The sequence below is a fragment of the Lutra lutra genome, chromosome 9 (assembly GCF_902655055.1).
Source record: "Lutra lutra chromosome 9, mLutLut1.2, whole genome shotgun sequence".
NCBI lineage: Eukaryota > Metazoa > Chordata > Mammalia > Carnivora > Mustelidae > Lutra > Lutra lutra.
The window spans coordinates 10,732,457-10,804,545 of NC_062286.1; positions in this window are offsets into that span (position 1 = coordinate 10,732,457).

The window sequence follows — 72,089 nt, forward strand, 5'->3', positions numbered from 1 at the left end:
GATCGGAAGCCATTATGTTTCTCTGTTTCTCAGAAGGTTTTCCTGGAATAGTCAAATGTCTCCTTCCACCCTTTTCTCATAGGGAAACCCCACTTACTGTTTCCAGCTAACTATTTAGCTGTTAATACTGTGGAAGTATTTATATTATGCCTCTGGTAGCAGTTGAACAAAAGAAGAAATCTTAATTTTTCAAAAGACTATGCCTAAGAGAAGTAGGTGTTAGGGTATTCAAAAACACAAACACAGTCCAACTCTGGGCAACTGTTTAACACATACACTAATCACCTAGATTTCATATTGTGTCTCCTGGAATGAAATTCTCAAATGCATGTCTCAAAGTCAAAATGGAATTAAGCTTCAATGTTGAGGTTCTTCTATTTTTCCTCATGAACTTCAGAAACAGAGATGCGCCTGTTAGATAACATTTGAGGAATCTCTAGTCTGTTCCCAGGGGTCCGAGGCAATCCTTGGAGTCATAATAAATATTATGTTGCTTATAGTATTGGGAAGAAGTGTCTCTCAAAAATAAACAGAAGGAAAAAAAAACAATCAATACATACTCTGCCTCTAATTCCTTAAAGAAGTCTAAATTCTGATTAAAAAAAGGTATACAAAAAACCCACAGTGAATATCATCCTCAATGGGGAAAAGCTGAAAGCCTTCCCTTTGAGATCAGGAACACAAGGATGATCACTCTTGCCACTGTTATTCAACACAATACTAGAAGTCCTAGCAACAGCAATCAGACAACAAAAAGAAATAAAAGGTATTCAAATTGGCAATGAAGTCAAACTCTCTTTCTTCACAGATGACATGATACTTTAAGTGGAAAAACCAAAAGACTCCACCTCCAAACTACTAGAACTCATACAGCAATTCAGTAATGTGGCAGGATATAAAATCAATGTACAGATATCAGTTGCTTTCTTATATGCTAACAATGAAAATACAGAAAGGGAAATTAGAGAATCGATTCCTTTTACCATAGCACCAAGAACCATAGATACCTGGGAATAAACCTACCCAAAGAGGTAAAAGATCTGTACTTGAAGAACTACAGGACACTCATGAAAGAAACTAAAGAAGACACAAAAAGATGGAAGACCATTCCATGCTCATGGATAGGAAGAATAAACATTGTTTAAATGTCTATACTGCCTAGAGCAATCTATACTTTCAATGCCATTCCAATCAAAATTCCACTGGCATTTCTCAAAGTGCTAGAACAACCATAAAGTTTGTATGGAACCAGAAGAGACCCCAAGTTGCTAAGGAAATGTTGAAAAAGAAAAACAAAACTGGGGGCATCACATGGCCTGATTTTGAAGCTTTACTACAAAGTTGTGATCACCAAGACAGCATGGTCCTGGGACAAAAACAGACATATAGACCAAAGGAACAGAGTAAAGAACCCAGATATGGACCCTCAAGTCTATGGTCAAATAATCTTCGACAAAGTGGGAAAAATTGTACATTGGAAAAGACAGTCTCTTCAATAAATGGTACTGGGAAAATTGGACAGCTATGTGTAGAAGAATGAAACTTGACCATTCTCTCACAACATACACAAAGATAAACTCGAAATGGATAAAAGACCTCAACGTGTGGCAGGAATCTATCAAAATCCTAGAGGAGAACATAGGCAGTAACCTCTTCAACATTGGCCACAGCAACTTCTTTCAAGATATGTCACCAAAGACAAAGGAAACAAAAGCAAAAAAGAACTTTTAGGACTTCACTAAGATCAAAGTTTCTGTACAGCAAAGGAAACAGTCAACAAAACAAAGAGGCAACCCATGGAATGGGAGAAGATATTCACAAATGACACCACAGACAAAGGGCTGATATCCAAGATCTATAAAGAACTCCTCAAATTCAACACACACAAAACAGATAATCATATCAAAAAATGGGCAGAAGACATGAACAGACACTTCTACAGTGAAGACATACAAATGGCTAACAGACACATGAAAAAATGTTCATCATCATTAGCCATCAGGGAGATTCAAATCAAAACCACATTGAGATACCACCTTATACCAGTTAGAATGGCCAAAATTAACAAGACGGTAAACAAAAAGTGTTGGAAAGGATATGGAGAAAGGGGAACCTTCTTCCACTGTTGGTGGGAATGCAAGTTGGTGCAGCAACTATGGAAAACAGTGTGGAGATTCCTTAAGAACTTAAAAATAGAGCTACTCTATGACCCTACAATTGCACTACTGGGTATTTACCCCAAAGATACAGATGTAGTGAAAAGAAGGTCCATCTGTAAACGTTCATAGCAGCAATGGCCACAGTTGCCAAACTGTGGAAAGAACCAAGATGCCCTTCAACGGATGAATGAATAAAGAAGATATGGTTCATATATACAAGGGAGTATTAGGCCTCCACCAGAAAGGATGAATACCCAACTTTTGTATCAACATGGATGGGACTGGAAGAGATTATACTGAGTGAAGTAAGTCAAGCAGAGAGAGTCAATTATCATATGGTCTCACTTATTTGTGGAGCATAAGGAATAACACGGAGAGATGGGGAGATGGAGAGCAGAAGTGAGCTGAGGGAAATCAGAGTGGGAGACAAACCATAAGAGACTGTGGCTTCTGAGAAACAAACTGAGGGTTTTAGAAGGGAGGGAGTGGGGGGATGGGTGAGCCTGGTGGTGGGTATTAAGGAGGGCACGGATTGCATGGAGCACTGGGTGTGGTGCATAAACAATGAATTTTGGAACACTGAAAAAAATAAAATTAAACTAATTTTTTAAAAAAGGTATACAAGATCTCAAATTTTTCTGGCAACAGCCTGCAATAATTGTATGAAATAATGCCTGTTTTCGTGGCTGGCCAGTTCTAATGGCAGGGCAATGTCATGAGTTAGGTCCTACACAGACCCGGCTGTAGGACATATTTATGCATATAAAGAGGACTGTTTAACTTATCTAGGAGAGCAGAACCGTGGATGCTGCAGCAAATCAATGTTTACCCATGCCAGTCTCCTGAAAGAGTATCTTGTGACTCAACCTATGGCATTTCCATTTCTGAATGAGATTAGTTATTCCTCGTGAACCATGAACTCACTAGAGATTGAAATAGACTGGAATAAATTAAATTAAGTGAGTAAATCATCTAGCAGGGAACGGCATAAGAGAAAGGATGCTGGATTTTGAAAACCACATGGCTACAAATGTGGCTCCTCACTTTCTGGCTGTGTGATGTTGGGCAAACCACTGCCCTGGGCTCCAATTGCTTTGCCTTTGAAAAGATCATCAACTCTAACTCACAGGGTTAGAATGAGGTTAAAACTGTTCATGGCAGTAAAGTTTCCATGCTACAATGCTTTGTAAATAAAAGGCAGTCAGTTGAAATAGATGAATCTAAGTTATTAAGCAGATTTTCTTTTACTATTGAGATTACAGGTTTCCTAATTCTTGAATAGGTTTGCTTTATCTACACTTAGATGGTAAATCTTCAGAGAGAATGGATCTTGTGCATAATTTCAAGTAGGTAATACTTGTTCAAAACTATTTTGATAAGAATCAAAGAGCTGATGAAGTTTCACCCAGGTAGGAGGTGCTCTGAGGAAGAGGCAAATGGCTGTTTTTTAAATGAAAGCAGGAACTACTCCATTAGGGGAAGGACAAATACCACCCCTTGCACCATATTACTCAGTGATTGCATCTAAGCTGCACTGGAAACCTATAAAGATAAACCTTGCTTATGTTTCTGTGGCCAGAGAGTTCTCTAGGCCTTCATGGAGAATCCTCCACTCTTACTTGCATTCCCTGCTTCTAATGGGCCCAAAACTTAAGAGTTCACCTCTCTAACCTTGGAACTGAAACTGTTACATGGTTTGCCTCTGGTGCATATTGGAAGGGGATCTTACAGGAATGACTCTTTATTATAAAAATGTGTCTTCATTTGGGTGTTTACTCAGATTTTTAAAAGAGGAAACTTTTATACATATTGTATTCCTCAATCTGTAAAGGTATCTCTTTCTTAGACTCTCCCCTTTGGAAATACCTGCCTAGTTCATTAGTATAGTAGTTTTCAACCTTCCTGGTCTTTGGCTTCCTATAAATTACTGGGGAGCACACTGAGCTTTTGTTGATGTAAGTTATGCCTATCAATATTTGCCATGATAGCATTAACAGTGACATTTAGAAAAAAAATTATGTATTTAAAACACCAATAACAAACACATTACATGTTATAGAAACAATGATTTTTTTTAAAGATTTAATTTATTTATTTGACAGAGATCACAAGTAGGCAGAGAGGCAGGCAGAGGGGTGGGGGGAAGCAGGCTCCCTGCTGAGCAGAGAGCCCAATGTGGGGCTCGATCCCAGGACCCTGGGATCATGACCTGAGCTGAAGGCAGAGGCTTTAACCCACTGAGCCATCCAGGCGCCCCAACAATAATTTTAATAAAAAATAAAATAAAACAACTGTTTTCGAAAAAGAAAAGTAAGAAGAGCAGTGCTGTTCTACATTTTTTGCAGATTTCTTCTGTCTAAACAGCAGATGACTGGATTCTCATGTCTGCTTTGGATTCAGTCTGTCCCTTCACACATCAGGTAACCTCTGCAGAATTCTGCCAAACATTCATGAAAGAATTAGAGTAGAAAAGCCAAAATCTTGGGATTATGAAAATAGTTTTGACCTTGTACATCCACTGCAAGGGTCTTCGGGACACCCCAGGGTCCAGCACCCCACTTTGAGAACCACTGCAATTGGATCTTGCCCCAGGATTCCAAGTAGTCTCCACCCAGATGCCTCCAGTATTCACACTCAAGAAAGCCATCTGCCAAACTGCCATACTGTCAGGGAAGTACACACGTAATTGGCATCAAGTCATAAAATCAAAAGCATCTTTTTTTATTCCTACGTGCACTCATGAAGAGTAGTTTCTCCCCTGTCACTGGATAAAGTGAGGCAAGTCCCTGAACTTTTCTCTTCTCTCTTAGATAACAGAAAGTCCTACTGTCGTGCTAAGCTCAAAACAAAGCCTCAGTTGGTAGCTGGAAAACCCAGACCCTTGAAAGAGCCAATATCCAACTCTATTACAGGTGACAGTCCTTGCCTCTTCCAAATGGGAACAGCTGTAGACAGCCTGCCCTGTCTCCTCTTCTTTTCTTCCCAATTACAGATCCCAGTTCCTCTAGAGCATTTGTGTGGTGTTGTGTGTGTGTGTGTGTGTGTGTTTAGGGAGCACAGGTATACATGAACAGGATGGTCTATGCGGAGAGGAAGGTGGAGAAAGGCTGGTAAAGAGATCAGGAAATGTGTAAGATCTGGTGCAAGAAAGACATTCAGGTGTCCTTATTGTAGACGAAGCCTGTAAGTGGGCCAGTCATGGGAAGGAATCCTAACAGCCCCATCCGTGGAGCTCTGCAAGGGTTTCCTGAAGGCTTTCTTGCCAGGCGTGAGGGAAGGCAGGATTGCTCTGCCCTACCTCTTGGTGGTGGTGGTGGGCGGGGGGCACTCAGAGTCCACCAGCGTCCTCTCAAAGATCCCGATCTCTTTGTACTTCCTCACTGTGTGTTTCAGAGTCATCTAAATGAGCTCTTCACCCTCTGCAGTGGATTTTTTCTAGTTCTCACCAACCTCTTTTCTAGTTATGACTTAGTCAAAGAATCCAGTTTGACATCCTGTTATTCACCCAAAAGAAACCGGAGCTGTTTCCTAGCTCCAGGAGCTTGGGAGGCCTCATAATTTGTTGTTTTCCTGTGCTCAGGAAAAGTACTGACAGCTCATAATTGGTCATATTTCTTAGGAAATTTGCATTTAAACTGGGAACAATGCTTGCTCTTTTTTTGGTATAATTTGTCTTACATTTTTGAAAGTAATAACTATTCATTAAATTACATTTGAAAAATGCAGGAAAAAAAGAAAAACATTGTCTAGAGTCCTACCACTCATATAAAGCCACTATTCACTTATATGTATTTTCTTCTGATAATATTTGAATGTATGTCTCTATTTTAGCTGTATTTATATCAATCACATTTTATATCGCATATTTTACTTCTTGGTACGCTATAAGCATCAGCAATGCCAATACGAACTCCATGTAAACATTGGTTTAATGCTTGCAAAGTATTATATTAAATGCATATGCCAGGGTTTATTTAATCATTATCATTATTGTTAATATTTACATTGTTTATACTGTTTAGTACTGAAAATCGTGCTGCAATGAATATCTTTGGGTAGACACGTTTTCTATATTTTGAGTTACTTCTTAAAATATATTTCTGGAGATGGACTTATTAGGTAAGTGGATATGAACAATTTCAGAACACATACACACACAGAGATGCACAATTTCACTCAAGGACATTCAGAGTGCTCAGCTATGGAGGATGAATGTATCCTATGCCAATGTTCATTGTACATCATCATCACGGAGCCATGGAACTTCCCATTCTTTACTGATTGATTTTCTTTTATTTCCATCTTCATTCTTTTTACCCCTTCTCTCACCATAGGAGACTGATAGATGCTTGCTATATAGTCCTTTCTTTGCATGTGGTCATATAAGCATGCATTTTTATGTTGTGTGCACATATCTTAAATGCACACAGATGACCCTGTGCAATGCACCTCATATGGTTTCTTACTTTGTTCAGCCAACGCTGTTTTTAAGATCTCTCCATGTTGCTCTGTGTAGATCTAGTCCGTGACTCCTGAGTGCTGCAGGACATTCTGTTCTGTGCGTCATTCTGTTATGCTTCTCTCTTAACTAACTAGTAGATCCCCCTAGGTTGCCTTTAGTTCTATACCACAACAACATTTCGGAGAGGAACTTCCCTGTTCCTGCCCCTTATGGATCTGTGGGGATACACATTCAGAGAGAGACTGCTGGGTCTCAGGGCAGACATCTGTCTCACTGGACTGAATCAAGCACTGTCTGGTTGTTTCCCTGAGTGATTTCTCTGGTTTGTACTCTCTACAGCAGAGCACACAAGTTCCCATATCCACACTTTCCACCAACACTGGGCATGACCTAACTTGCTACTTTTCCGACTATGATAGCAGCAAAGTGATATGTTATGGTTGTTTCCTTTTGCATTTCCTTAAACATGGATGATTTTGAGCTCCTCTTCTTATTTAACAAAAAAGATTTTATTTGAGAGAGGGCACGAATGTGCACATGGACGCACATGAGTGGGGGAGGGCAGAGGGAGAGAAAATCTCAAGCAGACTCCAATGCTGAGCACAGAGCCCCACAGGAGGTCTCAATCTCATGACCCTGAGATCATGACCTGAGCTGTAATCAAGAGTGGGCTGCTTCATTGACTGAGCCACCCAGGCACCCTTATTTCTTAATGCTATATTATTTTTCAATGGTCTGTGCCTTTTAATGCTTCAGGTCTATGCTATATACATTATTAGGGCCATATATTGTGATGTTAATAGCCAGTAGCATTGATCATCTTTCACTATTTTCCTAACTTTCTTAAATACTCTTATTCATTTCATTTGTTTTACACCACTGACTAGAACATCCAGTATTAAGATTAAATAGAAACAATATTAACAAGCACTTGAACAGAAGAGCTTCTAAAATTTCAATCTTAAGTATCATGTTTGCTGTAGACTTTTAGTAGAAACTCTTCAAAGTTGAGGAAGTTCTCTTCATTTCTATTTTATGCTATTCACCAACCCCAAGATAAAATGAGAAAGACTGACTACACCCAGTGCTGGTGAGTCTGTCAAGCTCCTGGAACTCACACCCTCTACTGGAGGGCATTTAAATTGATACAAGCCCTTTGGACAATTTTAGTTTCTACTAAGTTTGGAAATATACACTGTGACCCAGCAATTCCACACAGGGATAAGGCTCTAGAAATGCAAATATAGTTGTAAGAAAAGGTGTGTGCAAGAATACTGATAGTAGCTGGAACAACTCAAATCACCATCAGCAGAAGAGTGGATAAATAATTTTTGCTGTTCATATAGTGGCATCTTCTACAACAGAAGTCAGTGAATTTATGCTTACATGCAAAAATAATACAGATAAATCTCACTAACATGGTGTAGAACAGAAGAGTATATATTATTTCATTTAAAAGCAGGTAGGGGCACCTGGGTGGCTCAGTGGGTTAAAGCCTCTGCCTTCGGCTCAGGTCATGGTCTCCAGGTCCTGGGATCAAGCCCCATATTGGGTTCTCTGCTCGGTGGGGAGCCTGTTTCCTCCTCTCTCTTTCTCTCTGCCTGCCTCTCTGCCTACTTGTGATCTCTGTCTGTCAGATAGATAAACAAAATCTTTAAAAAAAATAAAAAATAAAAAAATAAAAGCACGTAAACCAGGGGCAGTCAGTTAAGTGTCTGCCTTTGGCTCAGGTCATGATCTCAGGGTCCTGAAATAGAGTTCCACATCGGGCTCCCTGCTCAGCGGGGAGTCTGCTTTTCCCTCTCCCTCTGCCCCTCTTCCCAGCTCGTGCTCTCTCTCTCTCTAATAAATAAAGTCTTTGAAAAAATAAAAATAAATAAAAACAGGCAAACTAATCTATGGTGTTATCTATAAGGACAGTGGCTACTTTTGGGTGAGGAGCAGAGAATGGCAGGAGCATTAGGGAGAACTGAGGGGCTGGTGGTCTACTACTTCTTAATCCCAGTGGTAATTGTGGTAATTGCAGGGTTGTATTTTTCTCCTCCTAAGTATTTTTTTTTTTAGTGTTTAAACTTGCTTAATGAATAGCTAAATAAATGAAACAATGAATTAAATGTAGTGTAAATTAAACTGGAAAAGACACTTGCTTGTATTGGAAATGAGATTTGTTTTATTTTGGCTTGTTTTGGTTTTGCTCTGGTTCTGCCTCTAATGAGCTAGGAGATTTTTTTCAGCAAGGCATTTCCCCACTTTGAACTTCTGTTCCTAATTTCTAAAAGTGGCAGACTGAATTAAGTGATCTTTACACACTCTCCCAGTTCTGGTGATGTACTGTAAGAGCTTCCAGGAAGTCACCTGAATTTCTTCTTTCTGATGAACTCTTACTGAATGGGAGGACTATCTGGCCCGTTTTTCTTTATATTCGACCAATATTGTCCCAATTATCCTTTGGCTTTTCTACGAGCTTCCCAGATGATCATAACACAAACTGCCTGTGCCAATCAATCATTATTTTTCTCATTGTAAATTACATTCTTTATCTGATTTATGTATGAAACTTTTGAGAGTGTTTGGCATAAATCTATGTGCATATATTTCTGGAACTATAAACCAGAGTAACAGTTTCTAGTGATTCCTCTTAAATGACCAGTTGGTTGTCTTAGAAATCACGGCTACGTCACGCCCACCAGACCATAGGGAAATCAATGAGAAGAATTTCAAATAATCCACTGATGGCTCCTTATTAAGGGATGGCACTGCAGACTCTGGAAAAAGCCCACCCTCTCTTCCTGTGACAGATTCTGTTCACTGAATGCCCATTAACAATTCCCAATTTCCAGAGCAAGAGCAGCTCGCACACTTAGATGTTTATGTGGCTTCCAAGAAGAAACACTACGTGCCAAAGCCTTCCTTGTACCTACATGTGTTCAAGTGACTGAGTTCTGTCAAATGAGGTGGGAGAAGAAATGACATGCCCACCATCCTCTCTGTGCTATTAAAGGACATCAGCACATCCTTCTGTCTCTGTTTTCTCTCACCTGCTGGCTGGAATGTAGATGAAGCAGAGAGCAGCCCTGCATTGTAGATAGAGACAAATCCCTGGAAATGTTGAAGAGGCATTCCAGAAAGTCATATAACAGGGGCCCTGGTTCCCGAGGGATTTATGGCTCCCAGTTGCCACAGAAGCTTATACCTTTAGGAAAAAGCAAACTAATTTTCTCTTGTGTAAACCCTTCTTACTTTGGATTTTTTGTCCCAAACTACAGAAACTATATTCTAACTAATATACTCCTTAAATGTGTTACTGGAACCACTCACCATGACTGGAGTGAGTCTATGATAGGGAGAGTAAACAGGGTAACTGGACTATTGTTTTTTTTTTTTAAATTTTTTATTTTTTCAGCATAACAATATTCATTATTTTTGCACCACACCCAGTGCTCCATGCAATCCGTGCCCTCTACAATACTCACCACCTGGTGCCCCCAACCTCCCACCCCCCACCCCTTCAAAATTCTCAGATCATTTTTCAGAGTCCATAGTCTCTCATGGTTCACCTCCCCTTCCAATTTCCCTCAACTCCCTTCTCCTCTCCATCTCCCCTTGTCCTCCATGCTATTTGTTATGCTCCACAAATAAGTGAAACCATATGATAATTGACTCTCTCTGCTTGACTTATTTCACTCAGCATAATCTCTTCCAGTCCCGTCCATGTTGCTACAAAACTTGGGTATTCATCCTTTCTTTTTTCTTTTTTTTTTTTTTTACAGCTTTATACACATATATTTTTATCCCCAGGGGTACAGGTCTGCAAATCGCCAGGTTTACACACTTCACAACACTCACCATAGCACATACCCTCCCCAATATCCATAACCCCACCCCCTCTCCCAACCCCCTCCCCCCATCAACCCTCAGTTTGTTTTGTGAGATTAAGAGTCACTGATGGTTTGTCTCCCTCCCAATCCCATCTTGTTTCATTTACTCTTCTCCTACCCCCTCAACCCCCCATGTTGCATCTCCTCTCCCTCATATCAGGGAGATCATATGATAGTTGTCTTTCTCCGATTGACTTATTTCGCTAAGCATGATACCCTCTAGTTCCATCCACGTCGTCGCAAATGGCAAGATTTCATTTCTTTTGATGGCTGCATAGTATTCCATTGTGTATATATACCACATCTTCTTTATCCATTCGTCTGTAGATGGACATCTAGGTTCTTTCCATAGTTTGGCTATTGTAGACATTGCTGCTGTAAACATTCGGGTGCACGTGCCCCTTCGGATCACTACGTTTGTATCTTTAGGGTAAATACCCAGCAGTGCAATTGCAGGGTCATAGGGTAGTTCTATTTTCAACATTTTGAGGAACCTCCATGCTGTTTTCCAGAGTGGTTGCACCAGCTTGCATTCCCACCAACAGTGTAGGAGGGTTCCCCTTTCTCCGCATCCTCGCCAGCATCTGTCATTTCCTGACTTGTTAATTTTAGCCATTCTGACTGGTGTGAGGTGATATCTCATGGTGGTTTTGATTTGTATTTCCCTGATGCCGAGTGATATGGAGCACTTTTTCATGTGTCTGTTGGCCATCTGGATGTCTTCTTTGCAGAAATGTCTGTTCATGTCCTCTGCCCATTTCTTGATTGGATTAGTTGTTCTTTGGGTGTTGAGTTTGCTAAGTTCTTTATAGATTTTGGACACTAGCCCTTTATCTGATGTCATTTGCAAATATCTTCTCCCATTCTGTCAGTTGTCTTTTGGTTTTGTTCACTGTTTCCTTTGCTGTGCAAAAGCTTTTGATCTTGAAGAAATCCCAAAAGTTCATTTTTGCCCTTGCTTCCCTTGCCTTTGGTGATGTTCCTAGGAAGATGTTGCTGTGGCTGACGTCGAAGAGGTTGCTGCCTGTGTTCTCCTCAAGGATTTTGATGGATTCCTTTCTCACATTGAGATCCTTCATCCATTTTGAGTCTATTTTCGTGTGTGGTGTAAGGAAATGATCCAGTTTCATTTTTCTGCATGTGGCTGTCCAATTTTCCCAACACCATTTATTGAAGAGGCTTTTTTCCATTGGACATTCTTTCCTGCTTTGTCGAAGATGAGTTGACCATAGAGTTGAGGGTCTATTTCTGGGCTCCTTATTCTGTTCCATTGATCTATGTGTCTGTTTTTGTGCCAGTACCATGCTGTCTTGATGATGACAGCTTTGTAATAGAGCTTGAAGTCCAGAATTGTGATGCCACCAACTTTGGCTTTCTTTTTCAATATTCCTTTGGCTATTCGAGGTCTTTTCTGGTTCCATATAAATTTTAGGATTATTTGTTCCATTTCTTTGAAAAAAATGGATGGTACTTTGATAGGAATTGCATTAAATGTGTAGATTGCTTTAGGTAGCATAGACATTTTCACAATATTTATTCTTCCAATCCAGGAGCATGGAACATTTTTCCATTTCTTTGTGTCTTCCTCAATTTCTTTCATGAGTACTTTATAGTTTTCTGAGTATAGATTCTTAGTCTCTTTGGTTAGGTTTATTCCTAGGTATCTTATAGTTTTGGGTGCAATTGTAAATGGGATTGACTCCTTAATTTCTCTTTCTTCTGTCTTGTTGTTGGTGTAGGTTATTGAATTCCTGTACAAGTTCTAGCAGTTTTGGAGTGGAGTCTTTTGGGTTTTCCACATAGAGTATCATATCATCTGCGAAGAGTGATAGTTTGACCTCTTCTTTGCCGATTTGGATGCCTTTAATTTCCTTTTGTTGTCTGATTGCTGAGGCTAGGACTTCTAGTACTATGTTGAATAGCAGTGGTGATAACGGACATCCCTGCCGTGTTCCTGACCTTAGCGGAAAAGCTTTCAGTTTTTCTCCATTGCGAATGATATTTGCGGTGGGTTTTTCATAGATGGCTTTGATAATATTGAGGTATGTGCCGTCTATCCCTACACTTTGAAGAGTTTTGATTAGGAAGGGATGCTGTACTTTGTCAAATGCTTTTTCAGCATCTATGGAGAGGATCATATGGTTCTTGTTCTTTCTTTTATTAATGTGTTGTATCACATTGATTGATTTGCGGATGTTGAACCAAACTTGCAGCCCTGGAATAAATCCCACTTGATCGTGGTGAATAATCCTTTTAATGTACTGTTGAATCCTATTGGCTAGTATTTTGGTGAGAATTTTTGCATCTGTGTTCATCAAGGATATTGGTCTGTAGTTCTCTTTTTTGTTGGGATCCTTGTCTGGTTTTGGGATCAAGGTGATGCTCGCCTCATAAAATGAGTTTGGAAGTTTTCCTTCTATTTCTATTTTTTGGAACAGTTTCAGGAGAATAGGAATTAGTTCTTCTTTAAATGTTTGGTAGAATTCCCCCGGGAAGCCACCTGGCCCTGGGCTTCTGTTTGTTTGGAGATTTTTAATGACTGTTTCAATCTCCTTACTGGTTTTGGGTCTGTTCAGGCTTTCTATTTCTTCCTGGTTCAGTTGTGGTAGTTTATATGTCTCTAGGAATGCATCCATTTCTTCCAGATTGTCAAATTTGTTGGCGTAGAGTTGCTCATAGTATGTTCTTATAATTGTCTGTATTTTTTGGTGTTCGTTGTGATCTCTCCTCGTTCATTCATGATTTTATTTATTTGGGTCCTCTCTCTTTTCTTTTTGATAAGTCTAGCCAGGGGTTTATCAATCTTATGAATTCTTTCAAAGAACCAGCTCCTAGTTTCGTTGATTTCTTCTATTGTTTTTTTTTGGTTTCTATTTCATTGATTTCTGCTCTGATCTTTATGATTTCTCTTCTCCTGCTGGGTTTAGGGTTTCTTTCTTGTTCTTTCTCCAGCTCCTTTAGGTGTAGGGTTAGGTTGTGTATCTAAGACCTTTCTTGTTTCTTGAGAAAGGCTTGTACCGCTATATATTTTCCTCTCAGGACTGCCTTTGTTGTGTCCCACAGATTCTGAACCGTTGTGTTTTCATTATCATTTGTTTCCATAAATTTTTTCAATTCTTCTTTAATTCCCTGGTTGACCCATTCATTCTTTAGAAGGATGCTGTTTAGTCTCCATGTATTTGGGTTCTTTCCAAATTTCCTGTTGCGATTGAGTTCTAGCTTTAGAGCATTGTGTTCTGAAAATATGCAGGGAATGATCCCAATCTTTTGATACCGGTTGAGACTTGATTTAGGACCAAGAATGTGATCTATTCTGGAGAATGTTCCATGTGCACTAGAGAAGAATGTGTATTCTGTTGCTTTGGGATGAAATGTTCTGAATATATCTGTGATGTCCATCTGGTCCAGTGTGTCATTTAAGGCCTTGATTTCCTTGTTGATCTTTTGCTTGGATGATCTGTCCATTTTCAGTGAGGGGAGTGTTAAAATCCCCTACTATTATTGTATTCTTGTCGATGTGTTTCTTTGATTTTGTTATTAATTGGTTTATATAGTTGGCTGCTCCCATGTTAGGGGCATAGATATTTAAAATTGTTAGATCTTCTTGTTGGACAGTTCCTTTGAGTATGATATAGTGTCCTTCCTCATCTCTTATTATAATCTTTGGCTTAAAATCTAATTGATCTGATATAAGGATTGCCACTCCGCTTTCTTCTGATGTCCATTAGCATGGTAAATTCTTTTCCACCCCCTCACTTTAAACCTGGAGGTGTCTTCGGGTGTAAGATGAGTTTCTTGTAGGCAACATATAGATGGGTTTTGTTTTTTGATCCATTCTGATACCCTGTGTCTTTTGATTGAGGCATTTAGCCCATTAACATTCAGGGTAACTATTGAGAGATATGAATTTAGTGCCATTGTATTTCCTGTAAGGTGACTGTTATTGTATATTGTCTCTGTTTCTTTCTGATCTACTACTTTTAGGGTCTCTCTTTGCTTAGAGGACCCCTTTCAATATTTCCTGTAGAGCTGGTTTGGTATTTGCAAATTCTTTCAGTTTTTGTTTGTCCTGGAAGCTTTTAATCTCTCCTTCTATTTTCAATGATAGCCTAGCTGGATATAGTATTCTTGGCTGCATGTTCTTCTCATTTAGTGCTCTGAATATATCATTCCAGCTCGTTCTGACCTGCCACGTCTCTGTGGATAAGTCTGCTGCCAATCTAATATTTTTACCATTGTACGTTACAGACTTCTTTTCCCGGGCTGCTTTCAGGATCTTTTCTTTGTCACTAAGACTTGTAAATTTTACTATTAGGTGACGGGGTGTGGACCTATTCTTATTGATTTTGAGGGGGGTTCTCTGAACCTCCTGGATTTTGATGCTTGTTTCCTTTGCCATATTGGGGAAATTCTCTCCATTAATTCTCTCCAATATACCTTCTGCTCCCCTCTCTGTTTCCTCTTCTTCTGGAATCCCAATTATTCTAATGTTGTTTCGTCTTATGGTGTCACTTATCTCTCGAATTCTCCCCTCGTGGTCCAGTAGCTGTTTGTCCCTCTTTTGCTCAGCTTCTTTATTCTCTGTCATTTGGTCTTCTATATCGCTAATTCTTTCTTCTGCCTCATTTATCCTAGCAGTGAGAGCCTCCATTTTTGATTGCACCTCATTAATAGCTTTTTTGATTTCAACTTGGTTAGATTTTAGTTCTTTTACTTCTCCAGAAAGGGCTTTTATATCTCCCGAGAGGGTTGCTAATATCTTCCATGCCTTTTTCAAGCCCGGCTAGAACCTTGAGAATCGTCATTCTGAACTCTATATCTGACATATTACCAATGTCTGTATTGATTAGGTCCCTAGCCTTTGGTACTGCCTCTTGTTCTTTTTTTTGTTGTGAATTTTTCCGCCTTGTCATTTTGTCCAGATAAGAGTTTATGAAGGAGCAAGTAAAATACTAAAAGGGTGGCAACAACCCCAGGAAAATATGCTTTAGCCAAATCAGAAGAGATCCCGAATTGTGAGGGGGGAGAAAGGGGATAAAAGGGGTTCAGAAAGAAAAAAAAAAAGAAACTATTAAAAAAAAGAAAGCCGATAAAGAAAAAATATAAAAAGAGGGAAAAAATATATATATATTAGATAAACTATTTAAAAAACGTTAAAAAAGAAAACGGTAAAAGTTAAAAAAATTTAGCAGAAGAAGAGAAAAAGAAAAAAAAATTGAAAAAGAAAAAAAAATTAAATTAACTGCAAGGCAAAAAAATCATGGGGAGAAAGCCATGAGTTCCGTGCTTTGCTTTCTTCTCCTCTGGAATTCCGCCGCTCTCCTTGGTATTGAAACTGCACTCCTTGGTAGGTGAACTTGGTCCTGGCTGGGTTTCCCGTTGATCTTCTGGGGGAGGGGCCTGTCGTAGTGATTCTCAAGCGTCTTTGCCCCAGGCGGAGTTGCCCGCCCTTACCCGGGGCCGGGCTGAGTAATCCGCTCGGGTTTGCTGGGTTTGCTGTCGGGAGCTTTTGTTCCCTGAGCGCTTTCCGTAGAGTTCCGGAGGACGGGAATGAAGAGGGCGGCCTCCTGATGTCCGGTCCGGAGGAGCCGAGAGCCCGGGGCCCCACTCCTCAGTGCGTCCTCAGAGAACAGCGCCCAATGACTCCCGTCACCCTGGCCTCCGGCCGCGCTCCGAGCTGACCGAGCCTGTGACCGGTCCAAGGCAACCCCGAGCTGAAAGTCACTCCTTGGCTCTGTCTCTGTAGCCGGCTTCCCCGCTCCAATACCAGTAAGCTCTGCGACACTCTGACACCCCCGATCCTTCTGCGACCCTGCGGGACCTGAGGCCGCGCTGACCCCGCCTGGGCTTCACCCCAGTTAAGCCTCTGGAGCGATGTCCCTCAGCGGAACAGACTTTTAAAAGTCCTGATTTTGCTCCATTGCTCCGCCGCTCGCCGGGAGCCGGCCCCTCCCCCTGTGGTCTATCTTCCCGTCGCTTTGGATTCACTTCTCCGCCAGTCCTACCTTTCAGATAGTGTTTGATTTTCTGTTTCTAGAATTGCTGTTCTTCTTCTCTTCAATCTCCCGTTGGATTTGTAAGTGTTTGCAATCTTTAGATAAGCTATTTAGCTGATCTCCCGCTACCCGAAGTAGTCTCAGCCTGCTACTTCTCCGCCATCTTGACTCCTCCCGGAATATGTCCATTTTGATAAGCTGTTTCTTCATCAGCATTTTTTATAATGTGTATCTATTGTCTGTGAGTGTCTATAGACTCTGTAGTGATGTCGCCCCTTTCACTCTGATAATTTGTGTTTTCTGTCCTTTTTTTGCTTTGATGAATCTAGTAAGAAATGTATAGGGATTATTACTCTTTTTCATTGGCTCAACGGTTATTTAGAAGGACGTTCCTTAGTTTTCAAGTATTCTCAAAAAACCTTATTGTTTCTGATTTCTAGCTTAATTCCAGTGTGGAAAGAGAACTTACTCTGTGTGATTTGAATCCTATGAAATCTACTGAAACAATTTATAAGCAACAGAGTGTACTTTGGGGAATACGTCATATGCACATCATGTTTATAGTCAGCTAATAGTTGACTGTTACCATAACTGGGAAATTTAGACTCAATGTACAAGTCCAAGTCCAGAAGTTTAGAATTTCATAGTGGTTTCATTTTTTGTGGACTGTAACAACTATTTAAAATATCTACTATTGAACCATTCTAAAACCTTGTACATAAAAACAAAGGAATTTATTTTCACTCCCTACTTTGGCAATGTCTTTCATTCTTTCCTGTCTTTAATCCCTCTGTTTTAGGTTTTATACAATTACACTCATAATGGGCATACCATCTTTGACACACGTAAGACAATTTTTTTTATTTCTAATGAAACTGCAAACTCTTTATTTTACAATACTTGTTTAAAAGATTTCTGAATAGTATTTTGAGCTCTTTCCTCATATTTTAATAATATAATAATTATTATATATTATATAATAATATAATTATAATAACTAATTATTATTATTATTTTTAAATTTTATTTATTTGACAGACAGAGATCACAAGTAGGCAGAGAGGCAGGCAGAGAGAGAGGAGGAAGCAGGCTCCCCACTGAGCAGAAAGCCTGACGCGGGGCTCGATCCCAGGACCCTGGGATCATGACCTGAGCCGAAGGCAGAGGCTTTAACCCACTGAGCCACCCAGGTGCCCCCAAAACTAATTATTATTATTATAAATACCTTCTATCAATAGCTTTGCACATCTTGGGTATTTTTCTTCTTTTGCATTATTTCCTTGAAATACTCTTCTAAGGATGAAACTATTGGGTAAAGTGGGTCCATTTTGTATGTGTCTATTTGGCTCAGTAGCCCTTTAAGAGGCTGGACCACTACAATCAATTTACTACAGTAAGACACCTTTCTTGTCGTTCTACCATTGCTCTTGACATTTCTACTCTCCAGCATTCCTGTCCTCTTAGTGAACTTCTTTTTTTATACTCTGGATGGACTCCTCCTGCTCTACCTCCAAATTCAAATGTCATCTATAAAATGCTGCAGAATTCCCCGGAGGCTGGGTCACCGCCCTCCTCCATTCTGATAACACTTTATGCCCATCTCAGCTGTAACAAAAACTACAGTATAGTTCTCCCTGTTCTCTCCTTCCTCATATGTTGCCAATCATCTTATGAAAACCCTTAATGCCCACAGTGAGTGACACACAAATTGCCAGACTTTTGTTGACTGAACTTAACATTTCTCTAGCAATAATGAACAGACCCCTGTTTTGCAGTCTGGCTGACTGTAAATTAGTTTTATCACTTTATTTGCCTCTTTATTGTTTAATGGCTTATATTTATGTTTACTCAGTAAAAACCTAGATAAAAACCAATCTGGGCTTGCTATTGTGATTTGTAACATATAAGAATTTTACTATAGTTCAAAGAAGCTGGTTTTACCCAGATATACATTTTTCCCCCCTGGGTTATTTATTTAGGCAATTAGGAAAATAAGGTTAAGTCATCTGTAAGGGATTTTTCTCCTATTTGAACCTCTACACTGGGTGGTCTCCAGATAAACGTCCAGCTGCTTCCTATCCCCTAGGATAGCCAATATAGTCCTTCAGAAAGGCTATTAAAGGTGCTAAAATGAGAACTTGAAGCCCCCTGGCTGCTGCCTGCACTCACCATTTAAGCTAACCCATTCACCATCTCTTCAAAATTCATATTGATTCCTACAGAGAATTAACCATTACAAAATGGCCTGTATTAAGTGGAGCTACAGTGAGGAACAGAGAAGTTACAAAAGTGCCTGTTCCATTTTTTTCTCCATTTAAGAACAACTCTTATTTTGATCAAAATTTGGAGAAAATGAAGATAGGAAATTTCAAAATTGCTACAGCAATGACTTACAAAATCCACGATTCATTTATGAGAAGGGAAAAAATTTTCCTTCTCCAGAGGAGGAGGGAATCAAAAAAATATTTGAGGGGAATGGTAATCACCTAAAAAGCTTAGGAAGAAGGTATGGAAAATATAGTTAAAGAAATTACCCTTTCAAAGTGGCCAACAAGAGATCGCTCATAAGTGATTCAGTCACAAAATAATATTAAATAAGGAAAAACACCACTTAGCATGTAAGAGTCTTCTTTGATTAGGCTTATTTGGAAAGCTATATATCAACTTTTTTTTTTCCATTTTATTTTACTTCTTTCCAGTGTTCCAGCATTCATTGTTTATGCACCACACCCAGTGCTCCATGCAAAAATCACTCAACTTTGGGTCAAGACGGAGAGCTGTTCAAATATTCCTTGCCTAGCAGGAGGAGGATAAAGAGGGGTGGAGAGAACGTCAGCCCACTGGGTGGCCAGCTCGCCAGGGAAGATGAGGTTGTGTCTGTGGCTGCTGGAAATGGAGGGGACATCCTGTGACTGAGGCAGACAATGGGGCGACTGCAACATTTGGCACTTAGGATTGGATGAGATGTCAAATCTAATCTGAAAACTGGAGAGATCTGAACAGTTTGGCATATCAAAACTCTCAGATCCACAGTTGGTGCTGAAAGCTCTGAAAGCTGTAGAGAGCCACAGTTAGAACAGTCTATGAGGGGCCGTGGTGACTGCCTGAAATACATTTTGGTTTTGAGCTGTTTTCTATGTACCAGCCAGAGCCTGAAGAATGGTTGAATGGCCTACTTTTAAAGCCAGGAGTACGATGCATAAAGCCTTGGTAAATATTACCAAATTGTCTCCAGAATAATTTTATCAATTTATATTCACACCAACAGAGAATAAGTGACTATGTCCTTGCCAGGATAAGGATAAATACTTTTTCATTTCCCTTTGCCAATTTGGCAAAGAAGAAAAAGGACATGTTGCTTTAAGTTGCACCTTTAAGGTACCAATAAATGCGTTTTATATATTGTATTTATCTTGATAGAAACTATTTGATAGTCTTTTATTTTTTAATTATTTTTAAATTTTTATTTAAATTCAATTAGTTAACATATAATGTATTACTGGTTTCAGAGGTAGAGGTCAGTAATTCATCAGTCTTATATAATACCCAGTGCTCATTACATCAAGCGCCCTCCTTAATGTCCATCACCTCCACCCCTCCAGCAACCCTCAGTTTGTTTCTCATAATTAAGAGTCTCTTATGCTTTGTCTCCCTCTCTGATTTCATCTTATTTTTTCCTCTTTTCCCCATGCTCCTCTGTTTTTTTTTTCTTTTCTTTTCTTTTTTTTTAAATTTTATTTATCTATTTGACAGACAGAGAGCACAAGTAGGCAGAGACGCAGGCAAAGAGAGAGGAGGAAGCAGGCTCTCCTCTGAGCAGACAGCACAATTTGGGACTCAATCCCAGGACCCTGAGATCATGACCCGAGCCAAAGGCAGAGGCCTTAACCCACTGAGCCACCCAGGCGCCCCCTGTTTTGTTTCTTGAATTTCACATATGAGTGAAATCATATTGTCTTTCTCTGACTGACTTATTTTGTTTAGCATAATACCCTCTAGTTCCATCATATTATTGCAAATGACAAGATTTTATCTTTTTGATGGCTGAGTAGTATTCTATTGCATATATATACCACATCTTCTTTATCCATTCATCTGTTGATGGACATCTGGGCTCTTTCCATAGTTTAGCTATTATGGACATTTCTGCTATAAACATTGGAATGCAGGTGCCCCTTCAGATCACTCCATTTGTATCTTAGGGGTTACTACTTAGTAGTGCAATTGCTGGGTCATAGGGTACTCTATTTTCAACATTTTTTTTAAGATTTTATTTATTTATTTGACAGACAGAGATCACAAGTAGGCAGAGAGGTAGGCAGAGGGGGGTGGGGGAAGAAGGCTCCCTGCCGTGCAGAGAACCTGATGTGGGGCTTGATCCCAGGACCCTGGGATCATGACCTGAGCTGAAGGCAGAGGCTTTAACCCACTGAGCCACCCAGGTGCCCCTATTTTCAACATTTTGAGGAACCTTCATACTATTTTCCAGAATGGCTGAACCAGCTTACATTTCCACCAGAAGTGTAAGAGGGTTCCTTTTTCTCCACATCCTCACCAACATCTGTAATTTCCTGACTTGCTAATTTTAGCCATCCTGACCGGTGTGAGGTGGTATCTCATCATGGTTTTGATTTGTATTTCCCTGATGACAAGTGGTGCTGAGCATTTTTTCATGTGTCTGTTGGCCATTTGAATGTCTGCTTTGGAAAAATGTCTGTTCATATCTTTTGCCCATTTCTTGATTGGAGTATTTGTTCTTTGGGTGGTGAGTTTAATAAGTTCTTTATAGATCTTGGTTACTAGTCCTTTGTCTGATAAAACATTTGCAAATATCTTCTCCCTTTTTGTTGGTTGTCTTTTGGTTTTGTCAACTGTCTCCTTTGCTGTACAAAACTTTTTATCTTAATGAAGTCGCAAAGGTTCATTTTTGCCTTTGTTACCCTTTGCCTTTGGAGACGTGTCTAGCAAGAAGTACTGTGGCCAAGGTCAGTGAGGTTGCTGCCTGTGTTCTCCTCTAGCATTTTGATGGATTCCTGTATCACACTGAGATCTTTCTTCCATTTTGAGTCTGTTTTTGTGTAGGTGTAAGGAAACGGTCGTTTCATTCTTCTGTGTGTGGCTATCCAATTTCCCAACACCATTTGCTGAAGAAACTATCTTTTCCATTGCATATTCTTTCCTGCTTTTTTGAAGATTAGTTGACCATAGAGTTGAGGGTCTATTTCTGGGCTCTCTATTCTGTTACATTGATCTTTGTGTCTGCTTTTGTGCAAGTTCCATACTGTCTTCTTGATTACAGCCTTATAATACAGCTTGAAGTCTGGGGTTCCGATGTCACCAGCTTTGGTTTTCAACACTCCTTTGGCTATTTGAGGGTCTTTCTGGTTCCATACAAATTTTAGGATTATTTATTCCAGCTCTGTGAAAAAGTTGATGGTCTTTTGATAGGGATTCCATCGAATGTATAGATTGCTCTAGGGAGCATAGACATTTTAACAATATTTGTTCTTCTAATCCATGAGCATGTCTTTTAGTTTCATGTTTATTACTGCTTTAATCTGTTCCTTATATTTTACATAAACTCTAATGTGTTAAAAGTTGTTATATTTATTGTATACACTGTTGTATTTATTGAAATCTTCTTCTTGATCTTCAATATGTATTTTAATTCTAGTCATGACCTCTAACATATAAACTATTGTCAAACTTCTCTCTTCAGATTTTCTTCCAGTGTATAATTTTATATTTACAGTTCCCCCCTCCCCAAGCTGAGGTCATGTAAGAGCTGACATTCATTATCTGATTGTTTTTTAAATGGCTTTACTTTTTATAATCAAATACTCAATTATCTGAGTTTTATTTTGACAAGAGGCAATGATATGTACTGGGCAGACAACAGATCCAGTTGAGCAACTTAAAGCAGAAAGGGATTTACTACGAAGTTCAAGCTAATTCACTGAATTATTAGGAGGGCTAGGGTGCCAACAGTTGACAGCAACACAGATAGACAAAAAAATTCCCAGTTGCATCACAGCATCATGAGAGCGTAGAGGGGAAATCCACTATTGTTGTGTGCTGGGGACTATAGAGCAGAACTGCCACTGCCCCCCACAGGGAACCCAGAACTATCAAGCATCTCGGCCATGAGACCCATCTTCTTAGCAAGGTTGCCACTTCATGATGCCCGTTTCTGTGTTCCATACAATATATAGTTATGTCTCCTGGATGACATGCTAGCTGTAAGGGAGTATGAGAATGTGAAAGTGGTAGTTAACATGATGCAATGCTTACTGCATGCCAGACATTGCTCTGTGTGCTTTTACCAGTACTTCATAATTTTTACAATATCCTACAAGGCAGGAATGATTGAATCCCCATTTTGCATGTGAGAAAACAGAGACACAGAAAATAATCATCCAGTACCAAACAGCTAATGGATGGCAGAGCTAGAATTTGTACCCAGGCTGACAAGGCTCCAGAATCCATGCTCTTAACTGCTGTGTTACACAGCCTGTGGGTTCGGGCTTCTCAGTCTCTAAGGCACAAGAAACCAAGCTAGAAAGAAGTGGGAGTGAGTGGTAAATGAGTCTATTTGCCCAGTGGTACACAGACACTGATCTAATTTTTTAAAAGGGCTACTCAATTTTCCAGGGCATCCATTGAATAATCTTGCTTTTCTTATTGACTTATACTAATGACCATGTGCAGTGAGTTGGCACTCATGAATTTTTGTTGACTGACTGATTAAATGAATATTTTAGAGTCTTATTTCAAGACTATGTATTTTGGCTCATTGTAAATTTTGGCATTTAGTGTGATATCTTCACTTGGCATTCAAGATGAGCTCTCTCGATCCCACTATGTCCACTTTGATCTCTTCCCTATCTGCTGACCTCTGTGGATGGTATCAACATGCTTCTTTGCTCCCTGGCCCCTGGTTGGGAGATATCTGGGGAGACAGAGGAAGGAGGAGTCTGGCTGGAGTATGGGTTGCCATGTCTTACTCCTGGTCATGTGACCAGAGTTAGTCTGCCCCTCTGCTGAAGGACTCAGCTCCTGTCACATGTCCCTCCTGGCCACTGCTTTGGTTTTATAACTGCTCCCTCCCCTCTCCCCTTCAGGCCTGAGAACTCTCCACCCTTGCTGGCCTGGAGTACTGCACAATCCCTTTCTGCTTTCTCTAAAATCTGCCCACCCTTTTATAAACAGTCCCTTTATTTAACTCTCCTCAAATTAGCCAGTTTGTGTGTGACATCCGTTTGAAAGAGTCAGTCATATCACTCTGTTTTAATCATTATCATTTTTTTAAAGATTTTATTTATTTATTTGACAGAGAGAGATCACAAGTAGGCAGAGAGGCAGGCAGAGAGAGAGGAAGGGAAGCAGGCTCCCTGCTGAGCAGCGAGCCCGATGCAGGACTCGATCCTAGGACCCTGGGATCATGACCTGAGCCGAAGGCAGCAGCCTAACCCACCGAGCCACCCAGGCGCCCTAATCATTATCATTTTCAAACATATTTTAACATCTGTTAGGAAAATTAGTCAAGATATCCCCCAACCTCAAAACTTCCTTTTCCATGTGCCTGTTCTTCTAGATTAGAATCACTCTTAATTTTCAATATAATCCACTGAATTTTAAAACTTAGGATATTATTAAACCTACAATTAATTATTTTATTCCTTCCAACCAAGGACATAAAATGGCTTTCCATTATTCATGTCTCCTTCATGACAATATTTTTGGTTTCTTCATTTGGCCTTCTGTATTTCTTGTTATTCCTGGGGTATGTTAAAGGGTCAACAATATTTTTTCTATTGTAATCTTATTTTTCTCCCTAGTAATTTCTATGTAGTCATATCTGATATCTTTAAACACTTCATCTTTGTATTTTTAGAATCCAGTCACATTACTAAACTTGCATTCATTTAAATAGGTTGTTAATTCTCCTGAATATCCTAGATAATTAATTTTTTTGTTTACTATATGAGCAATCATATATCTTCTACCAATGATCATTTTACTTCTCTTTTCTTATGTCTGCTGCATATATTATTGAACTGCCTAAAGCTTTTTGAAAAGGTTACAATAATGGCCTTTAAAAAAAAGTTTTGACTTGCTCCTAAATTTAATAGAAATACCTGCAATGATTCAACATTAGTATTCCATTAATTCTTGATTTTGATATTCTCTGTAACATTTAGGAAGTGTCTTTATAATCCCACTTCACTACAAATGGTTGTATGTTTACTTCTTTCTCTCATTAATCTGGAATGGGTGGGTGATACATTTCATTAAATCGTGGAACTTTTACAGATGATTAAAAATGTTCCTTCTCTAATACATCAATAAGATGTATTAAAACAATACAACTCATTTTATATAATTTTTTGTCTCAAGAATAAAACTTATGCAGTCACACTATACTAATCATTAAATACAATTCTAGATTTCATTTTCTGGACATTTTACAAAGTCCCCCCACCCCCGCATCTGTTTTCAGAATTGCAGGGGAGATTCTGGCTCCCTTTTCTGTGCAGTCATTGTCAGGTTTTAGTGAAATAAATTTGTAACTATTTCTGTCCTTCCTTTGCTTTGGAATAATTTTAATAGCATACGAATTATTCCATGAAAACATAAAATATGTAAAACTGTCCAAGCCTGGCATCATTTAGAGGCATGAATTTTCCAATTTTTTTTTTCAATTCCATGGTTTATCAGGTTTTTCACTCTTCTGGAATCACTTTTAGTTATTCACATTTTCACAGAAAATTAGCTTGTTTTAAAATGAGATGATCAAATGTGTTAGCATAGAGCTTTCTATGATTTACTCTTAGTCTAAATTTGTAAAACTGTGTTTTGAATTTACCAATTTTACCTTTCATTTTCTAAATTAATTCCTTTCTCCTTATCATTGCCTTTTCTCCCCTATGATTTCTTCAATGTTACTATTCCTGTACTTACTAAAATTCCCAAAATTTCATGCTCCACTAAAGCATTTGGATCTTTGAAACAATTAAATTCTCAATATTCACTTCACTATGAGTACAGCTTTGGTTCCATTCTCTATCTTTCCCTTTGTGCTATTTTTACAAGGTTTCTAATATGCACCTATACTTATGTCCATTCAAACACAGGAATTATTTAGACAGTACTTTTTTATAAGATTTATTTATATGAGAGAGAGAATAAGCAAGGGGAGCAGGCAGAGGGAGAGAGAACCTCTAGCAGACTCCCTGCTTAGCATAGAGCTGGATGAGGGCTCAACAGGGGGCTCGATCTCAAGACCTCGAGATCATGACCCGAGCAGAAACCAAGGGTCGGAGGCTCCGCTGACTGTACCACCCAGACACCCCATTTAGACAGCCCTTTTAAGTAACTTTTTATTAGTATCTCTTTACTTTGTTATGCTATACTTTTCAGCTGCGTTATTAACTCCTAGTGTTACCATGCCCTACTGGGCTAAGAGGCAGTAACCCCCCCAGTGTTTTCTTGTCAAAGTTTAAGAGCAATGTAGTTATGACTTGCTCAAGTATATCCCGCTGCTATAATATTATCACCCCTAAACCCTGAGGTAAGCCCTTTAAAAAAGAAGTGAGAGGGAGTGGTTAAGACCCAGTCATGGGCAGGCGTATTTGTCCTCCATACTCTGTAAGGGAGACAAAGGCTCAATCCAAGATTGACTTGCAGACCTATAATCTCTCCTCCTCCATTCCTCACACCCACTCTATAAGCACCCACATGCTAAGGCAGATAGGGGTGTGCAGTGCAGTCTGCATTATCAGAGTGTCAGAAAAAACAGTCTCATACACAGTCTTTTGCCCTTCACTCAGACACAGAAGAATGGGCCTTGGGTCTGGAACACTTCCTTACCAAGAGATAAAGAGCCCACACTGTCTGTGCCAGGCTTATCACCTTGCCTGGGGCTATCTTTCCTTGTTGCAGGCTCAACCAGTGTTCTTTTGTTCTGGTTAAACATGCGCATCAATGGCCCTGACCAACCCTCTGCTTCCAGTAGCCCATACTTTATAGTGTAAGCAGAGAGCTCCTTCCATTGCATTGTGAGAGGGATATATGCAAGCCAATTGCCATGTATTGCCTTCCTGGGGGGACCTGCTGACCATGGGGGACCAACCCCCATTACCAAAGCTGACCTGGCTCTGGCTGTTTCCCATGTGTGTAAAGCTCGTTCCACTCAGTGTGTGACTGCATTTTGTTTTCCTTGGTCACTTCCAATTCAAAGACGTAGGAGGAAGAAATGTGGACTTAAATTCCTAATGGCTGCCACGGGGAGGATCTTTGCTATCCTCCATGTGGTGGGAATTCTCCTCTGGCATTGGGAACTGGTGCCTGGTGTTCTACTCAACACAGAATGGCAGATGACTTAGTTTCCCTGTCTTGTCCGTTGTGCTGAGTGGACCCTGCCCATCCCTAAGGGAATTACTAGGAGAGATGTGCTCCTACCATTCTGTCCAGATCATTAAGCCTTCTACATGTCAACTAGATCAAATTAAATAATGGATAAGAACAATGTCATGTTACCGGTCCAGTGCTATGAAAATGTAGAGAGTGATTCTCTAAAACTGAATTTGTTACATGATAATAAAATAATAATATATAGCTTTGTAAAAATTTGGAATATATTTTTCCAAATGCTTTATAATACTTCAAATAAGAACAATGATTAATTCTGAAAATTGTATACTTTTCTGGGATTTTCCAACGTATTTGTTCTTATATTATCTCAGGCCACCATTTCAGGCCCAGTGTGGTATGTAAGGATTTACATCACTTGACGATGATGAAATATTAAGCATCAGATAACAGATGAAATATTAAGGACTGAGAGTGTAAATTCTATGCTTAATTTCACAAAGATAGCAAAAATAGTAAAAGAGAACAAGATTGGCCTCAAACTTTTGTAATCATTCCTTTGAAATAACCCGGGGACCACCTATACCTCAGATGCAACCTGGGCTGGTCAGATGATGCATCCTAGGACCCATCTAGCCCTAGCTCTTTCATATTTTAATTTTCACAACACTTGCATGCCATCTCCCTGTATACACTGTGACTTATTATTTCTGGAAAATTAGCTTTATTGAATTTGCCTATTCTTCCTATCCATCTAAACCAGAGCCTCCTTGGAGAATGGGTTCTGTGAGTATATAGAATAATTCGTAGAGCAAAACATGCCAAAAACATAGGCAGATCGATGGAAAGCCTGGTTGCCAGGCATAGAGCATTGGAAAGTTTGCAGACCAGTTCCTTTGGCAATGAAGGCCAAAGAAATAGAGAGGGCATTTTAGCCAATTCTGAATCAGAAACAATCCTCAATAGATAATCATGCGAGAGTGCTTTAGAACCATTTGAGAAACACACAGGAGTCAAGATGAAAATGTGAGCTTGGGTGAAGAAGAAGTGGACCAACAAAGCTGCAGCTGGCTTGGATGAGAGCCAAATGTGCTTCATCCTCTGCTCCCTCTGCCGACCCCTGCCCAGCACTACTGACGCAGTTGCACGTACTCTCTCTCGGGGCGCCTGCGTGGCTCAGTGGGTTAAGCCTCTGCCTTCAGCTCAGGTCATGGTCTCAGGGTTCTGGAATCAAGCCCCATGTGGGGCTCTCTGCTCAGTTGGGAGCCTGCTTCCCCTTCTCTCTCTCTGCCTGCTTCTCTGCCTCCTTGGGATCTCTCTCTCTCTCTCTCTCTGTCAAATATATAAATAAAATCTTTGAAAAACAAAACAAAAAATTGCATTTACTCTCTGTCACCTACAGTCTCGGGGCATTGAGGGATTCCCACACCAGGGGCAGAACTTGCATTAATGACTTAATACGTGGAACAGAAGCTGGGGATACATCTGTCCTGCGAGCAAAGGAGGGGCTATGGATCTTCAAGGGCCTATTTCTAGCTGGGATCAATCAAGTAGGTCTCTTCTTCTCTGGAGATGAGAGGGTAAAGTGGAATAAGTGATAGGCATCTCCTTGAGCTTCCAAGAGTGGGGGATCTGTTATCATGAGCCAGCTGCGTACGCCAGGAGAGAAAGAGGGCACATGAGCGTGATTTCCTAATAACTGCCATTCAGATCATTAGTGACTCCCTTAGTGGTTTCTGGTATGTCCCAGAAAAGGACATGAAGTTTTAGGAGATAGACTTTCAGGGTAGGGGGAGTTGCACTGGGGTATAAGCGGTGATGGGAAAGGAGAGCACAAAACGATGTGTGAAGGCTCCTCACAGAAAGATCTATCATGAGGCTCTGCACCCCACCCTGACCTGCACCTGCCTGCTACCCCGTATCTCAGCAACGTGCAATATCCTGAAGGTAAAAAGCCAAACATGAAGGAAAACAAACAAATTGCAAAATATTTATAGCATGACAAATACACATTATTCATCAAGATTAAAACCAGAGCCAATATAAATGATCAGCACAACTTCATGTGGAGTTCTAACTTATATTGTCTGGTTCCTTTTAATTCACCTACACTGGATAGACATGGCAAAGGGATGTGAGGAAAAGGTAGGGTCGAGGGCTTCCAAGTTTGCATTTTGGTATGTGATATACTCCTTTGAGACTATATTCTTGGATTGAAATATATTACCTGGAAGTGTAGTGAAGTAGAAAGAGGTGCCAGAAGGGGTATCAGGAAATGCGGTTTCCAGTTCCACTCATATAACTTACTAGCTGTATGACCTCAGGCAGGATATTTGATTTCCCTCTGTATCTAAGTTATTTCATTGGTAAAATGATGCACTAGAAGATGTCAAAAATGTCTTCGTGATTTTAATTTTATATAGTATTTTCAAGTCCATCAAAAGTCAATAAAACATAAAAATGGGTATCAGTTCGATATGTAGAGAGAGCTCTGTTGGATTTTTGTAATCTCATTTGACCCTCCCAAAAGCCCTGTGGAGTAGGTTTAATTATCCCCATTTTATAGATGAGTAAACTTGAGCTCTGAGGGGTTCAGTGGTTTGCCCAGAGAAGTGGGAAAGCTGAAATTAAAACCCATATCTTACTCCAAAGTCTCACTCTTCATTTTACCATGTACTCTTTTAAAATAGCATTTGCGAATTCGGTCAAACTTTCAAAACCATTCCATGACCTTGAACTCCTATGATCTCAAGACGTTCTGATTTCAGTTCCATTTTTTCAGAGAAGCAAACTGCAGCTCCCAGAAAGTGAGCTGCCCAAGGACATTAAGGTCATTAGCATCAGAGCTGAAATTTCTCCCCTGTGGACTGAGCACTGTAGGGCTTTTTTTCTGAGGCAAATGACACTTGGCCACTTCTTCCAGAGCCCCCTGTCCCTCAAAGAAATCCCAATCACTATGGCGGGCATGCTGCAGCCACTTCTGACTCAGGCAGACAATGCCATTCATTTCCTGGGAGGGAAGTTTCTGAAATAACTCTTTTCTTTGACACAGTCATATCTTCATGAGGCAGTATTTGCTGCCTCTTTGATTAAACCCATTAGCTATTCAGACACAGCTGCCCTTCCAGAAGCAACATGCCTCCAAAGCCACACATTTGGCAGCTAAATGCTTCGGGGCCAACCCAGAGAGATCTAAGCCATCCAGCAAATAGTGGCAAATGTGAGGGAGGCACACAAGATCAGAGTTGGAAGGGGCCTTTGAAGTCATAAAAAGTTTCAGATCCCTCATTTTACAGATGGGGAAACTGAACCCCAGTATCAAGAAGGGACAGCCCAAGTCAGGCACCACTGGAGGCAAGGTCAAAAAGACCTTCTCCCTTAGAGTGCAGTGTTTTTCCAGCCGGATGTTGGGGATCTCAATACCACAAGATGAAATTCCATTACAAAGTGGCCTGCGAATGGGAAAGACTGTCAGCGCCACTTTCATTTCCACATAGGGATAGATGCAAGTCTCAAAGCTCTCTCGTGTATCTTGTCTGATTTCGTTTTCACAGCCACACCATGGAGTTGTTTTTTGTTCTGCTGCAGCAAGAGATGATGTGGCTTATAACAACACAGATTTCCTTCTCACCTACACATATGCCATGTGAGTCTGCGCCACAGTATTTTCAATCCAAGACTCAGGCTGACAGAGTAGCCCTGCTGGTTGTCTTGGATTGAATTGTGTCCCCTCAAAGGGTGTTAAAGTCCTAACCCCTCAGTACCTGTGAATCTGACCTTATTTAGAAGTCGTGTCTTTGTAACTCATTAAGTGAAGATGAGGGCCCTAGTGTGGGCCCTAATTCAGTATGACTGGTGCCCTTATAAAAGGGGAAAATTTGGACACAGAGACAGACATGCATAGAGGAGAACACCATGTGAAGATAAATCAGATGATACATCTCCAATCCAGGTAATGCTAAAGATTGCCAGCAAACTACTAAATGTTAGGGGACAGTCAGGGAACAGATTCTTTCTTACAAGTCCAAGAAGAAACCAGCCCTACTGACACCTCGATCTCAAATGTCCGCCCTCCAGAATTATGAGACATTGTCCATTAGGGTGACCAGCTGTCAGTTTGTTCAAGACTGAGGGATTTCCCAGGACATGGGACTTTCAATGCCAAGACTGGAAATCAGGATGGTTAGTGAACGACTGGGTGGGAGAGTGGCTCAAAGATGGTCCTCTCTTGGGCGCCTGGGTGGCTCAGTGGGTTAAGCTGCTGCCTTCGGCTCAGGTCATGATCCTGGGATCGAGTCCCGCATCGGGCTCGCTGCTCAGCAGGGAGCCTGCTTCCCTTCCTCTCTCTCTGCCTGCCTCTCTGCCTACTTGTGATCTCTCTCTGTCAAATAAATAAATAAAATCTTTAAAAAAAAAAAGATTCTAAAAAAAAAAAAAAAAAGATGGTCCTCTTCCTAAAAGCAGCTTGTTGAGACCAGAGGAGTGCAACCTTGCTCTGGACCTCAGGGTCTTTCCTGTCTAGGATTTCTAAACTCAGGGGACCACCTCTGCAGTGTCCTTGTAACATCAGTCACAAATAGAGAAGCTAAGCCCCTCTCTTCTACTTCCCTAACTGAAGCCGCTTTGCACAATAATACCAGACAAAGAGAATGCAGCCTGCTCCAGTTCTGCCCATTGGACTCCATGCCCCACGCCGGTGGACTTGTTCTCTTTATCTAACCTGAGTGCTCTGCAGCAATTACAACATCTGGATCTCAGCCTCCATTTCAAGACCCTAGTCCCTGGTCCTCAAGGGGATATGCTGCCTAGATTCCTATAAGACCCTTGTTTTTAGTGGAAATAGTACAAATTTTAGAGCTACCAAGACTGTATTTGAATCACAGCTCTCCCACATAATGGCCACTTAGCTTTAATAATATCACTTAATCTGTAATGGTTTCAGTTTCTCTTATCTACAATGTTGTAAGGATTGAAAAAAAAAATCACTGGGAGAAAACACAGTGCCCGATACAGTAGTTATGTAATATAGTAGTTATGATAGTATATAGTATAGTAATACACATGGGTAGCAGTAGGGCCTATAGTGGTTATGTATTAAGTGGTAGGTTTGTTTGTCTGTCTTTTAATGATGTATTGTGATAACAAGTTTTCTCTGGTTTTACTCCAGGTCTTATTTATTACCATCATGGCCAGGAGCAATGTACTTAAAATTTCTGGGGCTCTGAATATCTTTGAAATGAAAATTATGGATCATAACCCTCATCTTGCAAGGTCACTGTATCTGAGTTTCTATCCAACGGGTACTCAATCATTTAAGCTATGTTATCAAGATGGCATTGGGTTAGAACATAAACTCTTTTATTCTATTACCACCCTTCCTATCCAAGAAGTTCCCAAAGAAAGAGTAAACAGTGAAAACAGTAAATGGCAAATAAACACATTACTTTGAAGTTCCCAACATCCCAAGTGTAGCACCATGGGACGCTACTTTGGTCTTGCTCAAAAAGAGTAAGTTTTCTTTTCTTCCTCTGAGAACAGAAGCAGAGTATTCTTCTAAGATCTTCCATGTATCTTTTTTAACATAAATTTATTAGAATTATTTAACTTTTTTATCTTTCCTCTTACTCTTCATATGCATGGTAATATATCAGTTCAGGTTGGTTTGGCTGCATTTAACAAGAAAACCTTATGGAATACTGATTAAACAAGATGGAAATCTATAAAATAAGTAGAGACTCAGGCAATCTGTGACTGCTAAGGCTGCCGGCCATCCTTGGAGATGCTGGGTCTCTCTCTCTAGGCTGCCATCTTTATCACATGGCTTTTCATCCTCAAGGACTTTCCATGGTAGCAGATGGCTCCAGCTACTATATCCGGATTTCAAGCAGGAAGAATAAGAAGAGGGTAAGGCCAAAAGCCCTATTCCACTAGCATCAGGCACATCACATCCCCCTTCTCTAGCTACAAAGAAATCCAGGAAAGGAAGCCCCTTTTTCTCAAAGTCTAAAATGAAACATTAGGCTGTGTAATTTCTGTATTCTCTTATGGTTCTTAGTATTTGAGCTAAAAAAGACTGTATTTCCTGGCTTTCTTTGTAGCCAGAGAAACATATCTTTAGGTGAGCGGGACTTCAGGAAAACTCTTTAAGGGGCCCTGACTCAGAGGGAAGACATTTTACTTGGATACACTACTGCTCTATATAACATGAGGGGGTCTACTGCAGAGAAAGATGGGACAACAGAGATTAGATAAGCAACTCGTGGATTCATATAAAATACAATTATGCCATAATAATATAATTATATTTTATATTCAGTACCTTTATAAGGTGTACTTACTCCCAAACCCTACCTCTGTTATTTTTAATATACCATAATACTTACCTGATATGACCAAAGTTAGTCACTACATTCGTATTCTTTGGTGTGAAACCTTTGTAGGATCAGTGGAATTCAGATCAGTTGAATTCTCCTTGTGATCTATGTCAAAAAATATTCAGAAGCACATTCCCTAGGTCATCTACTTTCACACAGATAAAGCGTTGTGTGAGTTTCCAGCTCACATGGCACATGATTGTTCCCATTTGTTCTAAGTAATTCTCATACAGTGTTCACTTCAATGCATTCGGTAGATGGAAAGCTCAACTCAATCCCCCCGCATTCGGTAGATGGAAAGCTCAACTCAATCCCCCCCTCCCTAAAAATAACACATTCCCAATAGAAACATAATTGCCCAGGACAGTCAGAAGTGGATCTGGTCTGGAGGTTTTATTAAATTGTCTACATTATCTGATATTATTCTATGGATATTTTAAAATATCCCAATTTTAATACTATATATATGAACTTCTTTTCTAAAAAATGATTTATTTTTGAAGTACAAGAATTTGAATAGCCTATAAGATAAAGTAGACTGTACTAATAGCCTAATATATTTATAAAACTTCAGACACAGCAGAAAGATAATGAACACCTGCAAAGAGTGTCACCCAATAACCAGGAGATGGTTTGTGAGGTTGGCTATACAGCTATTTTACTGCTATTATCCTCCTAATTTTAAATCGAAACAACCAAGACTCTAAAAAGCCAAGTGACTTCCCCCCAAGACAGTGATTCCCTACCCCCTCTCTTTGTAGAACATCTGAAAATTTTTAGCTCATTCAGTTTGGGGCTTTTTCTGTTTTTGCTGCTGTTATATTATGAATCAGGCACTTTTGACAATCCCTGTTTATGAAAAATGACTCATAGTTTTCAGCAGAAATACAAAGCCTAACTGTGTACAGCACAGTATTCAGAAGGGGAAGTTAAATTTATCCTCCAAAGGAGGAAATGCAGAAAAATAAAAACTGCCCTCCAGCACCCTGCCTCAATGTCTTGGGTGGTCTGTACTCAGTCATGAAGAGAGAAAAAAAAATAGAATAAATAAAAAATAAAGAAGGCAAATAAAGAAAAAGACAGTAAGTACAGAAGACTCTCAAAGGTGAAATATGCTGTAGAAATGAGCTGAAGATGTTCAAGTGATATACAAAAGAAAATAAGACTCCTTCGTAATGGGATACAGGACACAAATGCAACAGTGACCTATTCTGCAGGCTACAATTTGAATCATGTCTTGAATGCTATTAAGCTGCTTGTCAATGGTTCTGGAAACATTCTTTTCTTTAGATCAATGAACAACAGTGTTTGCTGAGTCTACTACATATCCAGTCCTGTGCTGGGTGATGGAAACAGGGTGAATGCAGAGAGAGGATCCACGATATGGTTTGAAGGGCTCCTAGGAGCCTCTTCTTTCTCCCCCAAACCCCTTTAGAATGCCTCCTCCAACCTTAATCCCTTCTGAATTCAAATCTACCTTTAGAAATGCAATGATTTAAATCAAGGCTCCCTGCCACGTTCAAGTGCAGACACAGATACTCTACCAACAAAGCCCGTCTTGAGTCCCTATCAGTCACTTACCTCTTTGCATAAATGGGTTTATAGAGTGGAGAGAAGAGAGAACGTAGGGCATAGTGCCAATCATTCCTCAAGGACTATTCCAGAAGCTGTAGTGAGGCTTCCTGCAGGTATAACCTGCCCCTTCAGTTATGCATCTCTCAGTACTAACCAGCAGTTTCCAGGAGAAAATAATAAATAAAATAATTCTTCTGCAGATGGCAAGCAACATAGTATATCTGCAGCCATCCCAAAGGTCCCGCTGCTTTGAAAGCTCCTCCCCAACATTCTCATCACTTGTACCCCAACAGGTGTGACAGTCTGGGGGTTACTTCTCCCAAAGTGCAGAAATACAAAGTCCATTTTTGAGATGACAGTTTTCAATTTTAAAAGGATATTCTTTTCTATTATCTCATTGGAGCCACATAACAATCCTATAGAGAATGTATTGTAGATTCCACTCTACAGATGCAGAAGCAAGAGCCAAGAAAGGATATCCAGAGAGAGACTGGCTGCAAGCCACCCAGACTGGCTGACGTTTTTCTAACCTCCACACTATCAACCTGTCCATTAAAAAAAAAAAAATCCACCTTACAGCTTTATAATACATTATCAGTTCATGAACTTTTTCACGTATCATCTCACTAAATCCATCTGATTGAGCAGAATTTTTTTCCTTCTACTTCTCTCCAAAGACTTCCTTAGACTGAACTTGTTTCTTGGGCTTTTGCCATAAGAAAGCATAGGGAAAAGGCAGACACATAGGGTGGAAGTCTATTTCCATAAAACACACATTAAGTCAGATAATCAGACACACTGAAAAAATAATGTCGTTAAAAGGGCAGTGGCTAGGACACTGGGAACCCCAGAAATGAATCCCAGATTCATAGCTTGTCTTGGAAAAGTCAGATTCTCTGAACTCTTTCCGAAGTTGTAGCATAGCACTCAGAAGAAGGGATAGCTGTGAAAGTGTTCTGTAAATCATTCTGCACATGCCGGAGCTTGTCAACATCAAAAACAGTGTCCACTGCAGGGAGGGCTTGGAAGTCTTGGATTTATTAATCTCCACAAGATGCAGCATAAAATGGTCCAGTAAATTTTTTGAACAAATGATCAAATGCACAAATAACCTGTATAACAATGGGTAGGCAAGGCCTGAAAAGGTGATGGAGAGAAATAGTTTTCGTCAGGTAGCTGCAGAGAGGCTGGTTGTATGACATGCAAGATAGTTCCTTCGTCTTGTCTAAAAGCCCTCAGCAACTTTGATGCAAATTCTCTCATCTGCTATACATCCCTGTGAGGTCACCCATGGGCTCCACATTGCCCCCTTTCATCCACCGAAGACTTCCAGGCCATTCTCTGATTCTCCACCTCTATTCCTATATTCATTCATGGTCATTTCAAAATCTGGGGAGATGAACAAATCAATACACAAGTCTCTCAGTTTCTTACCTCCAAAACACATTCAACTTCATTTATCATTTGTCACATTAACCAATACACAGGTCTCTCCGTTTCTTACCTCAAAACTCATTGGACTTCATTTATCACTCACCCTCATTGCTACACCCTTAGACTTTGCCATTGTTGATAACATACTTCTTCCATTCTTCCAACATTTCTATTTTATGCATCCCTATCTTTGTCCACATATCTCCTTCCACCAGACACACACACACACACACACACACACACACTCTAGTAGCCTGACTCCAACTGCTGAGCCCCATGGCACTAGCAGTTGGCCTTACACCTTCTCACATCCTCACATGGTCATGTCTTCACTTCCGGCTTTGATTTATGGTCTATCGTTGTAGTTCTCTTGTATAAACCCTGACCTCTCTTCGACTTCCTTCTCTAACCTGGCAGCATAAAAACTCTGATTAAACCTAACCCTCCTTTATACTCACATTCAAACAGCTAAACAAAACTAGATGAGGAAAAAAAAGCACACATTCATGCTGATCAATCTCAATCTAAGTTCATCTCACAAACGTCAAATGGGCCTTCCTGGCTGCCCCCAACACACATGCATTTCCATCTGCTCTCTGATTCTTCAGGGTCACTGTTGCATACCTTATCTTTCTTCCTCAGACCTCAAAACATTTTATTCCTTCCTCCCTCTCAGCTGCTGATATTTAATTTACTTCTTATTTCACTAACAAACTAGAACCATCTTATGAAATGTCTACATTCTCCTACCACCGAATCTATAAGCCTACCCAATATCCATACCTAAGTATGATTTCGCAGAATTTTAACAATGGTACAGCATGAATGTTGATGCATCTGCATAGACAACAGCTGTGAACAACCTGAATTGTCCCAACAGGGCACAGTGCTGACATCTCAGCCCAGTCTCCAGCCACATGCATTCCCTTCCTTCCTGCGATAGCCGACATGCTGTCTAGATCCTACCCTTGGGCCATCCCTTCTCTCCAGCACTTAATCACATCCTTTCTCATCAACTGAAGGATATTCCTTCTGTGATTCCCGATTTTTCTTCTACACCATCATATTTTCCTATCTTTGCTGGCTTATCCTCATATACATATAGGCATCCTGAAAGATCTCCTATCATAAAAGAATCTTTGATTCCATCTATATCCTTATTTTTCTGCTCCCCTTTGCCTGTTCTGTCTCCAGTCTCCCTTGAAATCATTCCTATTAGGCTTTCATATCCAGCTCATTCATTGACTTTCTAGACGAAATATGTTCCTGGTCCATTTCTACCCGATTGTCCCACTGGTTGCTGATTCTTCCTTATCATACTGCTCTCCAGCTGCTGGGTGCTCTAGAGCTTATCTCTCTTGATCTTCTATTTCCAATCTATTCACATTTCTTAGGTGACCTCATCCAGAATCATGGTTTTAAATCATTTTTCCAATATGCTGGCAACTCCAATCTTGTATCTCCAACCAGATTTCTCCTCTGAACTTGGGATTCATATATCAAATTTCTGTCCCCAGTGTTTATATAATTGTCATCCTAAAACCATTTTGTTAAGCAAAAGAATCATTTGATTTCCCCTCCAAACCTGCTGATTCCCTAGTATTTCCCAGTTATGGTCAACAGTCTCTTCATTTGCCCACTGCTCAGTCTAACAGCTTTGTTTTTTTGTTTTTTTTTTTTTTTTCCTTCTCACTCTCCATATGTAATCTATCAACAAATCCCATGGCAACTACCTTTAAAACAAAGCCCAATCCACTACTCCTCATTCCTCCATAACTCTATATAACTCTATTCCTAGTCCAAGGCACAATCATCTTCTACCTGGAATCCTCCAACAGACCCGTAATTGGTTTCCCTTTTGCATCCTTGCTCCCAACATTCAATGATTTAGCAGGCAGGGTTTTTTAAATATTATTTTTAAAGCATAAATGTGATTGGGCTTCTCTTCTGCTCAAAACACTCCAAGTTTTCCTATCACACATGGCATAAAACCTGAAGCCCTTACATTCATGTTCTGGCCACTGGCTACCACTCTTGGCTCTAGGACAAGTCCAGGCCCTGCCTTCAAAGAGCATGTAGTCAGCTGCTTATTCTGATTGTACAGTATTTTAGAAGCCTTCCCAACCTCCAGTCTATGGGAAATGCTAGCTATTTCTTTTTCTCCTGGACTGGGGTGCAAATATAATGACACCGCTTGTATTTTTCCCACTAGCCACTCAGGTCTCTTCCTTCAGGAAAATCCATTGCCTTCCACTAGAGATTTTCACAACCTTACCTGCCCTCCTTACCTGCCCAAGAGCTCTAGAGTTTACTCAACATTACGGGAGAAGGGGGTGGAGCAGCAACTTCTTCCCTGTCCCTGGGCCCTGGCATTCGTGTGCACTTTCCTTTGTTTTGTTCCCAAGGACTAGCTCTCCTTACCACCAAGGGAGAAGTTATTAAGCTTCTTAAAAATGAACAAACAAAAATCACATTTGTCTCATCCTTCTCCCCACGCAAGGTTTAATTACTTATTATAATGAAGAGTATCACTTTGTGGGACAAAAATAAAATCAGTTTCTCTAGATAACATTTAATTGTTACATATGTCATAGATATTCCATATATTTGTTTACAAGATTGTCTTTCCTGTTAGACTGCAAGATCTACTCATGGTAAGATTTAGAACATCACTCACATTAAGATTCAGAATGTATGTAGTAAGTATTAGCATCAACACAACTGAGTGGTCATCTTTTACAAATAGATCAATAACTAACTTTATCTAAACAAGTTACAATAGAAACTGATGATCATAGTTCCTTTTTTTTTTTTTTTTTAGGAAGTATAACTGGTTGATTGACCATAGTTGTGTGTACCTTTCACTTGCCTCCTACCTCCCCTTTAAACTGTATTTAATAAAATTCATCTTCCTCTGATTATTAGAAGGAAACTGAGCAGATCCCAAGCCTTTTCTAGCTTTCTCAGAGATGACAGATTCTCTCACTTTAAATCAAAGCCCAGCTTCATTCAGAAATTAGACTGCATCTAGTTCAAGACACTAGTCAAAAGTTGGATTTTGCTTCCTCCTCCTCCAGGCTAAGATCTATGGTAGCCTCTCTCTAAGGAAGAAAGAATAACAGGGCCAGTGTTTTTCCCATGCATCCCATCCCATTCCCTACTAGCTCACTGCTCCTTCCAACTTGCCAGAGTGAAAGCTGGTGTGGGAGAAGAGATATAAAAAATTCTTACTTGACAAGTGGCTTCCTCCTTTCTGGTCTGGCTGAGGGTCAAAGATTAATCTTCCTCTTTTAATGGAAAATCTCAAGGTTGGAGAACCCTCTGTAAACCATTCTTTGACCTGGACATGCAACTTCATGCTCAGCTTCCCAGACCCTGGCTCTCTGGGGTAGCTTATTTGACAGAAACCAAAATGACACATGCTAGCTTTCTCTCTAATGTCACCATGTCTGATTCATAGGAAACATTCACACATCTATTGCTTTGACTCTGTGGAGTACAAGACAGCTTCCATTATCCCACTGCACAGGGCCCTTGAGCTTTCTCTGTTTTCCAGTCTCTCAACTTCAGGGAGTTCTTTCAAACTCTATCAAGTGGTCCCATGGTGTACCATCACATACACACACACACACACACACACACACGCGCACGCGCACACACACACATAGCTGGTTGGGAAGGAGATCCCTTCCCTTCCCATTGGTATGGAGACAGTGGAGACTCATAGCATGGCAACTTGTCTTTCTCAAGAAAATGTCATGTAATTCACTCTGTCATCACAATAATCCCCCCTTTCTTTGGGAATGCCAAATAATTTATGACTGTATATCACATACAGACTTTAGCTTGCCAGGTGCTAGAATTTGTGTCTGCCACATGACTTGGGATCAGACTGATGCTCTCAAAGCTTGTTTGTGAAGTTTCTTAGGGCATGTCTAGAATAGCCTCTAGTGTAAGTAACTAAGGCTGTATTAGGTACTAAGGTTATGCCCTTCTGAGGACTTTACCCACTTCTCTGTGATTTATGAGGTCTCTTCCCCTCCTCAGCTGCTGGGAATCGGAATTATTTCCAGCCCTCCATGAGCCCTAAGGGTAGTTTGGCCTTGTGGAGCTTGATCACATGCATGTACACATCAATACTCTGACTGAAATTTAAGGGGATAACCCCCACAGACCTTTGTAGCCCCTTTCTCTCTAGTAACTGTGCCTCCCAAATTCCAGTTCCCTGCCATTCCAGACATTCCATCTCTGCCAAATCAGGGGAACTGAGGGCTCTGCTTGGGCTCTTCTTTTCTAGGCTGGGATCTGGAAGTTGCCTCCAGGTAGAAAATGGGGTGATCATGGGGCTCACTTATTTCCCTCTTCTCAGAGATCACACCATCTTGCACAGCCTGTTATCCAGTGTCTTGAAGCAATTTTTTATACATTTTACCAGTTTTTCTGTTGTTTATGGTGAAAGAGCAATTCCCAGTGTTCACTCCTTCATGGGCCAGAGTGGGAGACATTCTGACTCTTTTTCATGTGTCTCATTTCACTGATCCATTCAAGACTCCAAGATCCAGTTCTCATCCCTCTTCTATAAACCTGGCATATGGTGATTTGGCTTTGACATTTTGGATTTTATTTTATCTTCCTGTCTCTAGGGGAATTTTAATTTCAAAGACTTACGTATGGACCAAATGGAGGAATAAGTGGCATAGTACTTTGGAAAGGGTAATGCTTTAAACTGAGGAAGGCAGGGAGGAAATGCAACCATCTCTATGCTCTCCACCAAATATCAGTAACTCTATGGTGATTAATATTCATTATTTAATGTAGACCATGTAACTACCTCCTTAGAAACTGGTAATATTATCACCCCTTTTTGCTTTATTATTCTTGAGGCAGCCATTGAGGGTATGAAAAGTGAAGAAACTTATTCTTTTTACAGAGGTACTAAGGAATAGAGCTGGAATGTCAACACTGTATCATGCTGCCTGATTTTAAAACTTATCTATCTCAGATATAAAATGCTCCTTTCCTTTGCCTTCAAAAGCTGCCTTTTTTAGTCTTTCATGGGCCCAGTGGCATGTCTGCTATTTGATATGTGTATCTGTAAGAATGCTTATAAATACATTGCAGTGTATTCTGCGTTTCACCTTTAACATGGCTGTTGTCAGAATTTTGTCTTCACCCCCAAGAAATCCTGGTTTACAAATTATAGCTGTGCCAACCCACAATTCTTATGAGGTTCCCTTGGAACATTTTCCGTAGAAATCAGATCACTGCTTATCTTAAGTTTCAAGACCTCAGCAAACTTTTTCTTTTCACAAAGACGATCAAACCCTATGGCCTACCTTCTCCCAGCTTGTCAAACTCAGACACAGCATTTGCAAATCCTTTCTGTGGCAGGATAGCAGGGTTAGTGAGACAAGTTGGATACTAGGAAAAATGAGGACTGGACAAATTCCTAATAAATGTAAAATGAAATCCAGGTTTGACTACTGACTCTGCTATCAAGTATGTGAAGAGAGGTCATAGGGAAGACAAATAGTTATTCTGTAGGAATCCAGAAAGTAGCAAAAGGACCTCTGGTAGAATTGAAGGGAGGTATATTTCAATTAGATAAGAGGAACATTTTAGGAAGTAGAACGAGACCAGAATGAACTCTCTTAGGAAGGCTTAGGTTCTTTCTCACTGGAGAAAAAATGGGAAGGGAACGTGTGGTGAATGACCACATCGTAGGGATGTGAATAGAAGAAATCCTCCACTTGCGACCAAAGAAACCCCAAGAGCCTATGAATCCCTTAAAATTATGTGTAGGAACGCAAAAGTTCTTCAGGGGAGAGACTTTATAGCTCTCCTTAGATAGTCAAAAATCTCCAGACAATAAATCTAAGAAACACAAGGATATCATATTATACTTTAATTCTCAGAGAAGATTCCTATTTTGGGAAGGAGATTAGATTGTTTGATCTTAAATAAATCTTGAAGAGTTTTAAGCTATAGTTCAGATCTACAGTTCAACAATAATAAAAGGAAAAATTCAAACTATGTCTTGGCCAATTCCTGGACCCACTTGCCAATAATCAAGATGTTTTCTCCTAAACAGGAGAACAAAATTAAGGTCTGTTTCTGGCCATTGTCCAAAACATGCCATCACTCAAGAATTTGATTTTGAAAAGTCGCTTAGAGGAATAATACCCTAGAATTGAATGAATTGACTACAAAAGAGTCCAAATTAGTATCTCCCTTTTGAAAATGTAGGGACTTTGAAAAGCAGCAAAGTATTTAAGAAATACAAGCAACAGATTTTAAAATATCAGAGAATGAGAAGACCGATTCCAAGTGAAAATCTCAAACTGTTTCCTGCGTCAGAGCACTCCAGAGCACTTGCCACGCTGGATCTGCACAGTGGTCCTGAAGCCCATCACACATCTCTTCTCACCTCTCTGTTTCCTGCTTTGCCCAGAAGCAAGTTTCCTCTAGCATTTTGATGGGTCTTGCCGTGCACACGCAGGAGTCCTGACTACCAAATCAGGACCTTTAAGCTCATTTACAGAATTTGCATGACAAAAATGGACATAGATTTCCAGAGCTCTCAGCTTCTGAAGCATATGATTTAAAAATATGCCTTGTATATTTCAATTCCTCATTTAAAAAAAAAAAACTCCATTTACATAAAAAAAAACTTTCACTTCTATTCACCCAGGAGGATGACTCACTTCCCTAGGCTCCTAAGACTTTTTTTAAACTTTTGAATCTCAATCATAAAGAGACTGCTCTACCACAAGCTGTTTGAAGTACCTTATTTTTTTGTCCAAAATATAGAGGAATTTTACAGGAAAAGTCAATATAAAAAGGGAAATCTTGAATAATAATCATAACAAAAAAGTACTGTTTCATCCAGTTCTACCTTTAGCAAGTTATATGCACAAATTTTTAAACCAAATTCTCTGTGAGATCTGGCCATCAAGATCTCAGAATCGGGATCTGGATACTTCCTAGCCACAACTAGGACAAAAATAGGTGGAACTGAATAGAAGTAAAGAAAAATAAGTTGAGAAAGTAAAAGAAATTTCCCTCAGGTAGTCAACTTAACTCTAATGACTGGAAACAATATTTTTATGAGATTAAGGTGGACAATCACCCCATAATAGTTTAGTTGACGCTTCAGTCATAGAAAAGACACTTTAAAAATTTAATGGACTTTGGCATATGGTGACAAAGAGAAAACGTGTATGTGGTGTATAAGGCAGAGGCAACTTAGAAAGATAAAATAAATCGCAGAAATCAGAACTCACATGTGGGAGCAACAAAAAACGTGGCCCAGGATTTGCACTGTGAGGGCGCTTGGACTTCCAGCTACAAACTTGTGTTTCATGTTGGAGGCGATCAGGAACCCCTGAACATCGTCATGCCTTTCCTGGAGATGCTGTAACAGATTACCACAGAGTTAGTGGCTTAACCAACACTTTCTGATTGATTATCTCACAGTTCAGGACATCAGAAGTCTCATGAAATTAGAGCATGGGTAGGGCTGTGTTAAGCTCAGAACAGAAGATGTTTCCTTGCTTTCTCCAGTGTTTAATGGTTTCCTGACTGGTCCTCTCTCCCATCTTCAAGGTCAGCAATCACAGAACTCCCACCTCTGCTTCCCTCTGTGCACCTCTTCTGTGACTGAACCGCCTGCCTCCTTCTTTCCCTTATGGATAGGATTATATCGGGTCCAACCAGAGAATCCAGGATAACGTCCCCACCTCAAAATCCTTAGCTAATTCCCATTCACAAAATCTCTTTTTCTGTGCAAGGTAACATTGTCGGGTTCCAAGAATCAGGATCTTGAGGGAGCCATTCTTTTATCCACTACACCCAATTACAGTCAATGAAATGGAGCAAAAATAAATATAAATAAATTAAATATATAGAAAGCATTTGTTTCATATGTATTATGTACAAGGCATTATTCTAAACACCTCATACATATGAGTTTATTTAACCCTCAGCACCCTTTCGAGGTATCTGAGACACAGAATTTAAACAGGTTGGCCAAGGTCACAGTTGGGAAAGAATAGGACAGGGATACAAACCCAGGCCATATGGTACCATAATTGCAGTACCACAAACCACAGTTGTAACTACCCCATAATGTCCTCTCTGAAATAATGTGAAAGTCAGAGAAAGAATCTTTGCTGTTACTCAATCTTATTTCTTTCCCCTTTATATACTTAAGCCTCTGCCTTCATTAGCAGTGAGAAATCATTCCAACAGAGTGTAAAGAGTGACAACAGCCCAGACTAAGCAGCCTTTCAGGGTTGTTTGCTCACAGTAGGGTCCTCAGCAAACCATAAAGCTATTACAGAACAAGAAGATAATGCCTGTCTCACAGCCAAGAAGGATCTGAAGCTTTGGTCTAAAAACTGTTTAAATACTCTAGTTACACTATAGCTTCTAGGATCTATTTGAAGAGGAAAGGTTCTTAATTGCTTCCCCCAAAATGAAGAATAGAAGAAGGGATTTGATGGGATCCTCTGAAAACCTGATTTCCTTACATTTAGGGATGCTTTTGATACAAATGGACTTCCTACAGTTGCTAATGTTTGTTAAATACTGTGGATTCTGGAAGAAAATGAAAAGGCAGAGAAAGTAGCCCAGAAGAAAATTCACAATGAGCTGCTGATAAGATACACAGGGTATTTCTGAGAGAATCTTTAGAGTTGGTGGAATTAAATTACTGTTCTGGGTATCTATTTTTTAAGGAAAATGTGTATTTGCCTAATCCAATTTCAGCATAATTCATATCCCTGTAACACTCCGAGAACACTGGCATATGGTTACATGAGATATAAATTGGAAGTATGATTAAAAATCACTGGCGTTTCGATTTCAATTACATTTCACAAAATAGACTCTAGGGAAAAATTGCACAAGCCAGACCACAACCCACTGCAATGAGAGAGTGGAGAAAAATCTAAACACACACACACACACACGCACACGCACATGCACACGCACATGCACACGCACACACCTAAGCACAGACACATGCACATACCAGTCTGCAGATCTGACCAGGCACCCAATTCCCCAGCTGAAATCCCAATACTGTGTGGCTTCCTCTCGGTAGCCAGCACTGGCCTGATTCGACTAGATGTCTCAAAGATGGCTGAGCCAAAGAGCAGTCCGGTCTTCTGGAAATTCAGAATCAGCACCAGGATCAAATCATGAGGATCACTGTTTGACCTTGGGCAATCTAGTGATCTTTCTTTAAAATGACCTTGAAAAATAATTTTGAAGATGAAGTGAGAAAATTGCTATAAATCTCTTGACACATATTAGGTGCAAAATACAATCTACTTAAGTCAGAAGAAGTTTTCACAGAACTTAGATCGGACACCTGTTTTATTCATCTTTGTACCCCTAGAGCCTGACAGGATTTCTGGCACAGAATGAATGCTCAACATATTTGTGGAATTGAAAATAATGATTCAGGCTTTCCATTTTTCTACTCCTAACCCCCTTATCTCTTCAAAGGGGTATTGCTCCCAAGTGATATAAAAGGGGAGAGGTGAAAAGGAATCACTTTCATTAAAGTAAGATTTTAAGAGCAAAAATAAATTCTTCTCTCCTTAATCTTGACAGATGGGAATTTCAAGTTCCTCATTTTGTTTTAAGGAGCTAATAAGGAGTTCATAAATCTCAATTACTTCTGCAGAGTTAAAAGCAGCCGCAGGTCTGCTAAGCATGATTCCAATCTCTGATCAGCCCTAGCACCTTTATTAAAACACTGAGGGAGGTGAAGGGCCAAGTCATATTTCAACCTTGAGCTGACATTACAGCAATGAAATTTCCTTCTCAATCTGGTCAGAGTGAAGGAAGAACACAGATCAGGCCAGGTCCATGATGCCACGTCACACATGAAATTGTATTTTGCCGGCAGTTTAAGAAATTGCCTCACCTGGGTTCCTGGAACTGGCCAATCTCCACGCCTAATCAATGAAGAGATCAGTTAACAAATATTTATCCTTTAACAAAGCTCATTGTCTTTTCTTTCACAACCACCTACTCTCTTATAAATACAAAGATAGGGAACCCTCTTCTCTCCATCTCTCCTTGTATTAGTTTGCTGGAGTGGTCACAACCAAATACCACAGACCAGGGGGCTTAAATATTTAAACAACAGAAATTTATTTTCTCACAATTCTGGAGGCGAGAATTCTGAGATCAAGATGTTGGCAGGGATTGTTTCTTTTGAGGCCTCTCACCTTGGTTTGCAGATGGATGCTTTCTCCCTGTGTCCTCACATGGCTATCCCCCTGTCTGTGTCCTCATTTCCCCTTCTTATAGGGACACCAGTCATATTAGATTAGGATCTGCCATAATGCCCTCATTTAAACTTGATTAACTCCTTAAAGACTCCATCTCCAAATACAGTCACATTCTGAGATATTTGGGGTTAGAACTTCAACATATGAATCTGGGGCAGATACACGTCAGCCCATAACATTGCTTAAGACTCAATCAGCCCCTAGTCCAGCTGATTCTACTTTCCCAGTGACTCTGAAGTCTGTCCATCCTCTAAACTGGACTGCCCTACACCCACCTTTCCAGACTTACTTCACATTTTATTAATCACTTCTTCTCCCATACACCCAGGCTATAGCTAAGGCATTTTTTGTTACCTGAGTACTTTCCCCCCAAAAATCTCTCTTATATAATGTTACCCATATGTCAAGCTCCAATCCAAAAAACAGATTCTTCTCTAGTATTTTTTTTTAAAGATTTTATTTATTTATTTGACAGAGAGAGATCACAAGTAGACGGAGAGGCAGGCAGAGAGAGAGAGAGGGAAGCAGGCTCCCTGCTGAGCAGAGAGCCCGATGTGGGGCTCGATCCCAGGACCCTGAGATCATGACCTGAGCCGAAGGCAGCAGCTTAACCCACTGAGCCACCCAGGCGCCCCAGATTCTTCTCTAGTCTTAATCAGTGTCAAACTTTCTAGTCTCTGCTCTCCTTCATCACTCAGTTTCCACTGTACTAGCAATTTGCATCCAAGAGGCAGTGTGGTATAGTGGAAAGAGCAGGCACTCTGGGGTCAGGTAGTCAGAGCTTAAAAGTTCATCTCTGCCACCATTAGCTGTGCAAGTTTGGGCGAATCACTAAATCTCTCAAACTCAGTCTCCTTATCCATGAAAATGGTATGACAATGCCTACCTCCCAGGATTATTGTGAGGATGAAAATAAATTAAATATATTAAATGTACTAAAATGTCTGAGCAGAGCAGGCACTCAAAATAAAAAACCATATTATTGTTGTTGTTGTTGCTGCTAGCATTTTTTTCCATTTTTTATTTTTATCTTCTACCCACCATTTGCTCTCTGAGCACAAGGACTGTAACTTAATCACCTCTCCACCTATAGCATGCTAAAAGCCCAGTGACTTTCCTATTTTGGTGGTCCACAAATGTTCATTAAATACACGTTAAGCTCCTCTTCTGAGACCCCAACTATCCACGCTACATTGCCTGGCACTATAAGGAAGGTATTTATCTCCATAATTGGGATGATCACCATAATAACTCACAAGACTGCTTTGGGGATTAGACAGAACCATTTTTATAAATTATCAAGTGCTATACAAACGTTAACAACTCTTTAGGAAAAAACTACACAAAGAGAGCTTAAGAGATGGAGTCATGTGAGATGGGAAGAAGGTGAGAAGGGCAGGTAAGGCTGAGCACCTGTGTGGAGGTCTCTGTAAATGTTGCAGATGGGGGGCAGTGAGCCTGATTGACACAGAGGTGGCATGCCAGCAAGTGAGAGTGTTGTATTAGGCACAGTAGAGCTGTAAATTCTCCTCTGCACAGTAAGGGGTGGGAGGATCTATGGTGAACTCAACACAAAAAGAATCTATGCAGATGACAGGTGAAGACTTTCTAGGCTGAGGCTGAGAATCCACAGGAGTTCTGTCTGAATGGCAGGTAAGCTATAGAATAGGGTATCCAAACTGCAGGGCAGTGACAATGAGTACAGCAAAAATAAACTCATCAATTGATTAAAACTGATTGATTAAACTATTTGTTAAGAAGGATGCTAGGCACTAATGTTACAGAAATGCGTGAGTTCAGATTTCCTATCTTTATAGTCTAGAGAAAGAAACAAATGTTTAAACAAACAAGTACAATAAAATTTTCTAGGTGCTATGATAAAATTCTGCATGGGATGGAGTGAGGCATGGAGGAAGGAGTACTCTATCATACCTGGGAATAACAGCAGAGGTTTCATAGAGATAATGAGCCCTCCGCTGAGTCCTGAAGAATTAGTTATGTGGTGAAGAGCAGGAAAGAGGACATAAGAGGCTAATGAGCAGCAAGAACAAAGGGATGTGTGCCATGTTAATTACAATACTTTAATTTAGCTGGATTAAATTAATCAGACAGAGGTAGTGAGAGAGGAGGCCTATGTGATTGGCAGAGATGAGGTCACAGAGAGTCTTTTATAACAAGAAACATAGGCTGGGTTTTCACCAGTAGGTTATGGTGTGCTACTGAAGGACTTAGGAGAATAATACGAGATTTGTGTTTTAGAAGGATTACAATAAAATGGAGGTGGTATATTCTAAATCCTATTTTGATTCATTAATAAAATGACAGATATTGAAAATATTTTTTTAGTCCTTTAAGCAGCCAGTATAGTGCCAGGTATTGTGCAAGGTAAAGGAGCTAAGTACCGTGTATGTGTATGTGTGTGTGTGTGTATGTGTGTGTGTATGTGTGTCTGTGTGTCTATAGTCCCTGGGAGGTCAGCCAGGGCTGGACTAATCAGGGGAAGTTCCATAAGGAAAGAAGGAATTGAGTTGGGTGTGAAGACATATCAAGCTAATGAGAAAGAAAGGAAATCTGAATACTTAACCTTGCTAAATCACATTTCTTATCTGTAAAATTCAGTTAGTCATAAAACCCATGTTATGTGATTTGTTAGGAGTAACTGACCAAATGTGCATAAGAAACAACCACAGTGCCTGGCCCATAACAGTCTTTCCTAATCAGTGGTATGGCAAGAGAAGGGCAGACTTAAGATGTATTGAAAAAATTGCAGTGATCTGAGTCAAACTGAGTTAATATCATGCAGGACTTACTAAGTGCTGATATTGGAGCAGAGTCTCCTTTATGTATTACAGCATATCATATAATCTCTGTGATAGATCTATGGTATAGGGGCTATTATTAATATTCCCATTTTACATAGGAGAAAGCTGAGCTCTAGAGATGTCAGAGTACCAGCTCTGGTATTTACTTGCAGTGTTGCCTAGGCAAATGTTAACCTCTGGGGGCCAGTTTCTTCACCGGCTTCCACAACCTGAGCCCAGCTCTAGATTCTCTTTCTTCACCACCATTATAATTGGGATTGGCCATAGGACTGAGTTCCAGCCAATGAACTATGGGCAGGAGTGATGTATGCTGTAACTAGCTGAGTCATATTGGTAGTGGGCGTTACCTAATGTTGACTACCCTTAACAAGGTATTATGATAGAGGAACTCAGGGAAGGACTGGCTGGTTTATAAGTGGAAATCAAAAAGAAGGGAGAAAGTTCAGAGCTCTGGGAGTATAGACGGTTAGAAAAGCCAACTACACTAGTTCTAAAATTTCATATTTGATCAGTTATAAGATGCATACTTTTTCATATTTTAATGTCTCTGAAATTGGGATGTGCTTCATAATCCCTGTCATTTCACAGTTGTTATTAGCCAGGTAACAATTTTGAGTTGTCATTTCCTATACATATGTAAACTAGGTACTTACTCCTTTGTATTACTGGACAACAGCATCCCTTAAATGTTTCAACTGATAGACCATTAACGACCATTTTAGGAAGAAATATGAATAAGGATTGTTGTCTGAATGTCTTCTACTTACAGGTAGTCAACCTCTTATAAGATTGAAAACAGAAGTGAAAAAGTACCACTGTACCAAAGCTTACAGCATGCTTATTATTAGCTAGAAAGAAAATATTGGAGACAATAGAAGAGGACTGTTTAAAAAAACATTGCATCACCAATGCTTTTGGAGATATAAGAGATGAGATTATGTTAAAAAAAAAAAAGACATCCACAAATAAGTCAAAAAGTGATTCAGAAAGTGATTCTGAACTGTGAATGTGAAGGCTTTTTGAAATTATTTAACCAAATTATTTGCTTAAACTTCTGTATAACATATTTTAAAATGATATGTAATATTAAATATATGTCAACTTCCTTTATGGTATAGCTGAATGAGGTCCTATCAAAATTATCCTCCAGGAGATAACAAATACAAACTTCAGAAAATAATGCAAACAATAACAACACTGGGTGATTTATAACAGACACCAGAAAACAATAAAAAAGCAGGAATATTCTGGAGAAAAGCTGAACCTAGGAAATTCATTTGTTGACACTAGATGCCTTTGTTGGCTTTTAGCCTGATGGAAGACCTCAGCCTGTTCACTGAGAGAAAATCTGCAACCTTTCTAAACTACAAAATTAGGGGATAGGATGTACGTAGCACACCCCACAACAGCTGGAAAAGTGAAAGAAAAATTCCAGAAAGAAAAGAGGCAGAGCCCTGAATTCTATGTATAGATTCTACCTCAAATCTCTGGCTACATCCTAAATTTTCAATGCACATGGAAGACTGTAAGCACCTAAATTATGAACAAATGAACTGAAGAGAGGTTTGAACTACCAACAAAAAGATCATTTGAGCCCAACCAAGTTAATTGCCAGGTAAACCCAGCTTCCCCAAACTGAATAAATAACATTCTACAGAAGACTACAATGTAATCTAGAGTTTTACAACTAAATATCACAATTCCCTAGGTATAATCCAAAAATACTTGACACACAAAGAAACAGGAAAATACGATCCGTTCTCTGGAGGAGGGGTCAGCAAAGTATGGTCCATGAGCCAAATCTAGCCTTTGGCCTGTTTCTGTATGCCTTAGTAGCTAAGAATGGTTTTAGCGTTTTTAAAGAGTTAGAAGAAAGAAGAAGAAGAAGAATGTAAAGCACAGACTATGTGAGGCCTCTAGGAAGTAAACTCCTTATTATCTGGCCATTTACAGTAAGTTTGCTGACCCTGCCTTCAGGGAACAGAGACTAACCCTTGGATGACCAAGATACTAAAATAAGCAGACAAGGATTTTAAAGCAGTTATTATAATTGGTCATTTAGCATAAAAGAAATATGGACATAAGAAATGAAACAATAAATCTTAACCAAGAAGAAGAAACCGCTAAATTGGACATTCTAGGACTGACAAAGGCAGTATGGGGTAGGGGTGGGGGGAAAGCTTTGGATAGGCTTAAGAGCAGAATAGAAATGACAGTGGACAGAGTCATTAAATTGAATGGTAGAGCAACAGAAATTATTCAATATAAATAACAGAGAAAAAAGGATGGAGGAAATAAATTAGAGGCTCAGGGGCCAAATAAGGCAATATCAAAAATTCTAACAAGAAATCAGACTTCCCAAGGAGAGAAGAGAGACTGGGACAAGGGAGGAGGAGAAATAATGACTGCCACAGCCCAACTCTGGAGACAGATATGAGCTTATAGATTCAAGATGCTCAATGAATCCCAAGAATAATAAAAATGAAGAAAAACACACCTATGTACATTACAGTCAAACTGGTAAAACTTGAAAAATAAAGAAACAACGTTGGAAGTAGCCAGAGGAGGAAAAGACTAACTATAGTTCTTATATATGTATATATATAAAATACACATTTTATCAGAGTAACTATATAACTATATATTATTCCCTATTAACCATGAGAAAATAATGATTAAATATTTGTTGATGACTTCTTACTAAAAGCAATGGAAGAAGAGAGTGGAATATAATCATTAAAGGACAGAAAGAAAGAAACCATATCCACAAATCTAGATCTAGACAAAATACCTGCAAAAATAAAGCAAAAATAAAGGGAATTTATTGCTAAAAGAAATGAACTCCAATAAAGTCAAAGGAAGTTCTTCAGCCAAAAGGACATAATACTAGCTGGAAATGCAAACCTTCAGGAGGGAATGAAGAATATATATATATATATTTTTTTTAAAATGGTAAATACTTGAAAAAATAGAAAAACAATTTTTCTGCTTGTTTTCCCTAAAATACTTTGAACTTATTAACATTTACATTGTCTTAGAAGCTTTATACTTAGTACATATGTAATACACTTAAGAGTAAATAGAGATACCATAAAGAAAAATGATATTGACCTATGTGGTTGCAAGGTTTCTACATCTTAGGTGAAGTAGTATAATATTAATTCTAAGGAGATTGTACAAAGTTAACAATGTGTAAAGTAACCCTTAGCACCACCACGAAAAAATATGAAATACAGCTAAAAAGTCAATAACTGAAATAAAATGGAATTATAAAATATAATCAAATCACCCAAATGGAGAAAGGAAAGACTAACAGAACAAAAAACAGAGAAAGTGAATAGTGAAATAATAGAATTTAACCCAACCATACCCGTATCACATTGTACACTAATAGACTAAACACTCCAGATAAGACAAGGATTATAAAAACTAATAAAATACAAGATCTAAATATTTATAAGATACACACTTCAAATAAGAAGACAGAGTAATTAAAAGTAAATGAGATGCAAAAGGACAAAATATGCTAACAGTAAACATAAGAATAATAGATCTTATATTAATATCAATATTACTCAAGGCAAAGAGTAGTACTAGAAATTAAGAGAAACTTTGCGTAATGATTAAAGGATCAACTTATCAAAAAGATAAGAGAGTCTTAAATGTGTACTTGCCTAAATACAGAACTTAAAAATTCACAAAGCAACAAATGACAGAATTCAAGGAAAAAACAGATAATTACACAAAAATAGCTGGAGATTTAAGCACCATTTATCAAGAATGGATACAAGGAAAAAATCCACTGAAAATCTGAACAACACTATCAACTAGCTTGGCCTAATTGATATTTATAAAGCACTGTACTTGGCAATTGTAGAATAAACATTCTTTTCAAGTATGCTTGATATACTCACCAACACTCAGATCATATGCTAAGATACAAAACAATTCTTAATAAATTTAAAAGCTGGAGCACCTGGGTGGCTCAGTGGGTTAACCTCTGACTTTGGCTCAGGTCATGATCTCAGGGTCCTGGGATCAAGGCTGGGTTAGGCTCTCTGCTCAGCGGGAGGCCTGCTTCCCCCTCTCTTTGCCTACTTTTGATCTCTCTCTCTTTGTCAAATAAATAAGTAAAATCTTTAAAAAAAAGTTAAAAGCTGTGTTCTCTGACCCCAATAGAATTAAATTAGAAATCAACAGAAAATTTTCTGGAATATTCCCAAACACCTGGAAATTAAATAATACACATCCAAATAATCCATGGATTATAAAAGATACCACAAGAAAATTTTAAAATATTTTGAACTGAATGATAAATGCAAAATAAAATGTCACAATTTAGGAGTATAGATGATACAGTGATTCACAGGAATTTTATATTTTAAATGCTTGCTTTAGAAAAGAAGAAAGATTCCAAATCAGTGATTTAATAGCCTAGGAGCTAGGAAAAAATAAAACAAACACATAATAACTTTAAAAAAAAAAAGGAGGCAAAATCAATTTTTAAAGAGCACAAAATAGAGAACATAAAGCCAAAATATTTTTCTTTGTGAAGATGAAAAAAAACTATTAATTTTTTAAAACTGAGTAAGAGAGAAAACAAACACAAATGATCAATATTAAGAATAAAAAAGAGTTATTCACTAGTTTTTAAAGAATACTGAACTTTATACATAAAATTTAAGAAACTATGAAATGAAAAATTTCTTGAAAAATACAACTTATCAAAACTGACACAAAATGAAACAGAAAAATTGGAAAAACCCTAGCATCAATTAAATATCTTAACTTATTTATAAAAAACCTTCTCATAAAGATAACTTGAGGCCCAGATGGTTTGACTAGTAAATTCTACCAGACAATGAAGGAAGAAATAACACCAGTCTTCTTTTGATTTAAATTTTAGTTAGTTAACATACAGTGTAATACTGGTTTCAGGAGTAGAATTCAGTGATTCATCACTTACATATGACACCCAGTGTTCATCATAACAAATAACCTCCTTAATCCCCATCACTCATCTAGCCCATCCCCTACTCACTTCCTCCATCAACCCTCAGTTTGTTCTCTATTATTAAGAGTCTCTTATGGTTTCTTTCCCTCTCTTCTTTTTTTCTTATGTGTTCATCTGTTTTCCTAAGTTCCACATATGTGTGGTATCATATAGTGTTTGTCTTTCTCTGACTGACTTATTTCACTCAGCTTAATACATTCTAGCTCTATGCATGTCATTGCAAATGGCAGATTTCATTCTTTTTTTAAAGATGTATTTATTTATTTATGAGAGAGTGAGTGAATAGAAGCAGAGGGGAGGGGCAAAGGGAAAGAGAGAAAGAGTGAGGCTGATTCTGTGCTGAGTGTACAGCCTGACATGGAGCTTGATCTCATCACCCTGAGATCATGACTTTAGCCAAAACCAAGAGTTGGATATTTAACCAAGTGAGCCACCCCAAAACCCCTAGATTTTATTTTTTTTGATGCCTGAGTAAGATTCCATTATATATATTCCTTATATATATATATACACACATACACACACACACACACACACACACACACACACGCACGCACACACACACATATACCACCTCTTCGTTATCCATTCATCAGTCAACTGACATTTGGGCTCTCTCCATGGTCTGGATATTGATAATGCTGTTATAAACATCAGGTGCATGTACCCCTTGAAATCTGTGTTTGTACCCTTTGGGTAAATACCTAGTAGTGCAATTGCTGGATTGTGGGGTAGTTCTTATTTTTAATTTTTTGAGGAAACTCCATACTGTTCTCCACAGTGGCTGCACCAGTTTGCATTCCCACCAACAGTGCAGGATGGTTCTCCTAACCCGGCGCCCTCCCCAACACCTGTTGTTTCTTGTGTTCTTAATTTTAGCCATTCTGACAGGTGTGAGGTTATATCTCATTGTGGTTTTGATTTCTATTTCCCTGATGATAAGTGATGTAGAGCATTTTTTCATGTGTCTGTTAGCCATCTGAATGCCTTCTTTGACAAGTTGCCTATTCCTGTCCTCTGCCCATTTCTTAACTGGATTATTTATTTTGGGGGTTTTGCGTTTGGTTAAGTTCTTCAGAGATTTTGGATACTAACCCTTTATCTGATATATCAGTTGCAAATATCTTCTCCCATTATGTAGGCTGCCTTTTAGTTTTGTTGATTATTTTCTTCACTGTGCAGAAGCTTTTTATCTTGATGAAGTCCCAAGAGTTCATGTTTGCTTTTGCTTCCTTTGCCTCCAGCAATGTGTTTAGTAAGAATTTGCTAGGCGGAGGTCAAAGAGGTTTCTGCCTATGTTTTCTTCTAGGATTTTGATGGATTCCTGTCTCACATTTGGGTCTTTCATCCATTTTGAATTTATCTTTGTGTATGGTATAAGAAAGTGGCCCAGTTCCATTCTTCTGTATGTGACCATCCAGTTTTCCCTATACCATTTGTTGAAGAGACTGTCTCTTATTCCACTGGATATTCTTTCCTGCTTTGTTGAAGATTAGAGGACCATAGATTTGTGTGTACACTTCTGGGTTCTCTATTCTGTTCCACTGATCTATGTTACTATTTTTGTGCCAGTACCATGCTGTCTTGATGACAGTTTTGTAATATAGCTTGAAATACAGAACTGTGATGCTTCTAGTTTTGTTTTTCTTTCTCAGGATTCCTTTGGATATTCAGGGTCTTTTGTCATTCCATACAAATTTTAGGATTATTTATTCTAACTCTGTGAAAAATCCTGGTGGTATTTTGTTAGGGATTGAGTTAAATGTGTAGACGACTTTTGGTAGTATAGATATTTTAATGATGTTTTTTCTTCCAATCCACAAGCATGGAATGCTTTTCCATTTCTTTGTGTCCTCTTCAATTTCTTTCATAAAATGTACTATAGTTTTCAGAGTACAGATCTTTTACCTCTTTAGATTTATTCATAAGTGTCTTATTGTTTTCGCTGCAACTGTAAATGGGATTGATTCTTCAATTTGTTTTTCTGCTGCTTTGTTATGATGTATAGAAATGCAACAGATTTCTGTACATTAATTTTATATCCTGCAACTTCGCTGGATTCATGTTATTAGTTCTAGAAATTTTTGGTTGAATCTTTCAGGTTTTCTACATAGAGTATAATGTCATTTGCAAATAGTGGAAGTCTGACTTCTTCCTTGCTAATCTGGATGACTGCTAAGACTAAGACTTCCAGTACTGTGTTAAATAGTAATGGTGAAAGTGGACATCCTTGTCTTGTTCCTGACTGTAGGGGAAAGGCTCTCAGTTTTTCCCCACTGAGGATGATATTAGCTGTGGGTCTTTCATATATGGCCTTTATGATGATGTATGTTCCATCTATTCTTACTTTGTTGAGGGTTGTTTTTTTTTTTTTAATCAAGAATGGATGCTGTATTTTGTCAAATGTTTTTTTCTGCATCTACTGACAGGATCATATGGTTCTTACCCTTTGTTTTATTAATGTGGTGTATCATGTTAATTGATTAGTGAATACTGAACACCTGCAGCCCAGGAATAAATCCCACTTGATTGTAGTGAATAATTCTATTAATGCACTGTTGAATTCAATTTGCTAGTATTCTATTGAGAATTTTTGCATCTATGTTCATCAAGGATATTGGCCTGTTAATTCTCCTTTTCAGTGGGGTCTTTGTCTAGTTTTGGAATCAAAGTAATTCTGACTTTGTAGAATGAGTCCGGAAGTTTTCCTTTTATTTCTGTTTCTTGGAACAGTTTGAGAAGAAAGGTATTAACCCTTCTTTAAATGTTTGGTAGAGGAGTGCCTGGCTTAGTTGGTTAAGTGGTTGCCTTCAACTCAGGTCATGATCCCAGGGTCCTGGGATAGAGCCCCACTGGGCTCCCTGCTCCATGGGGAGTCTGCTTCTCCCTCTCCCTCTGCCTGCTTTCCACCTGCTTGTGTCCTCTCTCTGTGTGTCAAATAAATAAATAAAATCTAAAAATAAAATGTTTGGTAGAATTTCCCTGGGAATCATGGGGCCCAGAACTTTTGTTTTTTTGGGAAATTTTTGATTATTGATTTAATTTCTTTGCTGGTTATGGGTTTGATCAAATTTTCTATTTCTTCCTGCTTCAGTTTTGGTAGTTTGTTTCTAGGAATTTGTCCATTTTTTTTTCAGATTGCCCAATTTGATGGCACATAATTTTTCATAGTATTCTTATATACTTTTTTTATATTTCTGTGGTGTTTGTTGTGTTCTCTCCTCTTTCATCTGTTATTTTGTCTATTTGAGTCCTTTCTCTTTTATTTTGATAACTCTGGCTAGGAGTTTATCAATTTAATTAATTCTTTTGAAGAACCACCTCTTAGGAAATAGCACCAATCTTACACAAACTTAGAAAACAGAGGAAGAGGAAACACCTCTCAACTCACCTTATGAGAACAGCACAACCCTAATACTAAATCCTGCCAAAAACTTCATAAAAATTTTAAATTATATTCTTTACAAAAAACTAATGTAAAAAAATCCTTAGCAAATTTTTAAAAAATCAAGCTTAATGATGTATAATAAATCCATGTCAAGTAGGATTTATCATAAGATTACTAAGTTAATATAACATTAGAAAGGAGGGAAAACAATATGATCAATAGATGCAGAAGAGCACTTAACAAAATTTATCACTAATTCATGATATAAAGTTTATATTATACACTTTCATCAAAATGAGAATGGATGGAGACTTCATTAATATGAAATAAGGCATCATTGGGAAACCTTGGAAACCAAGAAAAATCTTGGAAAACCACATATCATTTCTTGATGGTATTTGAAATTCTTTTCCCCTATATCTGAAACACAAAGATGCCTACCCTCATCACTTGTGTTCAAAACTACATAGAGAGAACTAGAGATTGCAATAATGCAAGAAAAGTAAATAGTTTATATAGAGAGAAGAAAGAAGCGAAACTATCTCTACTTACAGACTACATAATTGTTTCTATGGAAAATCCTAAAAAATCTGCAACAGAATTGGTTGGAGAGAATTTAGCAAGGACACAAGCATCCTTGGAAGTGTTGAAGGACAGAGCTTCAGTGAGGAGAAATAAAGTGTTTCTGTAAGCTTGGTAGTACAAGTCCATTGGTCTTCAAACCATGGAAATCAGTATGATTCAGCTACAGGGACACCCTATCTCTACTCCTTTCTCTGCTCATACCTCATGATTTTTCTCTCACTGCTGACTGAATTTCCACCCACTAAAGAATAATGTCCCCGTGAACTGGGTTCTGCTTGTTTCTCAACTCCATGTCAGGCCTCACTCCTATCCTTACTGTGCTTCAGTCACACTAACTCTCTTTTGTTCCAGTCACACTAACTCTCTTTTGTTCCTGCATTACATCCAATTCTTTTTGGCCTAGGGCCTTTGCACATGCTGTTCTCTCTGCTTGAAGAAATGTCCCACCTTAACTCTTCACACAGCCAGCTCCAATAATCATTCAGCTTAAGTGTCACCTTATCGAGATAATACCCCATCTTTCCCCCAACAGCATTCTCAATTTTAGCCTTTGGCTTGTTTTTCTCAGAGTATACTTATCACCACTCATAGTTCATTTTTAATGAGTTAACTTTTATTTTTTTAATCTTATTTTTAAAGATTTTATTTATTTATTTGACAGAGAGATAGAGAACACAAGTAAGCAGAGCAGCAGGCAAAGGGAGAGAGAGAAGCAGGCCCTCCACTGAGCAGGGAGCCCAATGCAGGGTTTGATCCCAGGACTCTGGAATCATGACCCAAGCTGAAGGCAGACACTTAACCAACTGAGCCACCCAGGTGCCCCACGAGTTAACTTTTATGATGTTTCTTAGAAATAAGAGATCATATATGTTATTTTCTCTGTTTTTAAGATTTTATTTATTTGAGAAAGAGAGAGAAAGAAAGTGAGAGAGAGCATGAGGGGGAGAAGCTCAGAGGGAGAAGCAGACTCCCCATGAAGCTGGGAGCCTGATGCAGGACTCGATCCTAGGACTCCAGGATCATGACCTGAGCTGAAGGCAGTTGCTTAACCAACTGAGCCTCCCAGGTGCCCATGTATGTTATTTTCACTTTTACATAATTAGCAAACAGCATAGCAAACAGCATAGTACTTGGCTTTTAATAGTTATTGGATGACAGCTGAATGAGCAGTAACACATGGCCTTGAACATGTTGCATAACTCTACAATCTACCACTTCAGCCATCAAGGAGGAATCAAAATATTGAGTCCTCCATATTTGGATTTGTAACGGTTAAGAGGATGGATTTTGAGTCAGAGAGCTAAGAGTTTTAATCCTGGAACTATTAATGAGATCTTGTGCACATTTATTAATATTTCTAAGTTAACAGTCCCTTATTTCAGGTTTTTCTTATTTAAAAAAATCCACATAAAGCCAACCTTATTCCATAAAATTTTATAAGAATTAAAAGCAATAATTCACATAGAACATCTGGCACACGGCAGCATTATTTTTGGTTATTATCATGAGTTCTTTTTTTTTTTTTTAATCTTTACTAGGTGCCAATGAAGTTCACCTGATATTAATGAAGCTCTTGGTCAACTCAGAGTGGTGAGCCAGGATTCATCCTCCAAACACCTGAATTACAGAGAAGTTCAACAATGTACGTTGGAAGCTGGTTTGACATTTTAAGATTCTGACACCATTGCTTCCATCTTGAGTTCAATTACATGTAGAAATGTGTCATCTTAACTCTAAGGAAATTTAGAGTACTATGGTTGTATCCCTCATTCCCATGTGAATACCTCTGGTAAAACAGTCACTAGAAACTATTCTGTATTCCCTAAAAAGATCTATTTAAGGAAATTTTTCTATTTGAAGGAAGAACAAGACTTCTTTGGCAATTAAAATGTGTTGACATTCAAAACAGAAAAGATATAAATTTGACAGATTTTAGTAAAAATGTAATTTCTATACCTAGCTTATTTTCTAGTGCTATATTATCATTAATGACCAGTTCAGAGATAAGGTTTGGATTAATCAGCCTTTAAGAGTAGTCAAAGGACAAACCATAAGTGACTCAATCTCACAAAACAAACTGAGGGTTGCTGGAGGGAGGGGGGTCATAAGAGGGGGGTGGGGTTATGGACATTGGGGAGGGTATGTGCTATGGTGAGTGCTGTGAAGTGTATAAACCTGGCGATTCACAGACCTGTACCCCTGGGGATAAAAATACATTATATGTTTATAAAAAAAAAAAATAGTAGTCAAAGGAGTAGCTTTCCAGGTATTCTCCAAGAGGACAGCAGGGTATGTTCAATAAAACTAGCATTTGGAATTAGATTAATAGCTGAATCCCAGTTCATTTACTTACTAGCTATAGGATTTAGGGAAATTTCTTTAAACTCTCAGTCTCAGGTAAAATAGGAGTATAGATACTTATCTACAGTTCTGTGTATGAATGAGTGTATATGAGGACCAAGTGAAATAAGTAGTATACAGATGCTTTAAAGGTGCTCACCATGCACTTACAATCCCAGGTGATGGAACAGTGGCAGGCAAGACTGCCAAGTTCAGTGACATTATGGGGAAAATGCAGTGATGTTCCGGGGCCCAACCTTTCTCATCTCTGTCCCATATCTCTCCCAAGACAGGAATCAGAGTGATTTCAGCAACCCATTACTCACCTCCTTATTTCTCTCTTTACTCCCTATCTCTGCTCAAGGTCCCCCCGACCTCACAGAAAATAGATGACACCATGGGTTTGAAGGATTTGACTCCTGGACATTTCACTCTTTTGTCAAAGGCCAAACCCAAAACTATGCCACAATTTCCCAACAGACCCCCACCTTCGAATACTCTGAAGTTGTACATATATTCTACTGGTCTTCAGTTTTCCATGGCTTATTTTTTCCTTTTGTGTCTTCTACAGAGTCGAAAGGGACAAAAATGTGAAGACCAGTACTACAATGACATTTCTGATAAGATCTGGCTGGTCTTGCCGTTTCCTTCATCGTTTTTAAACTGGACCAGATTTAAACATAAGCACCTCATTAAAAATACCTCCACTCCTTTAAAACATATACTGGAACACATAAATCATAAATTGGAACATTCAGCAAAACCCACTTATACTCTTCACACAATGAATTGAATTCTCCAGGTAATAGAAAACTGAACCAACATTTTATTGTCATATCAAATGCCATTATTTTTGCCCAAGTTCAATTCAGAACAAAGGCCAATTGAAGAACAAAACAAAACAACAGTCAAATGAAGACCAGAGGAAAGCCAGGAAGGCATGGGCATGTTCTGGTAACTTTCTAATAACTGCCAATTTCCATCCAGAAATTAATCTCTATTCAAAAGTTTCTAGTAACACTGTTTCACATGGCAGGTATCTTGGCAGGTTAAAGAAAAGTGGTACCTACTGGGAAAAGATGATGGTGAATTTTGATTGACCTTTGGGTCCATCCAGGTTTAAGTATTTCTGCTTCCAAAGCACCTCAATGAAGTTCTTCACTGAGGTTTTATAAACAAGTCTTCTCTATTAGGTTCCCAAGGTTGCTGTAACAAATAACCACAAACTGGGTGACCTAACCCATAGAAATTTATTGTTTCAGAGTTGTGAAGGCTAGAAGTATAAAATCAAGGTGTTGGAAGGGTTAATACCATGGGCATTCTCAAGGAGAGTCTATTCCATGGCTATGGTTTCCAGCAATCCTTGGCATTCTTTGGCTTATAGACAGATCACTCCAATCTCTGTCTCTTCATTCACGTAGAGTTCTGCTTGTGTCTCAGTGTCCTCTCTTAGTCTTATAAAGATATCAGTCTTACTCCAATGTAACCTCTTCTTAACTTAAATTACATCTTCAAAGACCTATTTCCAAATAAAGTCATATTCTGAGGTTCTGGGTGAACATGAATGAAGAGGTAGTCCTGATTCAACCCCACACAGCCTCTTTTAGGAAAAATGAAAATATGTGTACAGATGTACAATGTAATTCTATCCACTTTGACTCATTAAGTATCTATTCATCTAGTAAAAAACAAACAAAAAACCAAGGCCTTGCACTTATAACTTGAAAGCATTTGCTGCAGTGGTTGTAACTTTATGAACTGATCTGAAGTCAATACTTTTTAGCAGACTGGGCAATGTTTCCATCCGTATACCTTCCTTCGCCACTGGCTCTCACTTTTTTTGTGGCAGCAAGCAGGAGAGAGAGGTTGATGTCAGGTTCTCTGTCAGAGGAGCCATTAACTTGCAGGGAATCGATAAGAACCCTCAATTTCATAGTCCCACTGCAAAGTATCTCCATGGGAACCCAAATATTAAATGACAGTCCCTAGAGTAGTACCAAATGCAGAGAAAGAACCAGATTTATTTCTATCGAACCTAAATATGAAACATTTCCTTCAAGAATGAAGTTAGAATATGAACAAAGGTAGTTAAATTGATTGGTAGATAATGTGACCAAAGAGGGACTCAATTTACAAATTCAACTGAATAAGAATTTTCCAAACAACTTTCATGGACCAAGACCTTTGCAGAACTGGATTTGCAGAACTGGAAAGACATGCTAGGGGATGCAATGAAATTAGTCTGGCACACACATAAAAAATGCTGATGTTATGCAAGCTCATGTTTCATAATTCCATATGCTTCCAATTTATCTGCCCCTTTCCAGCTCTGAAGATGTTAGAGATCACATTTGTACCACAGACACATAGCAATGATGATAGCTACCATTATTATTGGGCACTTACTATACTCCAGGCACTATAAGTATGCATTTGACATACACCATAATATTCAATCTTTAAGGCGAGAATTGCAACCTCATTTTGTAAACGAGAATATTCAGGCGTATGACCACTTTTTCCATCCTGCCACACTGTCTCCTCAGTCCTGGCACTAGGAATCAATATGTTACTACTGTAACTTTTAGAGTAAAGATGTTTTATTTGCTGATTTGTTGGCTTAAACTTACATTTGAATTCAGGGACTCAAAGACTCTTTGATTGAGAAAAGACTTTATGGATCATTTAATGTAAAAATAAATACACATTTTATGAGTAGGAGAATCAGGGCTTGTGAGTAAATGGTTTGCCAAAGATCACACAGCTAATTTAGATGGAACTAGACCTAGAAATTCAGTTTCCCTTTCAAAATGTGGAGATGACCTCAAGCTGTGACTTCTCAATCTCAGCACTACTGTTCATGTTTTGGGTCAGATAATTCTTTGTTGTGGGGGAATATCCTGAGCATGACCGCAGCATCGCTCCACCAAATAGAAGCCAATAACAGTCTCTTGGCACCCAGGATGACAACCCAAAATATCTACAGGCATTACCAAACGCGGTCCCTGGTTAAAATCACTACAAATGGCTAACAGACACGTGAAAAAATATTCATCATCATTAGCCATCGGGGATATTCAAATCAAAACCACATTGAGATACCACCTTATGCCAGATAGAATGGCCAAAATTAACAAGACAGGAAACACCAAGGGTTGGAGAGGATGTGGAGAAAGGGGAACCCTATTACACTGTTAGTGGGAATGCAAGTTGGTGCAGCCACTTTGGAAAACAGTGTGGAGATTCCCTAAGAAATTAAAAATAGAGCTTCCCTATGACCCTGCAATTGTACTACTGGGTATTTACCCCAAAGATACAGATGTAGGGAGAAGAAGGTCCATCTGTACCCCAAATGTTCATAGCAGCAATGGCCACAATTGCCAAACTTTGGAAAGAGTCAAGATGCCCTTCAACAGATGAATGGATAAAGAAGATATGGTCCATATACACTATGGAGTATTATGCCTCCATCAGAAAGGATGAATACCCAACTTTTGTAGCAACATGGATGGGACGGGAGGGGATTATGCTGAGTGAAATAAGTCAAGCAGAGAGAGTCAATTGTCATATGGTTTTGCTTATTTGTGGAGCATAAGAAATAACACGGAGGACATGGGGAGATGGAGAGGAGAAGTGAGTTGGGGGAAATCGGAGGAGAAAAACCATGAGAGACTGTGGACTCTGAGAAACAAACTGAGGGTTTTGGAGGGGAGGGAATGGGTCATTGGGTGAGCCTGGTGGTGGGTATTATGGAGGGCATGTATTGCATGGGATACTGGGTGTGGTACATAAACAACAAATTCTGGAACACTGAAAAAAATTTAATTTAAATTTTTTTTTTTAAAAAATCACTCCAGTTAAGAATGACTGCTATAAGGTATCTTCAGGAAATTCAGTGACATAATGAATGTGGCTTTGCTTGAGAAACAACAAAGTACTGGACATCTACTAGAGGCTATTATTAGACCCAGCAGTTTGTCCACACAGTGTTGTTCTCTCTCTTTCTCTTTTTGTCACCTAGGAAGTGCTTCGTCAAGAGAGAGAAGCCCCCAGGGATAAACTGGAAAAAAGAGTTCATTCTACCTTTGACTTTAACCATGGATTCAACTTGGGATGTTTAAGATCATGACTCCACTCTGCCTAAGGAGCCCACCCACACGCATCTGAGTTTGGCTAACTCTCAAGCATCTCCTTCTAAGAAGTCTCCCTGAAGCTCCACTCTGGTTCTCAGGTTAGTCGCCTTTCTTTGTGTTCCCACACTCCATTGCCATGCTCACCACACTGTTACAATGATCTGGTCACTTGCATGTCTCTCCTCACAGACATAAATCTTGGGGAACAAACTGTGTAATATCCTCCTTTACATACTTGTGCAGGGTACAATCTAGAAGATGATCAGTTAACATTTGCTGCACAGATAAATAAATGAGTGATGGAATAATTTTTAAAAACAAAATGAAAATAAAATGAAGGAATAAGCTTTAGAGATGCAAACATATGCAGGCTTTAGAGGTATTATTTACTGTAAATCATAGAGTGAAGGTTTCCCAGGCCAGGGAAAGATTTATCTCTGAATTCAGCTGGACTAAGGAGCAAGCCAGCAGGTAACAGCCTATAGTACGGATTCAAAAGTTTTCTGAAACATCCTTGGGTAAAAATGTGTGTGTGTGTGTGTGTGTGTGCGCGCGCGCGCGCACACACGCACGTATTAGAAGAAGATGAAATTAATCTACGAGAACATACCCTGTGGAGGAGTATGTGGTTAAGGCAGTATTATGTTAAGCCAGGCTAAGCTAATAATATATGGTGTTTAAGCTGCCTTCATAGAAGGTAGATGCAGTTTTCTGCAGAGGATTGTTTTGCAGAGTGGGGAGTGCAAAGTTGGGCCAGAGAGGAAGAGCCGTGGAATGGCACAGAGGCTGAGTGCTGCCATCGGGCTCCTGCTTTGATGCTTCTCCAGACAGAGCTCAACTTCTCCTCTAAAGAAGTGCTGAGCAAATATTTAAAAGAATATCATTTTGAAGAGAAGCCAAGTGATTGGCCTGGCCTCAATTTTAATGTATTTGGAGGTATTGTCACAATTAAAGACAGATGCAAGGATTGTATTGGGAAGAATGTCAACAATGGCAGGCTTGGGAAGGAACGGCTGCTGAGGGAGATGCTGGAGTGGCCGTCCAATGTCCCCTAGGGCCACAGTTTGTCTTTTGAGACTCTCAAAGCATTCCATCCACCCAACAGTGAGCATCACAAATGGTGAAAGTGGACACATGAGGCCCCACCACTTGATGAAACTTTTTTTTTTTTTCCAGAGAAAGGACAATGTCTTTATTATCAGACACATGTGGCCACTCCTGATCTCTCCCAGAGGTCAAGTTCAGCTTTCCCCAGCTGCTTCTGTATGTTGTTATCAGGACATTGAAGTATATGGCTGTGCCTGCAGATGATGATTCTCAGAGAGGGCAAGGAAATAATTTAGTGGCCAAGGCTGTTTGTTTATGAGGCCAAAAGAAAGGCTGGGTAGGGCGTCAGTAAGGAGCTAAGAATCATAGGGAAATGGGGTCAGCAGTGAGGTATCTCACACCAGAGGGCTAGGGATAGCCCAAGCCCCACCACCCAAGCCAGTAAGGGCACAGGGGCTGCTCCAGCTTGGAGAATAAGGTTCTCATTCTCAGTCACCGACTCTTCCTCAGAGTTCTCAGTCACCGAGAAGACCCCGATTTTCTGTGCATGATTCAGCAAGGAGCTGGAAGCTTGGGTCACACAGCCCTGAATATTCAAGTTGGAGTATACCCCACCTTCCCGGATCGTAATGTAACCACTGTAACAATGAGTGGTGCCAATGGGGCACATAACATTTTCTGGGTTTTCTGGGCAGGATCCAAAGAGACTCACACAGACGGGACACTGCAAGTTTCCTGGGGCAGGAGGAGCCGGAAGAGGGAGAGACTTTAACAGGACGTTGGTATTGCTGGCCCTGTTGCACCTGTTGGAGGAGCAGAAATGGGCATAGGAGGCCCCACAAATTCCAAGCTTACCAGGAATCTTAACTTCCTGTGTAGCTGGCCTACAGGGAGCATACTGGGTAAGTCCAAAAGAAGGGCTGGCCTGACAGTTCTGTATCTCCTGGTAAATAAACAAGACTGTTCCTGGTGTATATACCTGAGTTTACTCAGTACGAACTGGCCTTCCAAGATATGACCAGCTCTGGGACATTGGCTACGCTGAGTCTTGTCCTATGGAACTAGGGGCCAGACCTGGGACTTCTGCAGTTTCACTAAGGCGAATACCAAGCAGCAAGGCCCCCCAGCAGCCAGCTTCACTCTGCCACCACATCTGTCCTTGATAAAGCCTTTCTTTCCGATTTCCCCACAGAGCATTAAAATATCCATCCTTGGGACTCCGTCCAACTGTTTCATAACAAATTGCAATTATAAACTCCTACATTATGTCACAATAGCATCAGTTCAATCATGATTTTCTTGCCAAGTAAGCTCTCCTGAATATAACCATGATTGTTTTTCTACAGAAGCCACTCCATCTGGGAGGCACAGACTCAGGGAGAACAGTGCATCTCCAAGTCTGACAGACTCCAAGACAACTCACTTGAAATTTTGTTGTCACTGTTTTTTGTTTTTTGTTTTTTGTTTTTTTTTTAAAGTGCCAGCCCTTCCCAGGATTCTGAGAAATGTTCTGGTTTTGTCATTTTAAATCTGTTCTTTCTCTACAAATAGGATCTATTGGTTTGTGATTGACAAGTCTTAGAAAATACAAAAGAAAACTTAGACTGACTAATGCATTTTTAATATTTACAGGGCACAGACCATATGTGTGTGTTTGGTCTGCTGTCTAGTGCTTGCTGGAGCTCAGAATATGAAATAACAGTCACTCGGAAAACCTCTCATTAGCACAGGGCACAGTATACACTTTTCCCAGAATACCTTGCAAATGGTTAACTCCCCAAATCACCCTGTGTAGAGCAGATGTGGAAGTGCTAAATAAAGCAGCAGAAAACACCAGAGCTATTTATAAATACTGAGAGGATCAAGGCAAAGAGTAAATGTCAAGACCCAGAAACATCTTCTAAGTTTTGACTTTCTCACTCACCACCCTCCTCCTATTATCTTCTTCTAAACAGGGTTGAAATTGGTTCTCTTCCAAGCTGGGGGAAAGGCAGGCTTCTGAGCCATTCAGCAAATATCCCAGAGTCACTGCCAAAACCACAGGACAAGCTGTGCCATCTCTTTGGTATCACTCACTGTCTCCATCATCAGGGCCTGTCAGCTTGTTCTGTCGGAGGTGTGCTCTCCCCGCTGCCCCCCAGAAAGGTGCCCCTCCACCCAACCACTCATTCCGCACCTCTAATCATCTGCACAAGATCTCTGTTACTGCCGATCAGCATGGAGTTGTCAAGGAAAATGGCCGTTCTTAGGAAAAGGGGAGATAATAAAGTTTGAATAGGAGGAATTTCACAGAAATACAGCCACATTTCAAAGCCAAAGTACCCGAGATAAAGGCAGAGCTGCAGCTGCATGGCCCCAGTGATGGGACCCAGGAAGAGGGAGACACATCTGTTAGCTCCTGTTTGGTTGCTGTATTAAACCTGCCAGTCCTCAGACAGCAGTCGTTAAGCGCTGCTAAAGCTGTCATTCCACTAGGTAATTAAGTTACCTACCATGCTCCAAGACCAGACTTTGTTGGGGAAATATTAGATTGTGGCAGGAGTGTTTAAAATATATTTTTTCCCATGGAGTTCACATTAAATATTTTATGTTTGAATTCTTAAATTTCTATTTTTGCAATAACTGATATTTTTATGGCATTCCACAGCTTATAAATCACTTCCCCATGCATTCTCTTTAATATCTGGTCACTAAGCTAGAAGAGGCGACTATTACATTAAAGCAGAAACAAAGGCTCACTGTCATTAAGTACAATTTCTCTGTGATTACTCAGAAAGGACAGAGGCAAGACTAAAATCCTGGACCTCTGATTCCAAGCGTTATTCTCTTCAAATCTTGAAAGGTATAAAGTTTAAGCAAGTAGGACATACAGCTCTGTAATGGGTGTTCCCAGACTTCGTGTGAGGCCTTGCTTTCTGTTCCAAAGAGTCACCTGAAAATTCTTAATTTGGATCAGAGCAGTTTTTGAGGCTTACCAATGTCCGCATGTTATATAATGTGTGCACACATGATATAAATACATGCATATACACATATGTGTATGTGTGTGTGTGTGTGCATTAAACCACTGGGTGTTTTTGTTTGCTCAAACAAAACTATAATACACTCTTTTCTTAGACAAGTTGGGGATATGGATGACACTTGGGAATGAAGATGGGGTATGTCTGGCTCTAAGAACTAGGGGATACAGAAGACCAGGTTCAGAGTAGCTGCTACTCAACCAGACCTTAATCAATGACGTTGGCACATACAAAGAAAGAATACACCATTTTAAATGAATGGCAAGCATGGAAAGAGGAATTGAGAAAAGAAAATTGCCATAACCCTGGGTGGAGAGTGGTTGATCGCTAGAGGACTCTTCCTTAGAGGGAAGTGGGAGCAGAAATGCTTCATCCAGCAAGTAATCGTGGCTGACCTGGTACAGTGTCTGAGCACACAGGTGAACAGGCATGAGCTCAAGTTCCTGAAGTTCATAGTAAGTGAAGACAAAAATAGACCATATGGTACAGTGCGGTAAGTCTGCAATAGAGAGAAGCACAAAGGGCCGTGGGAGGACAGAAAGGGGACATCCATGCCCCATCAATGACTAGGGGTCAGAAGTTCACCAGATGAACACAGATGGTGGCATGTTCTGGGCACAGAAAGCTGTAAGTGATTCACAGGAGTAGGTAAGGAACTATACATGGCCCTGATCTAGCTGTCGGGAGTGAAGGGTGCATGACAGGAAGTGATAAAGGAAGGATAGAAGAGATCATCAAGATCTGGTCGTGACATTTTCCTAGTGGTCACTGGATCACTGGGAGGAATGGGATGGAAATGATCTCTGCATTTTAAGCTTCCATTGAGGGACATGATCAGATCGCACTCAGGAATACCCTGTAGCCGCAGTACCTAGGGTGACTGGAAGAGGGGATATTAGATGTAGTTGGTCTGCAGATATGTACTAAGGACTTGAAGTATCAAAGCTGGGTTGAGAAGGAGAAAACAGGTTGTCAGTGAGCCTCATGTAGTTGCCTCCCCAGCTGAGAGTCCCCAAATTTTCTGCGCTCCTTCCCCTGCAATCAGACCACACCCACAGGGGCCAAACTGGGCTCACTTGGTAGCTTACTGCCCTTTGTCACAGTGATTGGTCCCAGGAATGAGCACGAGACTAAACCCTGGCCAATCAGCAGGCTTCTCTAAGACCTTTCAACCCTGGACAGAAGATACCCCTTCGCCTAGCAAGACCCAGAACAGCTAGAAGACATTTCTTCCAACAAAAAGTAGACTCTTTCCATTAAGTGAGAATAAAAGTCACACAGGAAAATCTAGAGGGTCAGAGAATGAAAACAAACTTTGTGGCTTCAGGGTCTATAATTCTAGCTGTTTGTAAAGCCAACTCAGCCTCGAAAGTGCCAGTTATCCCCCTCCTTTTCTGCATAAGTTTCTTTGACTTGGGGTTATTTGGAACTCTCCAAGGTTCTTAAGTAGAATAGTGGAAAGAGGGACAGAATTGGGAGCCCTATAGAAATGGAATTGCAGGACATGGAAACAAAACATAAGGTACACAGAGTCTTAATATGGACTAGATCAGGAGTTGGCAAACTTTCCCTGCAAAATGAGATAGTAAATATTTTAGGCTTTGCAAGCCATATGGTCTTTCTTGCAATTTCCCAGCTCTGCCGCTGCAGCACGAAAGCAGCCAGGGACATATGTAAATAAATGGGCATGGCTGTGTTCCAATAAAACTTTATTTACAAAAACAGGTGGCAGGTCAGATGTAGCCCAAGAGACATAACTTTCTACCCCTGGACGATTAAAGATCACCTTCTTTTGCTTAAATTCCAAGCTCATCAAGCGTGCTTTTGTTGCCGGTTATACCTTCCAGCTCACACTGATACTAACTGAAGGGGTACCCCGGGTTGAGGACAAGGGCATCTTCTTACTTAGAAAAGGACATCTCTGATTGTTGGTTTAAAAACTGGCATCTGTTTTGTACACTACTCTCTCAGTATGTCACTCAGTGTTTGGCCCCAAGCATTAGCTATCTGCAAGTGTACCAAGAAAGTCCAGGTCCTGGCCCTCAAAGCCTGAATAGAAGAACCCCCGTGATGGCAAATCCACAGAAGCAATGATCCCCAGCAAGCCTGCCCGCCTTCTCCTCCCACTAACCCCCTGCCACACACACAGGCACCTCTCCTCTCGCAAACTTTGTGGGCTATTGCGAAATAGAACAGCACTCTCTGTGTGACTCTGTGGGAGGTGTGGCATCGAGAAGGGGCCTGCTACCCTATTTCCAGATGAAGCTGAATTTACCCCCTGCCTACTCTTTCTTATACTTTCTATTCCATCTTAATACTTTTTACCTTCTGTTCACTCTGTTTCAAACTGCTAAAAGGTACCAGATGCTAGATTTTTCACTTTGGGCACATCTCTTAGTTTCTCTTAATGCCACTGTGCTCATCTGCAAATAGGGGAACTAATCTCTCTCTCACAGTGACGCTCAGCTAGTTAAATTAGATAGTAAGTATGAGAATGTCCATCATAGTAGTTGGCCTGCAGCAGTTGCTCTGGGCAGGAAATGTGGTCCTTGAGGACAGAGAATGTCCTGGATGAATTACACAGACTCCATGGCCTTTGATCCTACCCGCCGCCCCCAGAGAGGTGCTCAAAAATTATTCATTCAAGTGACTGTTTATTCTGCATGTGTAGCCTGGAACCTATTGGAACAGGACTGATCTGATACCCTGCCTGCCTCTGAAGGAGAGAATCTAGACGAAACCAGGCATGGGTGTTTTGTAAATAACTATAGTAACAGATGGGTGGAGTTAGCTATTTTGTCAACACAGAAATCACTTTTCCACAGTGAGTTTCCCCATCTAAGGATAGTGCCCTTGATTTCTACAATTAAAAATACCTGCCATATGTTAAACTTTTTTGCAGCAGCTCTGAAATGAAACTACAAATTCTCCAGAATCCTTTGTTCCATGCAGGCAATCGGAATTAAGTCAGTAAGGAGTTGCATCCCCTTACCCTGGCCCAGCTCTCGGAGGGTCAGCGGGACTCGCTCCATTCTGGGCCTCGTTTCCTTGGTGGTGAGCAAGGAGAGTGAGTCAGTGATTTCTAACAATCTCTTTCTAGACTGTTGCAGGCTGACACAGGCATAAAGATGAGACTAAAGAGCAGAACAGTCCCTCATTCTGGGAAAGACTCCATTGGCATGGC